The 72,089-nt window shown below is 31.0% G+C and overlaps 1 protein-coding gene and 2 long non-coding RNA genes across 3 annotated transcripts; 1 reads left to right on the top strand and 2 right to left on the bottom strand.

The window, feature by feature from the left end:
- Nucleotides 1-41,987: 41,987 nt before the first annotated feature.
- On the bottom strand, nucleotides 41,988-60,072 carry LOC148234602 (uncharacterized). The gene is made up of 2 exons (XR_015809846.1): nucleotides 55,480-60,072; nucleotides 41,988-42,043 (listed from the first exon to the last, which is right to left on the bottom strand). It is a non-coding gene; the product is annotated as an uncharacterized LOC148234602 (long non-coding RNA).
- LOC148234601 (uncharacterized) lies at nucleotides 59,099-63,113 on the top strand. The gene is made up of 6 exons (XM_088187263.1): nucleotides 59,099-59,186; nucleotides 59,253-59,424; nucleotides 59,507-59,693; nucleotides 59,778-60,002; nucleotides 60,078-60,239; nucleotides 60,307-63,113. The coding sequence occupies exons 3-5, from the start codon at nucleotides 59,550-59,552 to the stop codon at nucleotides 60,102-60,104; spliced, it is 396 nt and encodes a 131-aa protein (XP_088043389.1). The 5' UTR covers nucleotides 59,099-59,186; nucleotides 59,253-59,424; nucleotides 59,507-59,549; the 3' UTR covers nucleotides 60,105-60,239; nucleotides 60,307-63,113.
- A 3,296-nt stretch (nucleotides 63,114-66,409) lies between these two features.
- LOC148234600 (uncharacterized) lies at nucleotides 66,410-67,588 on the bottom strand. Its single transcript, XR_015809845.1, has 2 exons — nucleotides 67,412-67,588; nucleotides 66,410-67,316 (listed from the first exon to the last, which is right to left on the bottom strand). It is a non-coding gene; the product is annotated as an uncharacterized LOC148234600 (long non-coding RNA).
- Between the last annotated feature and the right edge of the window lie 4,501 nt (nucleotides 67,589-72,089).

Genomic DNA, 72,089 nt, shown 5'->3' with positions numbered 1-72,089 from the left:
GGTCAGTGTGAGCTTATTTATACATATTTGAATTTCAATTTTTGTGACAGTATAGAATTCTTAAGCATCCTGTGTATGTTTGTTAGCAAAATCCATTTTGTCAATTTTTTGCAAAATGACGACAAGTATTAAAATTCAATCACTTATAACTCAGTAGTGTTGAATTTTCACAAAAAGTTCTCTATACATGAAATGTTGAGAAGCCTAAAGTTCATCTAAGTAAAATATAAAAAATATATATTTTTGCTTGAAAACAAGCGATGTATCAGTTCGATCGTACCCCCATACTAGCCATTTTGAGACTTTCGGAAGAGTTAACGCTCATAACTGTTTGGTTTCGAAGATAAAAATTTAAATTTTGAGTATCGCATAGAACTAACGTGCAGCCCCTATACGTTATGTTTAAAAAAAATATATAAAAATTTTTTTCAAAATGGCGGCTAATGTAAAAATTCAAAGTGTCATAACTTTGCTAAATAAAATCCTACTAAAAAATGTTTTATGCAAAAAGTGTTTGGAATTTTAATTTGCATATAAAAGCAATTTTTAATTATTTTTTTTTAATTAAAAACCGAGTCTTACCATATATTGACCGAGACCTCGAACAAGCTTTTATGCGACTCTGCATATAGTTAACGCTCGTATGAGGCTTCTATTAAAGAAATCGACTTGAATTTTTTATACAAAATAGAGCTTTCGACTATACTTACGATACTATAAAAAAAATTAAAAATTAAAAAATAAAAGTATTTTTTTTTCAAAACACGTTTAGTGTGATGAGTCGATCGACCCACCATACATACGCTCATAAGATTTTCAATATAGTTTAGGTCAGTGTGAGCTTATTTATACATATTTGAATTTCAATTTTTGTGACAGTATAGAATTCTTAAGCATCCTGTGTATGTTTGTTAGCAAAATCCATTTTGTCAATTTTTTGCAAAATGACGACAAGTATTAAAATTCAATCACTTATAACTCAGTAGTGTTGAATTTTGGCAAAAAGGTCACTATACATGAAATGTTGAGAAGCCTAAAGTTCATCTAAGTAAAATATAAAAAATATATATTTTTGCTTGAAAACAAGCGATGTATCAGTTCGATCGTACCCCCATACTAGCCATTTTGAGACTTTCGGAAGAGTTAACGCTCTTAACTGTTTGGTTTCTAAGATAAAAATTTAAATTTTGAGTATCGCATAGAACTAACGTGCAGCCCCTATACGTTATGTTTAAAAAAAATATATAAAATTTTTTTTCAAAATGGCGGCTAATGTAAAAATTCAAAGTGTCATAACTTTGCTAAATGAAATCCTACTAAAAAATGCTTTATGCAAAAAGTGTTTGGAATTTTAATTTGCATATAAAAGCAATTTTTAATTATTTTTTTTTTAATAAAAACCGAGTCTTACCATATATTGACCGAGACCTCGAACGAGCTTTTATGCGACTCTGCATATAGTTAACGCTCGTATGAGGCTTCTATTTAAGAAATCGACTTGAATTTTTTATACAAAATAGAGCTTTCGACTATACTTACGATACTATTAAAAAAAATTAAAAATTAAAAAATAAAAGTATTTTTTTTTCAAAACACGTTTAGTGTGATGAGTCGATCGACCCACCATACATACGCTCATAAGATTTTCAATATAGTTTAGGTCAGTGTGAGCTTATTTATACATATTTGAATTTCAATTTTTGTGACAGTATAGAATTCTTAAGCATCCTGTGTATGTTTGTTAGCAAAATCCATTTTGTCAATTTTTTGCAAAATGACGACAAGTATTAAAATTCAATCACTTATAACTCAGTAGTGTTGAATTTTGGCAAAAAGTTCTCTATACATGAAATGTTGAGAAGCCTAAAGTTCATCTAAGTAAAATATAAAAAATATATATTTTTGCTTGAAAACAAGCGATGTATCAGTTCGATCGTACCCCCATACTAGCCATTTTGAGACTTTCGGAAGAGTTAACGCTCATAACTGTTTGGTTTCGAAGATAAAAATTTAAATTTTGAGTATCGCATAGAACTAACGTGCAGCCCCTATACGTTATGTTTAAAAAAAATATATAAAAATTTTTTTCAAAATGGCGGCTAATGTAAAAATTCAAAGTGTCATAACTTTGCTAAATAAAATCCTACTAAAAAATGTTTTATGCAAAAAGTGTTTGGAATTTTAATTTGCATATAAAAGCAATTTTTAATTATTTTTTTTTAATTAAAAACCGAGTCTTACCATATATTGACCGAGACCTCGAACAAGCTTTTATGCGACTCTGCATATAGTTAACGCTCGTATGAGGCTTCTATTAAAGAAATCGACTTGAATTTTTTATACAAAATAGAGCTTTCGACTATACTTACGATACTATAAAAAAAATTAAAAATTAAAAAATAAAAGTATTTTTTTTTCAAAACACGTTTAGTGTGATGAGTCGATCGACCCACCATACATACGCTCATAAGATTTTCAATATAGTTTAGGTCAGTGTGAGCTTATTTATACATATTTGAATTTCAATTTTTGTGACAGTATAGAATTCTTAAGCATCCTGTGTATGTTTGTTAGCAAAATCCATTTTGTCAATTTTTTGCAAAATGACGACAAGTATTAAAATTCAATCACTTATAACTCAGTAGTGTTGAATTTTGGCAAAAAGGTCACTATACATGAAATGTTGAGAAGCCTAAAGTTCATCTAAGTAAAATATAAAAAATATATATTTTTGCTTGAAAACAAGCGATGTATCAGTTCGATCGTACCCCCATACTAGCCATTTTGAGACTTTCGGAAGAGTTAACGCTCTTAACTGTTTGGTTTCTAAGATAAAAATTTAAATTTTGAGTATCGCATAGAACTAACGTGCAGCCCCTATACGTTATGTTTAAAAAAAATATATAAAATTTTTTTTCAAAATGGCGGCTAATGTAAAAATTCAAAGTGTCATAACTTTGCTAAATGAAATCCTACTAAAAAATGCTTTATGCAAAAAGTGTTTGGAATTTTAATTTGCATATAAAAGCAATTTTTAATTATTTTTTTTAATAAAAACCGAGTCTTACCATATATTGACCGAGACCTCGAACGAGCTTTTATGCGACTCTGCATATAGTTAACGCTCGTATGAGGCTTCTATTTAAGAAATCGACTTGAATTTTTTATACAAAATAGAGCTTTCGACTATACTTACGATACTATTAAAAAAAATTAAAAAATAAAAGTATTTTTTTTTCAAAACACGTTTAGTGTGATGAGTCGATCGACCCACCATACATACGCTCATAAGATTTTCAATATAGTTTAGGTCAGTGTGAGCTTATTTATACATATTTGAATTTCAATTTTTGTGACAGTATAGAATTCTTAAGCATCCTGTGTATGTTTGTTAGCAAAATCCATTTTGTCAATTTTTTGCAAAATGACGACAAGTATTAAAAATCAATCACTTATAACTCAGTAGTGTTGAATTTTTGCAAAAAGGTCTCAATACATGAAATGTTGAGAAGCCTAAAGTTCATCTAAGTAAAATATAAAAAATATATATTTTTGCTTGAAAACAAGCGATGTATCAGTTAGATCGTACCCCCATACTAGCCATTTTGAGACTTTCGGAAGAGTTAACGCTCTTAACTGTTTGGTTTCGAAGATAAAAATTTAAATTTTGAGTATCGCATAGAACTAACGTGCAGCCCCTATACGTTATGTTTAAAAAAAATATATAAAATTTTTTTTCAAAATGGCGGCTAATGTAAAAATTCAAAGTGTCATAACTTTGCTAAATAAAATCCTACTAAAAAATGTTTAATGCAAAAAGTGTTTGGAATTTTAATTTGCATATAAAAGCAATTTTTTATTATTTTTTTTTTAATAAAAACCGAGTCTTACCATATATTGACCGAGACCTCGAACGAGCTTTTATGCGACTCTGCATATAGTTAACGCTCGTATGAGGCTTCTATTCAAGAAATCGACTTGAATTTTTTATACAAAATAGAGCTTTCGACTATACTTACGATACTATAAAAAAAAATTAAAAATTAAAAAATAAAAGTATTTTTTTTTCAAAACACGTTTAGTGTGATGAGTCGATCGACCCACCATACATACGCTCATAAGATTTTCAATATAGTTTAGGTCAGTGTGAGCTTATTTATACATATTTGAATTTCAATTTTTGTGACAGTATAGAATTCTTAAGCATCTTGTGTATGTTTGTTAGCAAAATCCATTTTGTCAATTTTTTGCAAAATGACGACAAGTATTAAAATTCAATCACTTATAACTCAGTAGTGTTGAATTTTGGCAAAAAGGTCTCTATACATGAAATGTTGAGAAGCCTAAAGTTCATCTAAGTAAAATATAAAAAATATATATTTTTGCTTGAAAACAAGCGATGTATCAGTTCGATCGTACCCCCATACTAGCCATTTTGAGACTTTCGGAAGAGTTAACGCTCTTAACTGTTTGGTTTCGAAGATAAAAATTTAAATTTTGAGTATCGCATAGAACTAACGTGCAGCCCCTATACGTTATGTTTAAAAAAAATATATAAAATTCTTTTTCAAAATGGCGGCTAATGTAAAAATTCAAAGTGTCATAACTTTGCTAAATCAAATCCTACTAAAAAATGTTTAATGCAAAAAGTGTTTGGAATTTAATTTGCATATAAAAGCAATTTTTAATTATTTTTTTTTTAATAAAAACCGAGAATTACCATATATTGACCGAGACCTCGAACGAGCTTTTATGCGACTCTGCATATAGTTAACGCTCGTATGAGGCTTCTATTAAAGAAATCGACTTGAATTTTTTATACATAATAGAGCTTTCGACTATACTTACGATACTATAAAAAAAAATTAAAAATTAAAAAATAAAAGTATTTTTTTTTCAAAACACGTTTAGTGTGATGAGTCGATCGACCCACCATACATACGCTCATAAGATTTTCAATATAGTTTAGGTCAGTGTGAGCTTATTTATACATATTTGAATTTCAATTTTTGTGACAGTATAGAATTCTTAAGCATCCTGTGTATGTTTGTTAGCAAAATCCATTTTGTTAATTTTTTGCAAAATGACGACAAGTATTAAAATTCAATCACTTATAACTCAGTAGTGTTGAATTTTAGCAAAAAGGTCTCTACACATAATATGTTGAGAAGCCTAAAGTTCATCTAAGTAAAATATAAAAAATATATATTTTTGCTTGAAAACAAGCGATGTATCAGTTCGATCGTACCCCCATACTAGCCATTTTGAGACTTTCGGAAGAGTTAACGCTCTTAACTGTTTGGTTTCGAAGATAAAAATTTAAATTTTGAGTATCGCATAGAACTAACGTGCAGCCCCTATACGTTATGTTTAAAAAAAATATATAAAATTTTTTTTCAAAATGGCGGCTAATGTAAAAATTCAAAGTGTCATAACTTTGCTAAATGAAATCCTACTAAAAAATGTTTAATGCAAAAAGTGTTTGGAATTTTAATTTGCATATAAAAGCAATTTTTAATTATTTTTTTTTTAATAAAAACCGAGTCTTACCATATATTGACCGAGACCTCGAACGAGCTTTTATGCGACTCTGCATATAGTTAACGCTCGTATGAGGCTTCTATTCAAGAAATCGACTAAAATTTTTTATACAAAATAGAGCTTTCGACTATACTTACGATACTATAAAAAAAAAATTAAAAATTAAAAAATAAAAGTATTTTTTTTTCAAAACACGTTTAGTGTGATGAGTCGATCGACCCACCATACATACGCTCATAAGATTTTCAATATTGTTTAGGTCAGTGTGAGCTTATTTATACATATTTGAATTTCAATTTTTGTGACAGTATAGAATTCTTAAGCATCCTGTGTATGTTTGTTAGCAAAATCCATTTTGTCAATTTTTTGCAAAATGACGACAAGTATTAAAATTCAATCACTTATAACTCAGTAGTGTTGAATTTTGGCAAAAAGGTCTCTATACATGAAATGTTGAGAAGCCTAAAGTTCATCTAAGTAAAATATAAAAAATATATATTTTTGCTTGAAAACAAGCGATGTATCAGTTCGATCGTACCCCCATACAAGCCATTTTGAGACTTTCGGAAGAGTTAACGCTCTTAACTGTTTGGTTTCGAAGATAAAAATTTAAATTTTGAGTATCGCATAGAACTAACGTGCAGCCCCTATACGTTATGTTTAAAAAAAATATATAAAAATTTTTTTCAAAATGGCGGCTAATGTAAAAATTCAAAGTGTCATAACTCTGCTAAATAAAATCCTACTAAAAAATGTTTATTGCAAAAAGTGTTTGGAATTTTAATTTGCATATAAAAGCAATTTTTAATTATTTTTTTTTTAATAAAAACCGAGTCTTACCATATATTGACCGAGACCTCGAACGAGCTTTTATGCGACTCTGCATATAGTTAACGCTCGTATGAGGCTTCTATTCAAGAAATCGACTTGAATTTTTTATACAAAATAGAGCTTTCGACTATACTTACGATACTATAAAAAAAAATTAAAAATTAAAAAATAAAAGTATTTTTTTTTCAAAACACGTTTAGTGTGATGAGTCGATCGACCCACCATACATACGCTCATAAGATTTTCAATATAGTTTAGGTCAGTGTGAGCTTATTTATACATATTTGAATTTAAATTTTTGTGACAGTATAGAATTCTTAAGCATCCTGTGTATGTTTGTTAGCAAAATCCATTTTGTCAATTTTTTGCAAAATGACGACAAGTATTAAAATTCAATCACTTATAACTCAGTAGTGTTGAATTTTGGCAAAAAGGTCTTGATACATGAAATGTTGAGAAGCCTAAAGTTCATCTAAGTAAAATATAAAAAATATATATTTTTGCTTGAAAACAAGCGATGTATCAGTTCGATCGTACCCCCATACTAGCCATTTTGAGACTTTCGGAAGAGTTAACGCTCTTAACTGTTTGGTTTCTAAGATAAAAATTCAAATTTTGAGTATCGCATAGAACTAACGTGCAGCCCTTATACGTTATGTTTAAAAAAAATATATAAAATTTTTTTTCAAAATGGCGGCTAATGTAAAAATTCAAAGTGTCATAACTTTGCTAAATGAAATCGTACTAAAAAATGTTTAATGCAAAAAGTGTTTGGAATTTTAATTTGCATATAAAAGCAATTTTTAATTTTTTTTTTTTTAATAAAAACCGAGTCTTATCATATATTGACCGAGACCTCGAACGAGCTTTTATGCGACTCTGCATATAGTTAACGCTCGTATGAGGCTTCTATTCAAGAAATCGACTTGAATTTTTTATACAAAATAGAGCTTTCGACTATACTTACGATACTATAAAAAAAAATTAAAAATTAAAAAATAAAAGTATTTTTTTTTCAAAACACGTTTAGTGTGATGAGTCGATCGACCCACCATACATACGCTCATAAGATTTTCAATATAGTTTAGGTCAGTGTGAGCTTATTTATACATATTTAAATTTCAATTTTTGTGACAGTATAGAATTCTTAAGCATCCTGTGTATGTTTGTTAGCAAAATCCATTTTGTCAATTTTTTGCAAAATGACGACAAGTATTAAAATTCAATCACTTATAACTCAGTAGTGTTGAATTTTGGCAAAAAGGTCTCGATACATGAAATGTTGAGAAGCCTAAAGTTCATCTAAGTAAAATATAAAAAATATATATTTTTGCTTGAAAACAAGCGATGTATCAGTTCGATCGTACCCCCATACTAGCCATTTTGAGACTTTCGGAAGAGTTAACGCTCTTAACTGTTTGGTTTCTAAGATAAAAATTTAAATTTTGAGTATCGCATAGAAATAACGTGCAGCCCCTATACGTTATGTTTAAAAAAAATATATAAAATTTTTTTTCAAAATGGCGGCTAATGTAAAAATTCAAAGTGTCATAACTTTGCTAAATGAAATCCTACTAAAAAATGTTTAATGCAAAAAGTGTTTGGAATTTTAATTTGCATATAAAAGCAATTTTTAATTATTTTTTTTTTAATAAAAACCGAGTCTTACCATATATTGACCGAGACCTCGAACGAGCTTTTATGCGACTCTGCATATAGTTAACGCTCGTATGAGGCTTCTATTCAAGAAATCGACTTGAATTTTTTATACAAAATAGAGCTTTCGACTATACTTACGATACTATAAAAAAAAATTAAAAATTAAAAAATAAAAGTATTTTTTTTTCAAAACACGTTTAGTGTGATGAGTCGATCGACCCACCATACATACGCTCATAAGATTTTCAATATAGTTTAGGTCAGTGTGAGCTTATTTATACATATTTGAATTTCAATTTTTGTGACAGTATAGAATTCTTAAGCATCCTGTGTATGTTTGTTAGCAAAATCCATTTTGTCAATTTTTTGCAAAATGACGACAAGTATTAAAATTCAATCACTTATAACTCAGTAGTGTTGAATTTTGGCAAAAAGGTCTCTATACATGAAATGTTGAGAAGCCTAAAGTTCATCTAAGTAAAATATAAAAAATATATATTTTTGCTTGAAAACAAGCGATGTATCAGTTCGATCGTACCCCCATACTAGCCATTTTGAGACTTTCGGAAGAGTTAACGCTCTTAACTGTTTGGTTTCGATGATAAAAATTTAAATTTTATGTATCGCATAGAACTAACGTGCAGCCCCTATACGTTATGTTTAAAAAAAATATATAAATTTTTTTTTCAAAATGGCGGCTAATGTAAAAATTCAAAGTGTCATAACTTTGCTAAATGAAATCCTACTAAAAAATGTTTAATGCAAAAAGTGTTTGGAATTTTAATTTGCATATAAAAGCAATTTTTAATTATTTTTTTTTTAATAAAAACCGAGTCTTACCATATATTGACCGAGACCTCGAACGAGCTTTTATGCGACTCTGCATATAGTTAACGCTCGTATGAGGCTTCTATTTAAGAAATCGACTTGAATTTTTTATACAAAATAGAGCTTTCGACTATACTTACGATACTATAAAAAAAAATTAAAAATTAAAAAATAAAAGTATTTTTTTTTCAAAACACGTTTAGTGTGATGAGTCGATCGACCCACCATACATACGCTCATAAGATTTTCAATATAGTTTAGGTCAGTGTGAGCTTATTTATACATATTTAAATTTCAATTTTTGTGACAGTATAGAATTCTTAAGCATCCTGTGTATGTTTGTTAGCAAAATCCATTTTGTCAATTTTTTGCAAAATGACGACAAGTATTAAAATTCAATCACTTATAACTCAGTAGTGTTGAATTTTGGCAAAAAGGTCTCGATACATGAAATGTTGAGAAGCCTAAAGTTCATCTAAGTAAAATATAAAAAATATATATTTTTGCTTGAAAACAAGCGATGTATCAGTTCGATCGTACCCCCATACTAGCCATTTTGAGACTTTCGGAAGAGTTAACGCTCTTAACTGTTTGGTTTCTAAGATAAAAATTCAAATTTTGAGTATCGCATAGAACTAACGTGCAGCCCTTATACGTTATGTTTAAAAAAAATATATAAAATTTTTTTTCAAAATGGCGGCTAATGTAAAAATTCAAAGTGTCATAACTTTGCTAAATGAAATCGTACTAAAAAATGTTTAATGCAAAAAGTGTTTGGAATTTTAATTTGCATATAAAAGCAAATTTTAATTTTTTTTTTTTTTAATAAAAACCGAGTCTTATCATATATTGACCGAGACCTCGAACGAGCTTTTATGCGACTCTGCATATAGTTAACGCTCGTATGAGGCTTCTATTAAAGAAATCGACTTGAATTTTTTATACAAAATAGAGCTTTTGACTATACTTACGATACTATAAAAAAAAATTAAAAATTAAAAAATAAAAGTATTTTTTTTTCAAAACACGTTTAGTGTGATGAGTCGATCGACCCACCATACATACGCTCATAAGATTTTCAATATAGTTTAGGTCAGTGTGAGCTTATTTATACATATTTAAATTTCAATTTTTGTGACAGTATAGAATTCTTAAGCATCCTGTGTATGTTTGTTAGCAAAATCCATTTTGTCAATTTTTTGCAAAATGACGACAAGTATTGAAATTCAATCACTTATAACTCAGTAGTGTTGAATTTCGTCAAAAAGGTCTCTATACATGAAATGTTTAGAAGCCTAAAGTTCATCAGAATAAAATATAAAAAATATATATTTTTGCTTGAAAACAAGCGATGTATCAGTTCGATCGTACCCCTATACTAGCCATTTTGAGACTTTCGGAAGAGTTAACGCTCTTAACTGTTTGGTTTAATAGATAAAAATTAAAATTTTAAGTATCGCATAGAACTAACGTGCAGCCCCTATACGTTATGTTTAAAAAAAATATATAAAATTTTTTTTCAAAATGGCGGCTAATGTAAAAATTCAAAGTGTCATAACTTTGCTAAATGAAATCCTACTAAAAAATGTTTAATGCAAAAAGTGTTAGGAATTTTAATTTGCATATAAAAGCAATTTTTAATTATTTTTTTTTTAATAAAAACCGAGTCTTACCATATATTGACCGAGACCTCGAACGAGCTTTTATGCGACTCTGCATATAGTTAACGCTCGTATGAGGCTTCTATTCAAGAAATCGACTTGAATTTTTTATACAAAATAGAGCTTTCGACTATACTTACGATACTATAAAAAAAAAAAAAAAATTAAAAAATAAAAGTATTTTTTTTTCAAAACACGTTTAGTGTGATGAGTCGATCGACCCACCATACATACGCTCATAAGATTTTCAATATAGTTTAGGTCAGTGTGAGCTTATTTATACATATTTGAATTTCAATTTTTGTGACAGTATAGAATTCTTAAGCATCCTGTGTATGTTTGTTAGCAAAATCCATTTTGTCAATTTTTTGCAAAATGACGACAAGTATTAAAATTCAATCACTTATAACTCAGTAGTGTTGAATTTTGGCAAAAAGTTCTCTATACATGAAATGTTGAGAAGCCTAAAGTTCATCTAAGTAAAATATAAAAAATATATATTTTTGCTTGAAAACAAGCGATGTATCAGTTCGATCGTACCCCCATACTAGCCATTTTGAGACTTTCGGAAGAGTTAACGCTCATAACTGTTTGGTTTCGAAGATAAAAATTTAAATTTTGAGTATCGCATAGAACTAACGTGCAGCCCCTATACGTTATGTTTAAAAAAAATATATAAAAATTTTTTTCAAAATGGCGGCTAATGTAAAAATTCAAAGTGTCATAACTTTGCTAAATAAAATCCTACTAAAAAATGTTTTATGCAAAAAGTGTTTGGAATTTTAATTTGCATATAAAAGCAATTTTTAATTATTTTTTTTTAATTAAAAACCGAGTCTTACCATATATTGACCGAGACCTCGAACAAGCTTTTATGCGACTCTGCATATAGTTAACGCTCGTATGAGGCTTCTATTAAAGAAATCGACTTGAATTTTTTATACAAAATAGAGCTTTCGACTATACTTACGATACTATAAAAAAAATTAAAAATTAAAAAATAAAAGTATTTTTTTTTCAAAACACGTTTAGTGTGATGAGTCGATCGACCCACCATACATACGCTCATAAGATTTTCAATATAGTTTAGGTCAGTGTGAGCTTATTTATACATATTTGAATTTCAATTTTTGTGACAGTATAGAATTCTTAAGCATCCTGTGTATGTTTGTTAGCAAAATCCATTTTGTCAATTTTTTGCAAAATGACGACAAGTATTAAAATTCAATCACTTATAACTCAGTAGTGTTGAATTTTGGCAAAAAGGTCACTATACATGAAATGTTAAGAAGCCTAAAGTTCATCTAAGTAAAATATAAAAAATATATATTTTTGCTTGAAAACAAGCGATGTATCAGTTCGATCGTACCCCCATACTAGCCATTTTGAGACTTTCGGAAGAGTTAACGCTCTTAACTGTTTGGTTTCTAAGATAAAAATTTAAATTTTGAGTATCGCATAGAACTAACGTGCAGCCCCTATACGTTATGTTTAAAAAAAATATATAAAATTTTTTTTCAAAATGGCGGCTAATGTAAAAATTCAAAGTGTCATAACTTTGCTAAATGAAATCCTACTAAAAAATGCTTTATGCAAAAAGTGTTTGGAATTTTAATTTGCATATAAAAGCAATTTTTAATTATTTTTTTTAATAAAAACCGAGTCTTACCATATATTGACCGAGACCTCGAACGAGCTTTTATGCGACTCTGCATATAGTTAACGCTCGTATGAGGCTTCTATTTAAGAAATCGACTTGAATTTTTTATACAAAATAGAGCTTTCGACTATACTTACGATACTATTAAAAAAAATTAAAAAATAAAAGTATTTTTTTTTCAAAACACGTTTAGTGTGATGAGTCGATCGACCCACCATACATACGCTCATAAGATTTTCAATATAGTTTAGGTCAGTGTGAGCTTATTTATACATATTTGAATTTCAATTTTTGTGACAGTATAGAATTCTTAAGCATCCTGTGTATGTTTGTTAGCAAAATCCATTTTGTCAATTTTTTGCAAAATGACGACAAGTATTAAAAATCAATCACTTATAACTCAGTAGTGTTGAATTTTTGCAAAAAGGTCTCAATACATGAAATGTTGAGAAGCCTAAAGTTCATCTAAGTAAAATATAAAAAATATATATTTTTGCTTGAAAACAAGCGATGTATCAGTTAGATCGTACCCCCATACTAGCCATTTTGAGACTTTCGGAAGAGTTAACGCTCTTAACTGTTTGGTTTCGAAGATAAAAATTTAAATTTTGAGTATCGCATAGAACTAACGTGCAGCCCCTATACGTTATGTTTAAAAAAAATATATAAAATTTTTTTTTAAAATGGCGGCTAATGTAAAAATTCAAAGTGTCATAACTTTGCTAAATAAAATCCTACTAAAAAATGTTTAATGCAAAAAGTGTTTGGAATTTTAATTTGCATATAAAAGCAATTTTTTATTATTTTTTTTTTAATAAAAACCGAGTCTTACCATATATTGACCGAGACCTCGAACGAGCTTTTATGCGACTCTGCATATAGTTAACGCTCGTATGAGGCTTCTATTCAAGAAATCGACTTGAATTTTTTATACAAAATAGAGCTTTCGACTATACTTACGATACTATAAAAAAAAATTAAAAATTAAAAAATAAAAGTATTTTTTTTTCAAAACACGTTTAGTGTGATGAGTCGATCGACCCACCATACATACGCTCATAAGATTTTCAATATAGTTTAGGTCAGTGTGAGCTTATTTATACATATTTGAATTTCAATTTTTGTGACAGTATAGAATTCTTAAGCATCTTGTGTATGTTTGTTAGCAAAATCCATTTTGTCAATTTTTTGCAAAATGACGACAAGTATTAAAATTCAATCACTTATAACTCAGTAGTGTTGAATTTTGGCAAAAAGGTCTCTATACATGAAATGTTGAGAAGCCTAAAGTTCATCTAAGTAAAATATAAAAAATATATATTTTTGCTTGAAAACAAGCGATGTATCAGTTCGATCGTACCCCCATACTAGCCATTTTGGGACTTTCGGAAGAGTTAACGCTCTTAACTGTTTGGTTTCGAAGATAAAAATTTAAATTTTGAGTATCGCATAGAACTAACGTGCAGCCCCTATACGTTATGTTTAAAAAAAATATATAAAATTCTTTTTCAAAATGGCGGCTAATGTAAAAATTCAAAGTGTCATAACTTTGCTAAATCAAATCCTACTAAAAAATGTTTAATGCAAAAAGTGTTTGGAATTTAATTTGCATATAAAAGCAATTTTTAATTATTTTTTTTTTAATAAAAACCGAGAATTACCATATATTGACCGAGACCTCGAACGAGCTTTTATGCGACTCTGCATATAGTTAACGCTCGTATGAGGCTTCTATTAAAGAAATCGACTTGAATTTTTTATACATAATAGAGCTTTCGACTATACTTACGATACTATAAAAAAAAATTAAAAATTAAAAAATAAAAGTATTTTTTTTTCAAAACACGTTTAGTGTGATGAGTCGATCGACCCACCATACATACGCTCATAAGATTTTCAATATAGTTTAGGTCAGTGTGAGCTTATTTATACATATTTGAATTTCAATTTTTGTGACAGTATAGAATTCTTAAGCATCCTGTGTATGTTTGTTAGCAAAATCCATTTTGTTAATTTTTTGCAAAATGACGACAAGTATTAAAATTCAATCACTTATAACTCAGTAGTGTTGAATTTTAGCAAAAAGGTCTCTACACATAATATGTTGAGAAGCCTAAAGTTCATCTAAGTAAAATATAAAAAATATATATTTTTGCTTGAAAACAAGCGATGTATCAGTTCGATCGTACCCCCATACTAGCCATTTTGAGACTTTCGGAAGAGTTAACGCTCTTAACTGTTTGGTTTCGAAGATAAAAATTTAAATTTTGAGTATCGCATAGAACTAACGTGCAGCCCCTATACGTTATGTTTAAAAAAAATATATAAAATTTTTTTTCAAAATGGCGGCTAATGTAAAAATTCAAAGTGTCATAACTTTGCTAAATGAAATCCTACTAAAAAATGTTTAATGCAAAAAGTGTTTGGAATTTTAATTTGCATATAAAAGCAATTTTTAATTATTTTTTTTTTAATAAAAACCGAGTCTTACCATATATTGACCGAGACCTCGAACGAGCTTTTATGCGACTCTGCATATAGTTAACGCTCGTATGAGGCTTCTATTCAAGAAATCGACTAAAATTTTTTATACAAAATAGAGCTTTCGACTATACTTACGATACTATAAAAAAAAAATTAAAAATTAAAAAATAAAAGTATTTTTTTTTCAAAACACGTTTAGTGTGATGAGTCGATCGACCCACCATACATACGCTCATAAGATTTTCAATATTGTTTAGGTCAGTGTGAGCTTATTTATACATATTTGAATTTCAATTTTTGTGACAGTATAGAATTCTTAAGCATCCTGTGTATGTTTGTTAGCAAAATCCATTTTGTCAATTTTTTGCAAAATGACGACAAGTATTAAAATTCAATCACTTATAACTCAGTAGTGTTGAATTTTGGCAAAAAGGTCTCTATACATGAAATGTTGAGAAGCCTAAAGTTCATCTAAGTAAAATATAAAAAATATATATTTTTGCTTGAAAACAAGCGATGTATCAGTTCGATCGTACCCCCATACAAGCCATTTTGAGACTTTCGGAAGAGTTAACGCTCTTAACTGTTTGGTTTCGAAGATAAAAATTTAAATTTTGAGTATCGCATAGAACTAACGTGCAGCCCCTATACGTTATGTTTAAAAAAAATATATAAAAATTTTTTTCAAAATGGCGGCTAATGTAAAAATTCAAAGTGTCATAACTCTGCTAAATAAAATCCTACTAAAAAATGTTTATTGCAAAAAGTGTTTGGAATTTTAATTTGCATATAAAAGCAATTTTTAATTATTTTTTTTTTAATAAAAACCGAGTCTTACCATATATTGACCGAGACCTCGAACGAGCTTTTATGCGACTCTGCATATAGTTAACGCTCGTATGAGGCTTCTATTCAAGAAATCGACTTGAATTTTTTATACAAAATAGAGCTTTCGACTATACTTACGATACTATAAAAAAAAATTAAAAATTAAAAAATAAAAGTATTTTTTTTTCAAAACACGTTTAGTGTGATGAGTCGATCGACCCACCATACATACGCTCATAAGATTTTCAATATAGTTTAGGTCAGTGTGAGCTTATTTATACATATTTGAATTTAAATTTTTGTGACAGTATAGAATTCTTAAGCATCCTGTGTATGTTTGTTAGCAAAATCCATTTTGTCAATTTTTTGCAAAATGACGACAAGTATTAAAATTCAATCACTTATAACTCAGTAGTGTTGAATTTTGGCAAAAAGGTCTTGATACATGAAATGTTGAGAAGCCTAAAGTTCATCTAAGTAAAATATAAAAAATATATATTTTTGCTTGAAAACAAGCGATGTATCAGTTCGATCGTACCCCCATACTAGCCATTTTGAGACTTTCGGAAGAGTTAACGCTCTTAACTGTTTGGTTTCTAAGATAAAAATTCAAATTTTGAGTATCGCATAGAACTAACGTGCAGCCCTTATACGTTATGTTTAAAAAAAATATATAAAATTTTTTTTCAAAATGGCGGCTAATGTAAAAATTCAAAGTGTCATAACTTTGCTAAATGAAATCGTACTAAAAAATGTTTAATGCAAAAAGTGTTTGGAATTTTAATTTGCATATAAAAGCAATTTTTAATTTTTTTTTTTTTAATAAAAACCGAGTCTTATCATATATTGACCGAGACCTCGAACGAGCTTTTATGCGACTCTGCATATAGTTAACGCTCGTATGAGGCTTCTATTCAAGAAATCGACTTGAATTTTTTATACAAAATAGAGCTTTCGACTATACTTACGATACTATAAAAAAAAATTAAAAATTAAAAAATAAAAGTATTTTTTTTTCAAAACACGTTTAGTGTGATGAGTCGATCGACCCACCATACATACGCTCATAAGATTTTCAATATAGTTTAGGTCAGTGTGAGCTTATTTATACATATTTAAATTTCAATTTTTGTGACAGTATAGAATTCTTAAGCATCCTGTGTATGTTTGTTAGCAAAATCCATTTTGTCAATTTTTTGCAAAATGACGACAAGTATTAAAATTCAATCACTTATAACTCAGTAGTGTTGAATTTTGGCAAAAAGGTCTCGATACATGAAATGTTGAGAAGCCTAAAGTTCATCTAAGTAAAATATAAAAAATATATATTTTTGCTTGAAAACAAGCGATGTATCAGTTCGATCGTACCCCCATACTAGCCATTTTGAGACTTTCGGAAGAGTTAACGCTCTTAACTGTTTGGTTTCTAAGATAAAAATTTAAATTTTGAGTATCGCATAGAAATAACGTGCAGCCCCTATACGTTATGTTTAAAAAAAATATATAAAATTTTTTTTCAAAATGGCGGCTAATGTAAAAATTCAAAGTGTCATAACTTTGCTAAATGAAATCCTACTAAAAAATGTTTAATGCAAAAAGTGTTTGGAATTTTAATTTGCATATAAAAGCAATTTTTAATTATTTTTTTTTTAATAAAAACCGAGTCTTACCATATATTGACCGAGACCTCGAACGAGCTTTTATGCGACTCTGCATATAGTTAACGCTCGTATGAGGCTTCTATTCAAGAAATCGACTTGAATTTTTTATACAAAATAGAGCTTTCGACTATACTTACGATACTATAAAAAAAAATTAAAAATTAAAAAATAAAAGTATTTTTTTTTCAAAACACGTTTAGTGTGATGAGTCGATCGACCCACCATACATACGCTCATAAGATTTTCAATATAGTTTAGGTCAGTGTGAGCTTATTTATACATATTTGAATTTCAATTTTTGTGACAGTATAGAATTCTTAAGCATCCTGTGTATGTTTGTTAGCAAAATCCATTTTGTCAATTTTTTGCAAAATGACGACAAGTATTAAAATTCAATCACTTATAACTCAGTAGTGTTGAATTTTGGCAAAAAGGTCTCTATACATGAAATGTTGAGAAGCCTAAAGTTCATCTAAGTAAAATATAAAAAATATATATTTTTGCTTGAAAACAAGCGATGTATCAGTTCGATCGTACCCCCATACTAGCCATTTTGAGACTTTCGGAAGAGTTAACGCTCTTAACTGTTTGGTTTCGATGATAAAAATTTAAATTTTATGTATCGCATAGAACTAACGTGCAGCCCCTATACGTTATGTTTAAAAAAAATATATAAAATTTTTTTTCAAAATGGCGGCTAATGTAAAAATTCAAAGTGTCATAACTTTGCTAAATGAAATCCTACTAAAAAATGTTTAATGCAAAAAGTGTTTGGAATTTTAATTTGCATATAAAAGCAATTTTTAATTATTTTTTTTTTAATAAAAACCGAGTCTTACCATATATTGACCGAGACCTCGAACGAGCTTTTATGCGACTCTGCATATAGTTAACGCTCGTATGAGGCTTCTATTTAAGAAATCGACTTGAATTTTTTATACAAAATAGAGCTTTCGACTATACTTACGATACTATAAAAAAAAATTAAAAATTAAAAAATAAAAGTATTTTTTTTTCAAAACACGTTTAGTGTGATGAGTCGATCGACCCACCATACATACGCTCATAAGATTTTCAATATAGTTTAGGTCAGTGTGAGCTTATTTATACATATTTAAATTTCAATTTTTGTGACAGTATAGATTTCTTAAGCATCCTGTGTATGTTTGTTAGCAAAATCCATTTTGTCAATTTTTTGCAAAATGACGACAAGTATTAAAATTCAATCACTTATAACTCAGTAGTGTTGAATTTTGGCAAAAAGGTCTCGATACATGAAATGTTGAGAAGCCTAAAGTTCATCTAAGTAAAATATAAAAAATATATATTTTTGCTTGAAAACAAGCGATGTATCAGTTCGATCGTACCCCCATACTAGCCATTTTGAGACTTTCGGAAGAGTTAACGCTCTTAACTGTTTGGTTTCTAAGATAAAAATTCAAATTTTGAGTATCGCATAGAACTAACGTGCAGCCCTTATACGTTATGTTTAAAAAAAATATATAAAATTTTTTTTCAAAATGGCGGCTAATGTAAAAATTCAAAGTGTCATAACTTTGCTAAATAAAATCGTACTAAAAAATGTTTAATGCAAAAAGTGTTTGGAATTTTAATTTGCATATAAAAGCAAATTTTAATTTTTTTTTTTTTTAATAAAAACCGAGTCTTATCATATATTGACCGAGACCTCGAACGAGCTTTTATGCGACTCTGCATATAGTTAACGCTCGTATGAGGCTTCTATTAAAGAAATCGACTTGAATTTTTTATACAAAATAGAGCTTTTGACTATACTTACGATACTATAAAAAAAAATTAAAAATTAAAAAATAAAAGTATTTTTTTTTCAAAACACGTTTAGTGTGATGAGTCGATCGACCCACCATACATACGCTCATAAGATTTTCAATATAGTTTAGGTCAGTGTGAGCTTATTTATACATATTTAAATTTCAATTTTTGTGACAGTATAGAATTCTTAAGCATCCTGTGTATGTTTGTTAGCAAAATCCATTTTGTCAATTTTTTGCAAAATGACGACAAGTATTGAAATTCAATCACTTATAACTCAGTAGTGTTGAATTTCGTCAAAAAGGTCTCTATACATGAAATGTTTAGAAGCCTAAAGTTCATCAGAATAAAATATAAAAAATATATATTTTTGCTTGAAAACAAGCGATGTATCAGTTCGATCGTACCCCTATACTAGCCATTTTGAGACTTTCGGAAGAGTTAACGCTCTTAACTGTTTGGTTTAATAGATAAAAATTAAAATTTTAAGTATCGCATAGAACTAACGTGCAGCCCCTATACGTTATGTTTAAAAAAAATATATAAAATTTTTTTTCAAAATGGCGGCTAATGTAAAAATTCAAAGTGTCATAACTTTGCTAAATGAAATCCTACTAAAAAATGTTTAATGCAAAAAGTGTTAGGAATTTTAATTTGCATATAAAAGCAATTTTTAATTATTTTTTTTTTAATAAAAACCGAGTCTTACCATATATTGACCGAGACCTCGAACGAGCTTTTATGCGACTCTGCATATAGTTAACGCTCGTATGAGGCTTCTATTCAAGAAATCGACTTGAATTTTTTATACAAAATAGAGCTTTCGACTATACTTACGATACTATAAAAAAAAAAAAAAAATTAAAAAATAAAAGTATTTTTTTTTCAAAACACGTTTAGTGTGATGAGTCGATCGACCCACCATACATACGCTCATAAGATTTTCAATATAGTTTAGGTCAGTGTGAGCTTATTTATACATATTTGAATTTCAATTTTTGTGACAGTATAGAATTCTTAAGCATCCTGTGTATGTTTGTTAGCAAAATCCATTTTGTCAATTTTTTGCAAAATGACGACAAGTATTAAAATTCAATCACTTATAACTCAGTAGTGTTGAATTTTGGCAAAAAGGTCTCTATACATGAAATGTTGAGAAGCCTAAAGTTCATCTAAGTAAAATATAAAAAATATATATTTTTGCTTGAAAACAAGCGATGTATCAGTTCGATCGTACCCCCATACTAGCCATTTTAAGACTTTCGGAAGAGTCAACGCTCTTAACTGTTTGGTTTCGAAGATAAAAATTTAAATATTGAGTATCGCATAGAACTAACGTGCAGCCCCTATACGTTATGTTTAAAAAAAATATATAAAATTTTTTGTCAAAATGGCGGCTAATGTAAAAATTCAAAGTGTCATAACTTTGCTAAATGAAATCGTACTAAAAAATGTTTAATGCAAAAAGTGTTTGGAATTTTAATTTGCATATAAAAGCAATTTTTAATTATTTTTTTTTTAATAAAAACCGAGTCTTACCATATATTGACCGAGACCTCGAACGAGCTTTTATGCGACTCTGCATATAGTTAACGCTCGTATGAGGCTTCTATTCAAGAAATCGACTTGAATTTTAATACAAAATAGAGCTTTCGACTATACTTACGATACTATAAAAAAAAAATAAAAATTAAAAAATAAAAGTATTTTTTTTTCAAAACACGTTTAGTGTGATGAGTCGATCGACCCACCATACATACGCTCATAAGATTTTCAATATAGTTTAGGTCAGTGTGAGCTTATTTATACATATTTGAATTTCAATTTTTGTGACAGTATAGAATTCTTAAGCATCCTGTGTATGTTTGTTAGCAAAATCCATTTTGTCAATTTTTTGCAAAATGACGACAAGTATTAAAATTCAATCACCTATAACTCAGTAGTGTTGAATTTTGGCAAAAAGGTCTCTATACATGAAATGTTGAGAAGCCTAAAGTTCATCTAAGTAAAATATAAAAAATATATATTTTTGCTTGAAAACAAGCGATGTATCAGTTCGATCGTACCCCCATACTAGCAATTTTGAGACTTTCGGAAGAGTTAACGCTCTTAACTGTTTGGTTTCGAAGATAAAAATTAAAATTTTGAGTATCGCATAGAACTAACGTGCAGCCCCTATACGTTATGTTTAAAAAAAATATATAAAAATTTTTTTTAAAATGGCGGCTAATGTAAAAATTCAAAGTGTCATAACTTTGCTAAATGAAATCCTACTAAAAAATGTTTAATGCAAAAAGTGTTTGGAATTTAATTTGCATATAAAAGCAATTTTTAATTATTTTTTTTTTAATAAAAACCGAGTCTTACCATATATTGACCTAGACCTCGAACGAGCTTTTATGCGACTCTGCATATAGTTAACGCTCGTATGAGGCTTCTATTAAAGAAATCGACTTGAATTTTTTATACATAATAGAGCTTTCGACTATACTTACGATACTATAAAAAAAAATTAAAAATTAAAAAATAAAAGTATTTTTTTTTCAAAACACGTTTAGTGTGATGAGTCGATCGACCCACCATACATACGCTCATAAGATTTTCAATATAGTTTAGGTCAGTGTGAGCTTATTTATACATATTTGAATTTCAATTTTTGTGACAGTATAGAATTCTTAAGCATCCTGTGTATGTTTGTTAGCAAAATCCATTTTGTCAATTTTTTGCAAAATGACGACAAGTATTAAAATTCAATCACTTATAACTCAGTAGTGTTGAATTTTGGCAAAAAGGTCTCTATACATGAAATGTTGAGAAGCCTAAAGTTCATCTAAGTAAAATATAAAAAATATATATTTTTGCTTGAAAACAAGCGATGTATCAGTTCGATCGTACCCCCATACTAGCCATTTTAAAACTTTCGGAAGAGTTAACGCTCTTAACTGTTTGGTTTCAGAGATAAAAATTTAAATATTGAGTATCGCATAGAACTAACGTGCAGCCCCTATACGTTATGTTTAAAAAAAATATATAAAATTTTTTGTCAAAATGGCGGCTAATGTAAAAATTCAAAGTGTCATAACTTTGCTAAATGAAATCCTACTAAAAAATGTTTATTGCAAAAAGTGTTTGGAATTTTAATTTGCATATAAAAGCAATTTTTAATTATTTTTTTTTTAATAAAAACCGAGTCTTACCATATATTGACCGAGACCTCGAACGAGCTTTTATGCGACTCTGCATATAGTTAACGCTCGTATAAGGCTTCTATTTAAGAAATCGACTTGAATTTTTAATACAAAATAGAGCTTTCGACTATACTTACGATACTATAAAAAAAAATTAAAAATTAAAAAATAAAAGTATTTTTTTTTCAAAACACGCTTAGTGTGATGAGTCGATCGACCCACCATACATACGCTCATAAGATTTTCAATATAGTTTAGGTCAGTGTGAGCTTATTTATACATATTTAAATTTCAATTTTTGTGACAGTATAGAATTCTTAAGCATCCTGTGTATGTTTGTTAGCAAAATCCATTTTGTCAATTTTTTGCAAAATGACGACAAGTATTAAAATTCAATCACTTATAACTCAGTAGTGTTGAATTTTGGCAAAAAGGTCTCGATACATGAAATGTTGAGAAGCCTAAAGTTCATCTAAGTAAAATATAAAAAATATATATTTTTGCTTGAAAACAAGCGATGTATCAGTTCGATCGTACCCCCATACTAGCCATTTTGAGACTTTCGGAAGAGTTAACGCTCTTAACTGTTTGGTTTTTAAGATAAAAATTCAAATTTTGAGTATCGCATAGAACTAACGTGCAGCCCTTATACGTTATGTTTAAAAAAAATATATAAAATTTTTTTTTTTAAAATGGCGGCTAATGTAAAAATTCAAAGTGTCATAACTTTGCTAAATGAAATCGTACTAAAAAATGTTTAATGCAAAAAGTGTTTGGAATTTTAATTTGCATATAAAAGCAATTTTTAATTATTTTTTTTTTAATAAAAACCGAGTCTTACCATATATTGACCGAGACCTCGAACGAGCTTTTATGCGACTCTGCATATAGTTAACGCTCGTATGAGGCTTCTATTCAAGAAATCGACTTGAATTTTTTATACAAAATAGAGCTTTCGACTATACTTACGATACTATAAAAAAAAATTAAAAATTAAAAAATAAAAGTATTTTTTTTTCAAAACACGTTTAGTGTGATGAGTCGATCGACCCACCATACATACGCTCATAAGATTTTCAATATAGTTTAGGTCAGTGTGAGCTTATTTATACATATTTAAATTTCAATTTTTGTGACAGTATAGAATTCTTAAGCATCCTGTGTATGTTTGTTAGCAAAATCCATTTTGTCAATTTTTTGCAAAATGACGACAAGTATTAAAATTCAATCACTTATAACTCAGTAGTGTTGAATTTTGGCAAAAAGGTCTCGATACATGAAATGTTGAGAAGCCTAAAGTTCATCTAAGTAAAATATAAAAAATATATATTTTTGCTTGAAAACAAGCGATGTATCAGTTCGATCGTACCCCCATACTAGCCATTTTGAGACTTTCGGAAGAGTTAACGCTCTTAACTGTTTGGTTTCTAAGATAAAAATTCAAATTTTGAGTATCGCATAGATCTAACGTGCAGCCCTTATACGTTATGTTTAAAAAAAATATATAAAATTTTTTTTCAAAATGGCGGCTAATGTAAAAATTCAAAGTGTCATAACTTTGCTAAATGAAATCGTACTAAAAAATGTTTAATGCAAAAAGTGTTTGGAATTTTAATTTGCATATAAAAGCAATTTTTAATTTTTTTTTTTTTAATAAAAACCGAGTCTTATCATATATTGACCGAGACCTCGAACGAGCTTTTATGCGACTCTGCATATAGTTAACGCTCGTATAAGGCTTCTATTTAAGAAATCGACTTGAATTTTTTATACAAAATAGAGCTTTCGACTATACTTACGATACTATAAAAAAAAATTAAACATTAAAAAATAAAAGTATTTTTTTTTCAAAACACGTTTAGTGTGATGAGTCGATCGACCCACCATACATACGCTCATAAGATTTCCAATATAGTTTAGGTCAGTGTGAGCTTATTTATACATATTTAAATTTCAATTTTTGTGACAGTATAGAAATCTTAAGCATCCTGTGTATGTTTGTTAGCAAAATCCATTTTGTCAATTTTTTGCAAAATGACGACAAGTATTAAAATTCAATCACTTATAACTCAGTAGTGTTGAATTTTGGCAAAAAGGTCTCGATACATGAAATGTTGAGAAGCCTAAAGTTCATCTAAGTAAAATATAAAAAATATATATTTTTGCTTGAAAACAAGCGATGTATCAGTTCGATCGTACCCACATACTAGCCATTTTGAGACTTTCGGAAGAGTTAACGCTCTTAACTGTTTGGTTTCTAAGATAAAAATTTAAATTTTGAGTTTCGCATAGAACTAACGTGCAGCCCCTATACGTTATGTTTAAAAAAAATATATAAAATTTTTTTTCAAAATGGCGGCTAATGTAAAAATTCAAAGTGTCTTAACTTTGCTAAATGAAATCCTACTAAAAAATGTTTAATGCAAAAAGTGTTTGGAATTTTAATTTGCATATAAAAGCAATTTTTTATTATTTTTTTTTTAATAAAAACCGAGTCTTACCATATATTGACCGAGACCTCGAACGAGCTTTTATGCGACTCTGCATATAGTTAACGCTCGTATAAGGCTTCTATTCAAGAAATCGACTTGAATTTTTTATACAAAATAGAGCTTTCGACTATACTTACGATACTATAAAAAAAAATTAAAAATTAAAAAATAAAAGTATTTTTTTTTCAAAACACGTTTAGTGTGATGAGTCGATCGACCCACCATACATACGCTCATAAGATTTTCAATATAGTTTAGGTCAGTGTGAGCTTATTTATACATATTTGAATTTCAATTTTTGTGACAGTATAGAATTCTTAAGCATCCTGTGTATGTTTGTTAGCAAAATCCATTTTGTCAATTTTTTGCAAAATGACGACAAGTATTAAAATTCAATCACTTATAACTCAGTAGTGTTGAATTTTGGCAAAAAGGTCTCTATACATGAAATGTTGAGAAGCCTAAAGTTCATCTAAGTAAAATATAAAAAATATATATTTTTGCTTGAAAACAAGCGATGTATCAGTTCGATCGTACCCCCATACTAGCCATTTTAAGACTTTCGGAAGAGTTAACGCTCTTAACTGTTTGGTTTCCAAGATAAAAATTTAAATATTGAGTATCGCATAGAACTAACGTGCAGCCCCTATACGTTATGTTTAAAAAAAATATATAAAATTTTTTGTCAAAATGGCGGCTAATGTAAAAATTCAAAGTGTCATAACTTTGCTAAATGAAATCGTACTAAAAAATGTTTAATGCAAAAAGTGTTTGGAATTTTAATTTGCATATAAAAGCAATTTTTAATTATTTTTTTTTTAATAAAAACCGAGTCTTACCATATATTGACCGAGACCTCGAACGAGCTTTTATGCGACTCTGCATATAGTTAACGCTCGTATGAGGCTTCTATTCAAGAAATCGACTTGAATTTTTTATACAAAATAGAGCTTTCGACTATACTTACGATACTATAAAAAAAAATTTAAAATTAAAAAATAAAAGTATTTTTTTTTCAAAACACGTTTAGTGTGATGAGTCGATCGACCCACCATACATACGCTCATAAGATTTTCAATATAGTTTAGGTCAGTGTGAGCTTATTTATACATATTTGAATTTCAATTTTTGTGACAGTATAGAATTCTTAAGCATCCTGTGTATGTTTGTTAGCAAAATCCATTTTGTCAATTTTTTGCAAAATGACGACAAGTATTAAAATTCAATCACTTATAACTCAGTAGTGTTGAATTTTGGCAAAAAGGTCTCGATACATGAAATGTTGAGAAGCCTAAAGTTCATCTAAGTAAAATATAAAAAATATATATTTTTGCTTGAAAACAAGCGATGTATCAGTTCGATCGTACCCCCATACTAGCCATTTTGAGACTTTCGGAAGAGTTAACGCTCTTAACTGTTTGGTTTCTAAGATAAAAATTTAAATTTTGAGTATCGCATAGAACTAACGTGCAGCCCCTATACGTTATGTTTAAAAAAAATATATAAAATTTTTTTTCAAAATGGCGGCTAATGTAAAAATTCAAAGTGTCATAACTTTGCTAAATGAAATCCTACTAAAAAATGTTTAATGCAAAAAGTGTTTGGAATTTTAATTTGCATATAAAAGCAATTTTTAATTATTTTTTTTTTAATAAAAACCGAGTCTTACCATATATTGACCGAGACCTCGAACGAGTTTTTATGCGACTCTGCATATAGTTAACGCTCGTATGAGGCTTCTATTTAAGAAATCGACTTGAATTTTTTATACAAAATAGAGCTTTCGACTATACTTACGATACTATAAAAAAAAATTAAAAATTAAAAAATAAAAGTATTTTTTTTTCAAAACACGTTTAGTGTGATGAGTCGATCGACCCACCATACATACGCTCATAAGATTTTCAATATAGTTTAGGTCAGTTTGAGCTTATTTATACATATTTAAATTTCAATTTTTGTGACAGTATAGAATTCTTAAGCATCCTGTGTATGTTTGTTAGCAAAATCCATTTTGTCAATTTTTTGCAAAATGACGACAAGTATTAAAATTCAATCACCTATAACTCAGTAGTGTTGAATTTTGGCAAAAAGGTCTCTATACATGAAATGTTGAGAAGCCTAAAGTTCATCTAAGTAAAATATAAAAAATATATATTTTTGCTTGAAAACAAGCGATGTATCAGTTCGATCGTACCCCCATACTAGCCATTTTGAGACTTTCGGAAGAGTTAACGCTCTTAACTGTTTGGTTTCGAAGATAAAAATTTAAATTTTGAGTATCGCATAGAACTAACGTGCAGCCCCTATACGTTATGTTTAAAAAAAATATATAAAATATTTTTTAAAAATGGCGGCTAATGTAAAAATTCAAAGTGTCATAACTTTGCTAAATGAAATCCTACTAAAAAATGTTTAATGCAAAAAGTGTTTGGAATTTAATTTGCATATAAAAGCAATTTTTAATTATTTTTTTTTTAATAAAAACCGAGTCTTACCATATATTGACCTAGACCTCGAACGAGCTTTTATGCGACTCTGCATATAGTTAACGCTCGTATGAGGCTTCTATTAAAGAAATCGACTTGAATTTTTTATACATAATAGAGCTTTCGACTATACTTACGATACTATAAAAAAAAATTTAAAATTAAAAAATAAAAGTATTTTTTTTTCAAAACACGTTTAGTGTGATGAGTCGATCGACCCACCATACATACGCTCATAAGATTTTCAATATAGTTTAGGTCAGTGTGAGCTTATTTATACATATTTGAATTTCAATTTTTGTGACAGTATAGAATTCTTAAGCATCCTGTGTATGTTTGTTAGCAAAATCCATTTTGTCAATTTTTTGCAAAATGACGACAAGTATTAAAATTCAATCACTTATAACTCAGTAGTGTTGAATTTTGGCAAAAAGGTCTCTACACATGAAATGTTGAGAAGCCTAAAGTTCATCTAAGTAAAATATAAAAAATATATATTTTTGCTTGAAAACAAGCGATGTATCAGTTCGATCGTACCCCCATACTAGCCATTTTAAGACTTTCGGAAGAGTCAACGCTCTTAACTGTTTGGTTTCAAAGATAAAAATTTAAATATTGAGTATCGCATAGAACTAACGTGCAGCCCCTATACGTTATGTTTAAAAAAAATATATAAAATTTTTTGTCAAAATGGCGGCTAATGTAAAAATTCAAAGTGTCATAACTTTGCTAAATGAAATCGTACTAAAAAATGTTTAATGCAAAAAGTGTTTGGAATTTTAATTTGCATATAAAAGCAATTTTTAATTATTTTTTTTTTAATAAAAACCGAGTCTTACCATATATTGACCGAGACCTCGAACGAGCTTTTATGCGACTCTGCATATAGTTAACGCTCGTATGAGGCTTCTATTCAAGAAATCGACTTGAATTTTTTATACAAAATAGAGCTTTCGACTATACTTACGATACTATAAAAAAAAAAAAAAAATTAAAAAATAAAAGTATTTTTTTTTCAAAACACGTTTAGTGTGATGAGTCGATCGACCCACCATACATACGCTCATAAGATTTTCAATATAGTTTAGGTCAGTGTGAGCTTATTTATACATATTTGAATTTCAATTTTTGTGACAGTATAGAATTCTTAAGCATCCTGTGTATGTTTGTTAGCAAAATCCATTTTGTCAATTTTTTGCAAAATGACGACAAGTATTAAAATTCAATCACTTATAACTCAGTAGTGTTAAATTTTGGCAAAAAGGTCTCTATACATGAAATGTTGAGAAGCCTAAAGTTCATCTAAGTAAAATATAAAAAATATATATTTTTGCTTGAAAACAAGCGATGTATCAGTTCGATCGTACCCCCATACTAGCCATTTTGAGACTTTCGGAAGAGTTAACGCTCTTAACTGTTTGGTTTCGAAGATAAAAATTAAAATTTTGAGTATCGCATAGAACTAACGTGCAGCCCCTATACGTTATGTTTAAAAAAAATATATAAAATTTTTTTTCAAAATGGCGGCTAATGTAAAAATTCAAAGTGTCATAACTTTGCTAAATGAAATCCTACTAAAAAATGTTTAATGCAAAAAGTGTTTGGAATTTCAATTTGCATATAAAAGCAATTTTTAATTATTTTTTTTTTAATAAAAACCGAGTCTTACCATATATTGACCGAGACCTCGAACGAGCTTTTATACGACTCTGCATATAGTTAACGCTCGTATGAGGCTTCTATTAAAGAAATCGACTTAAATTTTTTATACAAAATAGAGCTTTCGACTATACTTACGATACTATAAAAAAAAATTAAAAATTAAAAAATAAAAGTATTTTTTTTTTCAAAACACGTTTAGTGTGATGAGTCGATCGACCCACCATACATACGCTCATAAGATTTTCAATATAGTTTAGGTCAGTGTGAGCTTATTTATACATATTTGAATTTCAATTTTTGTGACAGTATAGAATTCTTAAGCATCCTGTGTATGTTTGTTAGCAAAATCCATTTTGTCAATTTTTTGCAAAATGACGACAAGTATTAAAATTCAATCACTTATAACTCAGTAGTGTTGAATTTTGGCAAAAAGGTCTCTATACATGAAATGTTGAGAAGCCTAAAGTTCATCTAAGTAAAATATAAAAAATATATATTTTTGCTTGAAAACAAGCGATGTATCAGTTCGATCGTACCCCCATACTAGCCATTTTGAGACTTTCGGAAGAGTTAACGCTCTTAACTGTTTGGTTTTGAAGATAAAAATTTAAATTTTATGTATCGCATAGAACTAACGTGCAGCCCCTATACGTTATGTTTAAAAAAAATATATAAAAATTTTTTTCAAAATGGCGGCTAATGTAAAAATTCAAAGTGTCATAACTTTGCTAAATGAAATCCTACTAAAAAATGTTTAATGCAAAAAGTGTTTGGAATTTTAATTTGCATATAAAAGCAATTTTTAATTATTTTTTTTTAATAAAAACCTAGTCTTACCATATATTGACCGAGACCTCGAACGAGCTTTTATGCGACTCTGCATATAGTTAACGCTCGTATGAGGCTTCTATTCAAGAAATCGACTTGAATTTTTTATACAAAATAGAGCTTTCGACTATACTTACGATACTATAAAAAAAAATTAAAAATTAAAAAATAAAAGTATTTTTTTTTCAAAACACGTTTAGTGTGATGAGTCGATCGACCCACCATACATACGCTCATAAGATTTTCAATATAGTTTAGGTCAGTGTGAGCTTATTTATACATATTTGAATTTCAATTTTTGTGACAGTATAGAATTCTTAAGCATCCTGTGTATGTTTGTTAGCAAAATCCATTTTGTCAATTTTTTGCAAAATGACGACAAGTATTAAAATTCAATCACTTATAACTCAGTAGTGTTGAATTTTAGCAAAAAGGTCTCTACACATGAAATGTTGAGAAGCCTAAAGTTCATCTAAGTAAAATATAAAAAATATATATTTTTGCTTGAAAACAAGCGATGTATCAGTTCGATCGTACCCCCATACTAGCCATTTTGAGACTTTCGGAAGAGTTAACGCTCTTAACTGTTTGGTTTCGAAGATAAAAATTTAAATTTTGAGTATCGCATAGAACTAACGTGCAGCCCCTATACGTTATGTTTAAAAAAAATATATAAAATTTTTTTCAAAATGGCGGCTAATGTAAAAATTCAAAGTGTCATAACTTTGCTAAATGAAATCCAACTAAAAAATGTTAAATGCAAAAAGTGTTTGGAATTTTAATTTGCATATAAAAGCAATTTTTAATTATTTTTTTTTAATAAAAACCGAGTCTTACCATATATTGACCGAGACCTCGAACGAGCTTTTATGCGACTCTGCATATAGTTAACGCTCGTATGAGGCTTCTATTCAAGAAATCGACTTGAATTTTTTATACAAAATAGAGCTTTCGACTATACTTACGATACTATAAAAAAAAATTAAAAATTAAAAAATAAAAGTATTTTTTTTTCAAAACACGTTTAGTGTGATGAGTCGATCGACCCACCATACATACGCTCATAAGATTATCAATATAGTTTAGGTCAGTGTGAGCTTATTTATACATATTTGAATTTCAATTTTTGTGACAGTATAGAATTCTTAAGCATCCTGTGTATGTTTGTTAGCAAAATCCATTTTGTCAATTTTTTGCAAAATGACGACAAGTATTAAAATTCAATCACTTATAACTCAGTAGTGTTGAATTTTGGCAAAAAGGTCTCTATACATGAAATGTTGAGAAGCCTAAAGTTCATCTAAGTAAAATATAAAAAATATATATTTTTGCTTGAAAACAAGCGATGTATCAGTTCGATCGTACCCCCATACTAGCCATTTTGAGACTTTCGGAAGAGTTAACGCTCTTAACTGTTTGGTTTCGAAGATAAAAATTTAAATATTAAGTATCGCATAGAACTAACGTGCAGCCCCTATACGTTATGTTTAAAAAAAATATATAAAATTTTTTGTCAAAATGGCGGCTAATGTAAAAATTCAAAGTGTCATAACTTTGCTAAATGAAATTGTACTAAAAAATGTTTAATGCAAAAAGTGTTTGGAATTTTAATTTGCATATAAAAGCAATTTTTAATTATTTTTTTTTTATTAAAAACCGAGTCTTACCATATATTGACCGAGACCTCGAACGAGCTTTTATGCGACTCTGCATATAGTTAACGCTCGTATGAGGCTTCTATTCAAGAAATCGACTTAAATTTTTTATACAAAATAGAGCTTTCGACTATACTTACTATACTATAAAAAAAAATTAAAAATTAAAAAATAAAAGTATTTTTTTTTCAAAACACGTTTAGTGTGATGAGTCGATCGACCCACCATACATACGCTCATAAGATTTTCAATATAGTTTAGGTCAGTGTGAGCTTATTTATACATATTTAAATTTCAATTTTTGTGACAGTATAGAATTCTTAAGCATCCTGTGTATGTTTGTTAGCAAAATCCATTTTGTCAATTTTTTGCAAAATGACGACAAGTATTAAAATTCAATCACTTATAACTCAGTAGTGTTGAATTTTGGCAAAAAGGTCTCTATACATGAAATGTTGAGAAGCCTAAAGTTCATCTAAGTAAAATATAAAAAATATATATTTTTGCTTGAAAACAAGCGATGTATCAGTTCGATCGTACCCCCATACTAGCCATTTTGAGACTTTCGGAAGAGTTAACGCTCTTAACTGTTTGGTTTCGATGATAAAAATTTAAATTTTATGTATCGCATAGAACTAACGTGCAGCCCCTATACGTTATGTTTAAAAAAAATATATAAAATTTTTTTTCAAAATGGCATCTAATGTAAAAATTTAAAGTGTCATAACTTTGCTAAATCAAATCCTACAAAAAAATGTTTAATGCAAAAAGTGTTTGGAATTTTAATTTGCATATAAAAGCAATTTTTAATTATTTTTTTTTTAATAAAAACCGAGTCTTACCATATATTGACCGAGACCTCGAACGAGCTTTTATGCGACTCTGCATATAGTTAACGCTCGTATGAGGCTTCTATTCAATAAATCGACTTGAATTTTTTATACAAAATAGAGCTTTCGACTATACTTACGATACTATAAAAAAAAATTAAAAATTAAAAAATAAAAGTATTTTTTTTTCAAAACACGTTTAGTGTGATGAGTCGATCGACCCACCATACATACGCTCATAAGATTTTCAATATAGTTTAGGTCAGTGTGAGCTTATTTATACATATTTAAATTTCAATTTTTGTGACAGTATAGAATTCTTAAGCATCCTGTGTATGTTTGTTAGCAAAATCCATTTTGTCAATTTTTTGCAAAATGACGACAAGTATTAAAATTCAATCACTTATAACTCAGTAGTGTTGAATTTTGGCAAAAAGGTCTCTATACATGAAATGTTGAGAAGCCTAAAGTTCATCTAAGTAAAATATAAAAAATATATATTTTTGCTTGAAAACAAGCGATGTATCAGTTCGATCGTACCCCCATACTAGCCATTTTGAGACTTTCGGAAGAGTTAACGCTCTTAACTGTTTGGTTTCGAAGATAAAAATTTAAATTTTGAGTATCGCATAGAACTAGCGTGCAGCCCCTATACGTTATGTTTAAAAAAAATATATAAAAATTTTTTTCAAAATGGCGGCTAATGTAAAAATTCAAAGTGTCATAACTTTGCTAAATGCAATCCTACTAAAAAATGTTTAATGCAAAAAGTGTTTGGAATTTTAATTTGCATATAAAAGCAATTTTTAATTATTTTTTTTTTGATAAAAACCGAGTCTTACCATATATTGACCGAGACCTCGAACGAGCTTTTATGCGACTCTGCATATAGTTAACGCTCGTATGAGGCTTCTATTCAAGAAATCGACTTGAATTTTTTATACAAAATAGAGCTTTTGACTATACTTACGATACTATAAAAAAAAATTAAAAATTAAAAAATAAAAGTATTTTTTTTTCAAAACACGTTTAGTGTGATGAGTCGATCGACCCACCATACATACGCTCATAAGATTTTCAATATAGTTTAGGTCAGTGTGAGCTTATTTATACATATTTAAATTTCAATTTTTGTGACAGTATAGAATTCTTAAGCATCCTGTGTATGTTTGTTAGCAAAATCCATTTTGTCAATTTTTTGCAAAATGACGACAAGTATTAAAATTCAATCACTTATAACTCAGTAGTGTTGAATTTTGGCAAAAAGGTCTCTATACATGAAATGTTGAGAAGCCTAAAGTTCATCTAAGTAAAATATAAAAAATATATATTTTTGCTTGAAAACAAGCGATGTATCAGTTCGATCGTACCCCCATACTAGCCATTTTGAGACTTTCGGAAGAGTTAACGCTCTTAACTGTTTGGTTTCGATGATAAAAATTTAAATTTTATGTATCGCATAGAACTAACGTGCAGCCCCTATACGTTATGTTTAAAAAAAATATATAAAATTATTTTTGAAAATGGCATCTAATGTAAAAATTCAAAGTGTCATAACTTTGCTAAATGAAATCCTACTAAAAAATGTTTAATGCAAAAAGTGTTTGGAATTTTAATTTGCATATAAAAGCAATTTTTAATTATTTTTTTTTTAATAAAAACCGAGTCTTACCATATATTGACCGAGACCTCGAACGAGCTTTTATGCGACTCTGCATATAGTTAACGCTCGTATGAGGCTTCTATTCAAGAAATCGACTTGAATTTATTATACAAAATAGAGCTTTCGACTATACTTACGATACTATAAAAAAAATTAAAAATTAAAAAATAAAAGTATTTTTTTTTCAAAACACGTTTAGTGTGATGAGTCGATCGACCCACCATACATACGCTCATAAGATTTTCAATATAGTTTAGGTCAGTGTGAGCTTATTTATACATATTTGAATTTCAATTTTTGTGACAGTATAGAATTCTTAAGCATCCTGTGTATGTTTGTTAGCAAAATCCATTTTGTCAATTTTTTGCAAAATGACGACAAGTATTAAAATTCAATCACTTATAACTCAGTAGTGTTGAATTTTGGCAAAAAGGTCTCTATACATGAAATGTTGAGAAGCCTAAAGTTCATCTAAGTAAAATATAAAAAATATATATTTTTGCTTGAAAACAAGCGATGTATCAGTTCGATCGTACCCCCATACTAGCCATTTTGAGACTTTCGGAAGAGTTAACGCTCTTAACTGTTTGGTTTCGAAGATAAAAATTTAAATTTTGAGTATCGCATAGAACTAACGTGCAGCCCCTATACGTTATGTTTAAAAAAAATATATAAAATTTTTTTTCAAAATGGCGGCTAATGTAAAAATTCAAAGTGTCATAACTTTGCTAAATAAAATCCTAGTAAAAAATGTTTAATGCAAAAAGTGTTTGGAATTTTAATTTGCATATAAAAGCAATTTTTAATTATTTTTTTTTTAATAAAAACCGAGTCTTACCATATATTGACCGAGACCTCGAACGAGCTTTTATGCGACTCTGCATATAGTTAACGCTCGTATGAGGCTTCTATTCAAGAAATCGACTTGAATTTTTTATACAAAATAGAGCTTTGACTATACTTACGATACTATAAAAAAAAATTAAAAATTAAAAAATAAAAGTATTTTTTTTTCAAAACACGTTTAGTGTGATGAGTCGATCGACCCACCATACATACGCTCATAAGATTTTCAATATAGTTTAGGTCAGTGTGAGCTTATTTATACATATTTGAATTTCAATTTTTGTGACAGTATAGAATTCTTAAGCATCCTGTGTATGTTTGTTAGCAAAATCCATTTTGTCAATTTTTTGCAAAATGACGACAAGTATTAAAATTCAATCACTTATAACTCAGTAGTGTTGAATTTTGGCAAAAAGGTCTCTATACATGAAATGTTGAGAAGCCTAAAGTTCATCTAAGTAAAATATAAAAAATATATATTTTTGCTTGAAAACAAGCGATGTATCAGTTCGATCGTACCCCCATACTAGCCATTTTGAGACTTTCGGAAGAGTTAACGCTCTTAACTGTTTGGTTTCGATGATAAAAATTTAAATTTTATGTATCGCATAGAACTAACGTGCAGCCCCTATACGTTATGTTTAAAAAAAATATATAAAATTTTTTTTCAAAATGGCATCTAATGTAAAAATTTAAAGTGTCATAACTTTGCTAAATCAAATCCTACTAAAAAATGTTTAATGCAAAAAGTGTTTGGAATTTTAATTTGCATATAAAAGCAATTTTTAATTTTTTTTTTTTTAATAAAAACCGAGTCTTACCATATATTGACCGAGACCTCGAACGAGCTTTTATGCGACTCTGCATATAGTTAACGCTCGTATGAGGCTTCTATTCAAGAAATCGACTTGAATTTTTTATACAAAATAGAGCTTTCGACTATACTTACGATACTATAAAAAAAAATTAAAAATTAAAAAATAAAAGTATTTTTTTTTCAAAACACGTTTAGTGTGATGAGTCGATCGACCCACCATACATACGCTCATAAGATTTTCAATATAGTTTAGGTCAGTGTGAGCTTATTTATACATATTTGAATTTCAATTTTTGTGACAGTATAGAATTCTTAAGCATCCTGTGTATGTTTGTTAGCAAAATCCATTTTGTCAATTTTTTGCAAAATGACGACAAGTATTAAAATTCAATCACTTATAACTCAGTAGTGTTGAATTTTGGCAAAAAGGTCTCTATACATGAAATGTTGAGAAGCCTAAAGTTCATCTAAGTAAAATATAAAAAATATATATTTTTGCTTGAAAACAAGCGATGTATCAGTTCGATCGTACCCCCATACTAGCCATTTTGAGACTTTCGGAAGAGTTAACGCTCTTAACTGTTTGGTTTCGAAGATAAAAATTTAAATATTAAGTATCGCATAGAACTAACGTGCAGCCCCTATACGTTATGTTTAAAAAAAATATATAAAATTTTTTGTCAAAATGGCGGCTAATGTAAAAATTCAAAGTGTCATAACTTTGCTAAATGAAATTGTACTAAAAAATGTTTAATGCAAAAAGTGTTTGGAATTTTAATTTGCATATAAAAGCAATTTTTAATTATTTTTTTTTTATTAAAAACCGAGTCTTACCATATATTGACCGAGACCTCGAACGAGCTTTTATGCGACTCTGCATATAGTTAACGCTCGTATGAGGCTTCTATTCAAGACATCGACTTGAATTTTTTATACAAAATAGAGCTTTCGACTATACTTACGATACTATAAAAAAAAATTTAAAATTAAAAAATAAAAGTATTTTTTTTTCAAAACACGTTTAGTGTGATGAGTCGATCGACCCACCATACATACGCTCATAAGATTTTTAATATAGTTTAGGTCAGTGTGAGCTTATTTATACATATTTAAATTTCAATTTTTGTGACAGTATAGAATTCTTAAGCATCCTGTGTATGTTTGTTAGCAAAATCCATTTTGTCAATTTTTTGCAAAATGACGACAAGTATTAAAATTCAATCACTTATAACTCAGTAGTGTTGAATTTTGGCAAAAAGGTCTCTATACATGAAATGTTGAGAAGCCTAAAGTTCATCTAAGTAAAATATAAAAAATATATATTTTTGCTTGAAAACAAGCGATGTATCAGTTCGATCGTACCCCCATACTAGCCATTTTGAGACTTTCGGAAGAGTTAACGCTCTTAACTGTTTGGTTTCGAAGATAAAAATTTAAATTTTGAGTATCGCATAGAACTAGCGTGCAGCCCCTATACGTTATGTTTAAAAAAAATATATAAAATTTTTTTTCAAAATGGCGGCTAATGTAAAAATTCAAAGTGTCATAACTTTGCTAAATGAAATCCTACTAAAAAATGTTTAATGCAAAAAGTGTTTGGAATTTTAATTTGCATATAAAAGCAATTTTTAATTATTTTTTTTTTGATAAAAACCGAGTCTTACCATATATTGACCGAGACCTCGAACGAGCTTTTATGCGACTCTGCATATAGTTAACGCTCGTATGAGGCTTCTATTCAAGAAATCGACTTGAATTTTTTATAAAAAATAGAGCTTTCGACTATACTTACGATACTATAAAAAAAAATTAAAAATTAAAAAATAAAAGTATTTTTTTTTCAAAACACGTTTAGTGTGATGAGTCGATCGACCCACCATACATACGCTCATAAGATTTTCAATATAGTTTAGGTCAGTGTGAGCTTATTTATACATATTTGAATTTCAATTTTTGTGACAGTATAGAATTCTTAAGCATCCTGTGTATGTTTGTTAGCAAAATCCATTTTGTCAATTTTTTGCAAAATGACGACAAGTATTAAAATTCAATCACTTATAACTCAGTAGTGTTGAATTTTGGCAAAAAGGTCTCTATACATGAAATGTTGAGAAGCCTAATGTTCATCTAAGTAAAATATAAAAAATATATATTTTTGCTTGAAAACAAGCGATGTATCAGTTCGATCGTACCCCCATACTAGCCATTTTGAGACTTTCGGAAGAGTTAACGCTCTTAACTGTTTGGTTTCGATGATAAAAATTTAAATTTTATGTATCGCATAGAACTAACGTGCAGCCCCTATACGTTATGTTTAAAAAAAATATATAAAATTTTTTTTCAAAATGGCATCTAATGTAAAAATTCAAAGTGTCATAACTTTGCTAAATCAAATCCTACTAAAAAATGTTTAATGCAAAAAGTGTTTGGAATTTTAATTTGCATATAAAAGCAATTTTTAATTATTTTTTTTTTAATAAAAACCGAGTCTTACCATATATTGACCGAGACCTCGAACGAGCTTTTATGCGACTCTGCATATAGTTAACGCTCGTATGAGGCTTCTATTCAAGAAATCGACTTGAATTTATTATACAAAATAGAGCTTTCGACTATACTTACGATACTATAAAAAAAAATTAAAAATTAAAAAATAAAAGTATTTTTTTTTCAAAACACGTTTAGTGTGATGAGTCGATCGACCCACCATACATACGCTCATAAGATTTTCAATATAGTTTAGGTCAGTGTGAGCTTATTTATACATATTTGAATTTCAATTTTTGTGACAGTATAGAATTCTTAAGCATCCTGTGTATGTTTGTTAGCAAAATCCATTTTGTCAATTTTTTGCAAAATGACGACAAGTATTAAAATTCAATCACTTATAACTCAGTAGTGTTGAATTTTGGCAAAAAGGTCTCTATACATGAAATGTTGAGAAGCCTAAAGTTCATCTAAGTAAAATATAAAAAATATATATTTTTGCTTGAAAACAAGCGATGTATCAGTTCGATCGTACCCCCATACTAGCCATTTTGAGACTTTCGGAAGAGTTAACGCTCTTAACTGTTTGGTTTCGAAGATAAAAATTTAAATATTAAGTATCGCATAGAACTAACGTGCAGCCCCTATACGTTATGTTTAAAAAAAATATATAAAATTTTTTGTCAAAATGGCGGCTAATGTAAAAATTCAAAGTGTCATAACTTTGCTAAATAAAATCCTACTAAAAAATGTTTAATGCAAAAAGTGTTTGGAATTTTAATTTGCATATAAAAGCAATTTTTTATTATTTTTTTTTTAATAAAAACCGAGTCTTACCATATATTGACCGAGACCTCGAACGAGCTTTTATGCGACTCTGCATATAGTTAACGCTCGTATGAGGCTTCTATTCAAGAAATCGACTTGAATTTTTTATACAAAATAGAGCTTTTGACTATACTTACGATACTATAAAAAAAAATTAAAAATTAAAAAAGAAAAGTATTTTTTTTTCAAAACACGTTTAGTGTGATGAGTCGATCGACCCACCATACATACGCTCATAAGATTTTCAATATAGTTTAGGTCAGTGTGAGCTTATTTATACATATTTGAATTTCAATTTTTGTGACAGTATAGAATTCTTAAGCATCCTGTGTATGTTTGTTAGCAAAATCCATTTTGTCAATTTTTTGCAAAATGGCGACAAGTATTGAAATTCAATCACTTATAACTCAGTAGTGTTAAATTTCGTCAAAAAGGTCTCTATACATGAAATGTTTAGAAGCCTAAAGTTCATCAGAATAAAATATAAAAAATATATATTTTTGCTTGAAAACAAGCGATGTATCAGTTCGATCGTACCCCCATACTAGCCATTTTGAGACTTTCGGAAGAGTTAACGCTCTTAACTGTTTGGTTTCTAAGATAAAAATTTAAATTTTGAGTATCGCATAGAACTAACGTGCAGCCCCTATACGTTATGTTTAAAAAAAATATATAAAATTTTTTTTCAAAATGGCGGCTAATGTAAAAATTCAAAGTGTCATAACTTTGCTAAATGAAATCCTACTTAAAAATGTCTAATGCAAAAAGTGTTTGGAATTTAAATTTGCAAATAAAAGCAATTTTTAATTATTTTTTTTTAATAAAAACCGAGTCTTACCATATATTGACCGAGACCTCGAACGAGCTTTTATGCGACTCTGCATATAGTTAACGCTCGTATGAGGCTTCTATTTAAGAAATCGACTTAAATTTTTTATACAAAATAGAGCTTTCGACTATACTTACGATACTATAAAAAAAAATTAAAAATTAAAAAATAAAAGTATTTTTTTTTCAAAACACGTTTAGTGTGATGAGTCGATCGACCCACCATACATACGCTCATAAGATTTTCAATATAGTTTAGGTCAGTGTGAGCTTATTTATACATATTTGAATTTCAATTTTTGTGACAGTATAGAATTCTTAAGCATCCTGTGTATGTTTGTTAGCAAAATCCATTTTGTCAATTTTTTGCAAAATGGCGACAAGTATTGAAATTCAATCACTTATAACTCAGTAGTGTTGAATTACGTCAAAAAGGTCACTATACATGAAATGTTTAGAAGCCTAAAGTTCATCAGAATAAAATATAAAAAATATATATTTTTGCTTGAAAACAAGCGATGTATCAGTTAGATCGTACCCCCTTACTAGCCATTTTGAGACTTTCGGAAGAGTTAACGCTCTTAACTGTTTGGTTTCGAAGATTAAAATTTAAATTTTGAGTATCGCATAGAACTATCGTGCAGCCTCTATAACTTATTTTTTCAAAATGGCGGCTAACGTAAAAATTCAACGTGTCATAACTTTGCTAAATGACATCCTACTGAAAAATGTTGTATGGAAAAAGTGTTTGAAATTTTAATTTGCATATAAAAGCAATTTTTCATTATTTTTTTTAATAAAAACCGAGTCTTTCGACAGATTGACCGAGAACTCGAACGAGCTTTTATGCGACTCTGCATATAGTTAACACTCGTATGAGGCTTCTATTTTAGAAATCGACTTGAATTTTTTAAACAAAATAGAGCTTTCGACTATACTTACGATACTATAAAAAAAAATTAAAAATTAAAAAATAAAAGTATTTTTTTTTCAAAACACGTTTAGTGTGATGAGTCGATCGACCCACCATACATACGCTCATAAGATTTTAAATATAGTTAAGGTCAGTGTGAGCTTATTTATACATATTTGAATTTCAATTTTTGTGACAGTATAGAATTCTTAAGCATCCTGTGTATGTTTGTTAGCAAAATCCATTTTGTCAATTTTTTGCAAAATTGCGACAAGTATTGAAATTCAATCACTTATAACTCAGTAGTGTTGAATTTAGTCAAAAAAGTCTTTATACATTAAATGTTTAGAAGCCTAAAGTTCATCAGAATAAAATATAAAATATATATATTTTTGCTTGAAAACAAGCGATGTTTTAGTTCGATCGTACCCCCATACTAGCAATTTTGAACTTTTAGAAGAGTTAACACTATTAACTGCTTGGTTTCGAAGATCAAAATTTAAATTTAGAGTATCGCATAGAACTAACGTGCAGCCCCTATAACTTATGTTTAAAAAAAATATATAAAATTTTTTTTAAATGGCGGCTAACGTAAAAATTTAACGTGTCATAACTTTGCTAAATGACATGCTACTGAAAAATGTCGTATGCAAAAAGTGTTTGGAATTTTAATTTGCATATAAAAGCAATTATCATTATTTTTTTTAATAAAAACCGAGTCTTACGACATATTGACCGAGACCTCGAACGAGCTTTTATGCGACTCTGCATGTAGTTAACGCTCGTATTAGGCTTCTATTTAAGATATCGACCTAAATTTTTGATACAAAATAGAGCTTTCGACTATACTTACGATACTATAAAAAAAAATTTCAAATTAAAAAATAAAAGTATTTTTTTTTCAAAACACGTTTAGTGTGATGAGTCGATCGACCCACCATACATACGCTCATTAGATTTTCAATATAGTTAAGGTCAGTGTAAGCTTATTTATACATATTTGAATTTTAATTTTTGTGACAGTATAAAATTCTTAAGCATCCTGTGTATGTTTGTTAGCAAAATCCATTTTTGTCAATTTTTCGCAAAATTGCGACAAGTATTGAAATTCAATCACTTATAACTCAGTAGTGTTGAATTTTGTCAAAAAGGTCTTTATACATGAAATGTTTAGAAGCCTAAAGTTCATCAGAATAAAATATAAAAAATATATATTTTTGCTTGAAAACAAGCGATGTATCAGTTCGATCGTACCCCCATACTAGCCATTTTGAGACTTTCGGAAGAGTTAACGCTCTTAACTGCTTGGTTTCGAAGTTTAAAATTAAAATATTGAGAATCGCATAGAACTAACGTGCAGCTTCTATACGTTAGGTTAAAAAAAAATATATATAACTTTTTTTTAAAATGGCGGCTAATGTAAAAATTCAACTTGTCATTACTTTGCTAAATAAACTCCTACTAAAAAATGTCGTATGCAAAAATTGTTCGGAATTTCAATTTGCATATAAAAGCAATTTTTAATTATTTTTTTTTTAATAAAAACCGAGTCTTACGATATATTGACCGAGACCTCAAACGAGCTTTTATGCGACTCTGCATATAGTTAACGCTCGTATTAGGTTTCTATTTAGGTAATCGATTCAAATTTTTAATACAAAATAGAGCTTTCGACTATACTTACGATACATTAAAAAAAAATTAAAAATTAAAAAATAAAAGTATTTTTTTTTCAAAACACGTTTAGTGTTATGAGTCGATCGACCCACCATACATACGCTCATAAGATTTTCAATATAGTTAAGGTAAGTGTGAGCTTATTTATACATATTTAAATTTCAATTTTTGCGACAGTATAGAATTCTTAAGCATCCTGTGTATGTTTATTAGCAAAATCCATTTTGTCAATTTTTTGCAAAATTGCGACAAGTATTGAAATTCAATCACTTATAACTCAGTAGTGTTGAATTACGTCAAAAAGGTCTCTATACATGAAATGTTTAGAAGCTTAAAGTTCATCAGAATAAAATATAAAAAATATATATTTTTGCTTGAAAACAAGCGATGTATCAGTTCGATCGTACCCCCATACTAGCCATTTTGAGACTTTTGGAAGAGTTAACGCTCTTAACTGCTTGGTTTCGAAGATTAAAATTTAAATTTTGAGTATCGCATAGAACTAACGTGACGCCCCTATAAGTTATGTTTAAAAAAAATATATAATTTTTTTTTTTTCAAAATGGCGGCTAATGTAAAAATTCAACGTGTCATAATTTTGCTAAATGACATCTTACTAAAAAATGTCGTATGAAAAAGTGTTTGGTATTTTAATTTGCATATAAAAGCTATTTTTAATTATTTTTTTTTAATAAAAACCGAGTCTTACGACATATTGACCGAGACCTCGAACGAGCTTTTATGCGACTGTGCATATATCTCGTTATCGCTTGTCATTATCGGACGTCTACTTACATTAGCTCCAGTAATGGACATAATTAATATTATTGTTGAAAAAATGGACGCAAAATTCGCTGCACAAGCAAAGTTGATTGCGGAACAGCAATCTCTAATTGCGCAACTAAAAAGTCTGCTAAAAATTTAAGCTGCGACCCAGCAGCAACAGCTCACAAAGAGAAGAAAAAATAAAAAAATAATCGCAAAATCCATGGACTCTAGGCCAAGCAATGAGATGGTGATAGGCTCAATTTCGTCGTCACCAATTCAACCCGCAGTCTCACCGACTCGTCGACGACACGCGTCAGCTCCTTCGGTTGCAGAGAAAACCCCAACGCCTGTGCCCGATGTCTCGCCATTTGCCTGGACCGAAGTCAGGAAGAAGAATAAACAAGCGCGCAATCAGCTTCCTCGCGGGTCTGGACAGCAGGATGGGTTAATAAAAGCAGCTTTAAAAATGAGACATCTACACGTGCTCTACTTGCACCGGGATACAACCGCGGATGCAATTATGGTATATCTAAAAGAAAAACTAAAATCATGTGATGTGTCGGTCTCGAAAATCATTACAAAGGGCACAAGTTATGCATCATTCAAAATTGCAGTTCCTGATGCCAAACTAAATGAGGTTATGTGTCCAGAGTTATGGCCATCTGGATGCTCATTTAAAGAATGGAGATTTCGGAAAGGCGTTAAACCTTCCTAGGAAGAGTTCGATGGATCCCCTTTCGATTTTTTATCAAAACGTAAGGGGATTAAATTCCAAGACCGTCGCCTTTCTTTCCGCTATCTACGCACAGGAGCATGACATCATCGCTATAACGGAAACGTGGCTGACTGATTCCGTGCTGAACGCTGAGCTCTTCGACGATCGTTACACCGTGTTTAGAAGAGATCGATGCAGCAGAGGCGGAGGTGTGCTCTTAGCTGTCCGCAGAGATTCAATTCATGCGCGAAGGCTTGCGCATCTCGAAGCTGACGGAGAACATCTCTGGATCCTCGTCGAGACGAAACGAGCTTCAATCGTTATATGCGTGCTATATTATCCGCCAAATCAATTAAAAGACGTTACTGCTGCATTTTTTCGTAAGATTCAGTCGGAATCTGAATATTTTTTGAAGAAAAAATGTATCATCTTGGGTGATTTTAATTTACCTACGAACATTAGTGCCAATATTGATATAAGTTTAATAAGTAATATTTTTAATTTAAATCAAATAAATTGTGTCAATAATAATTTTGGTGACAAATTAGATCTAATTTATACAAATGTAAATAATTGCATAGTAATTAAGAGCGAATTCGTATTGGTATCGGAAGATAATTATCACCCGGCGCTAATGATAAAATTAAATATAAATAAAAATGGCATAACTACGAATGAGTTGGAATGCGTGAGCGATCGGAATGATCTCGGATGGTCGTTTGGAAATTGTGTAGATTTTGGTTTATTAAATAATTTACTTTTAGATATGGACTGGAGCCAAGTTGGCGGGTGCGTTGATGTTGAATCTTCCTTGGCGGCCTTCTATGAGGTTCTTTATTGTGCATTCGACCAGCTCTTTATTCGAAAGCGCCCTCGAGTGCTTAACGTGTCATATCCTAGATGGTTTTCTCATGAGATCATCTCATTGCTAAAAAGAAAGCACGCCTTTCATAAGTTATGGAAGAGATCGGGACATCCATCTGCTCTCGAGGAATTTCGTTCATTAAGAGCACGCGTTAAGTGTTTGATAATTTCCTGTCATCGCAATCATTACAAAAATTGCCAAAAACAAATAATTAATGATCCCAAAGCGTTCTGGAAATTTATTAGCACTAAACGCGCTACTCAGTCTACGTTGAAAGTTATGAACCTCGACGATAAAACATTGGACGGTTCACGAAATATTGCTGACGGTTTTGCGCAATATTTTCGTTCTGTTTTCGAGGAATATTTTTCGCCTTCTGCTCAGTCGCTTCCTTCTTCATGTTCTTGGTCTTCAGTACTGACCATCAGAGAAACTGAGCACTCAGATCTTAAATACGGATTTAATAAATTAAAGACAGGGCGTTCTTCTGGACGTGATTTAATTCCCGATTTTATTTTTAAGGGTTGCGAAGTAAGTCTCGCTGCTCCTCTAAAATGTATTTATGATCTGATTCTCAAAACATCATCATTTCCTGATTTATGGAAATGCACAAAAGTCACCCCTATTCATAAAAAGGGTGACAAATTATATATAAAGAATTATAGACCAGTAGCAGTGTTGTCAGCTCCTGCTAAATTATTTGAAATAATTATTCATAAATATCTTTACAATCACTTTCAGCAAGTTTTATTAGACCAACAGCACGGGTTTCGTCCTGCCCGTTCCACTGTTACTAATCTTCTGTCGTTCACCAAAACGGTGACAACTTCTCTCGATGCCGGAATTCAAGTAGACGTCGTGTATACAGATTTTGAGAAAGCCTTTGACAAAGTTTGTCATGCGTTATTATTAAAAAAATTGTCGAACCTCGGTTGCTCAGATAATTTAACTCGGTTATTTTCAAGTTATTTGAGCAATCGTAGACAGTTTGTAACGTATGGTGGCCGATTGTCAAAGGAATATTTCACCCCTTCGGGGGTTCCTCAAGGATCCAATCTGGGACCTCTGCTTTTTGTGTTATTTATTAATGACATAAATACTGCAATTAAACATTCAAGTTTTCTTCTGTACGCAGATGATTTAAAATTATATAAATGCATTCGATCTGTTGCGGACTCCTTCTCTCTACGAAGTGATTTAGACTCTCTGTGGAGATGGGCTTCCGTTAACCGTCTGCCCTTTAGTGTCGGAAAGTGCCATACTGTGTCATTTTCTCGATCCCGTTCGCCATCAGCTTATTTCTACCATCTCGGTGGTAACATTTTGACTAGAGAAACTTCCATTAAAGATCTCGGAATCACTTTCGGGAGCAAATGGAGGTTCTCTCTACACATACACGACGTCAGTGATAAATCTTCCAAGATGCTCGGCTTTGTTATGAGGAATACCTTTCACTTTGACGATCCGTCAGTTATTCGCATCCTCTATGACACCTTAGTTCGTAGCATTCTTGAATCGGGATCTATAATTTGGAATCCCCTATTAGCCAAATATTCCCTTTTAGTGGAAAAAATTCAAAAAAGGTATTTAAGATACCTTTACAAAAGGACATTTGGTTATTATCCGTACTTATATCCCAGCGCCTTTCTTTTAGGAGCGTTGGGATATGATTCGCTGAGCTCTCGCAGAAAGCTGTATATCGCTAAGCATTTTTTTAAATTACTAAAAGGTGCTGTCGACAATCCAGCTATTCTCGAGGAATTCCAGTTTTGGGTTCCTGAACATTTTCGAGAATCACGATCGAGACCTCTTTTGATGACCGTTAGGGCTAGGACATCCGCACTTGCCGACTCGCCTATGGCTGTGGCCATCCGGCTCCTTAATACGCTGGCATTACATATTGACCTATTTAATGTCAGCTACGAGAAGCTGATCCGGTTTATTTCATTTAATTTTAATATTTTATAATTTTTTTGTTATGTTTAAGTATTTTTATATTTATGTATATATACTTTTTTTTTATGTTTTATAAATTTAAAATTTGTTTTCGACCATCGTGGCGCGTTGGGGTAACCTGTTAGGCCACGATGGTCTTAATTTAATCTAAAATAAATAAATATAGTTAACGCTCGTATAAGGCTTCTATTTAAGGAATCGACTTAAATATTTGATACAAAATAAAGCTTTCGACTATACTTACGGTACTATAAAAAAAAATTTAAAATTTAAAAATAAAAATATTTTTTTTTCAAAACACGTTTAGTGTGATGAGTCGTTCGACCCACAATACATACGCTCATAAGATTTTTATTATATTTAAGGTAAGTGTGAGCTTATTTATACATATTTGAATTTCAATTTTTGTGACAGTATAGAATTCTTAAGCATCCTGTATATGTTTGTTAGCAAAATCCATTTTGTCAATTTTTTGCAAAATTGCGACAAGTATTGAAATTCAATCACTTATAACTCAGTAGTGTTGAATTTCGTCAAAAAGTTCTCTATACATTAAATACTTAGAAGCCTAAAGTTCATCAGAATAAAATATAAAAAATATATATTTTTGCTTGAAAACAAGCGATGTATCAGTTCGATCGTACCCTCATACTAGCCATTTTGAGACTTTCGAAAGAGTTAACGCTCTTAACTGTATGGTTTCGAAGATAAAAATTTAAATTTTGAGTATCGCATAGAACTAACGTGCAGCCCCTATAAGTTATGTTTAAAAAAAATATATAAAATTTTTTTTCAAATTGGCGGCTAATGTAAAAATTCAAAGTGTCATAACCTTGCTAAATGAAATCCTTCTAAAAAATGTCTAATGCAAAAAGTGTTTGGAATTTTAATTAGCATATAAAAGCAATTTTTAATTATTTTTTTTTTAATAAAAACCGAGTCTTACCATATATTGACCGAGACCTCGAACGAGCTTTTATGCGACTCTGCATATAGTTAACGCTCGTATTAGGCTTCTATTTAAGTAATCGACTTTAATTTTTCATACAAAATAGAGCTTTCGACTATACTTACGATACTATAAAAAAAAATTAAAAATTAAAAAATAAAAGTATTTCTTTTTCAAAACACGTTTAGTGTGATGAGTCGATCGACCCACCATACATACGCTCATAAGATTTTCAATATAGTTTAGGTCAGTGTGAGCTTATTTATACATATTTGAATTTCAATTTTTGTGACAGTATAGAATTCTTAAGCATCCTGTGTATGTTTGTTAGCAAAATCCATTTTGTCAATTTTTTGCAAAATGGCGACAAGTATTAAAATTCAATCACTTATAACTCAGTAGTGTTGAACTTTGTCGAAATGTTCTCTATATATGAAATGTTGAAAAGCCTAAAGTTCATCTAAGTAAAATATAAAAAATATATATTTTTGCTTGAAAACAACCGATGTATCAGTTCGATCGTACCCCCATACTAGCCATTTTGAGACTTTCGAAAGAGTTAACGCTCTTAACTGTATGGTTTCGAAGATAAAAATTTAAATTTTGAGTATCGCATAGAACTAACGTGCAGCCCCTATAAGTTATGTTTAAAAAAAATATATAAAATTTTTTTTCAAATTGGCGGCTAATGTAAAAATTCAAAGTGTCATAACCTTGCTAAATGAAATCCTTCTAAAAAATGTCTAATGCAAAAAGTGTTTGGAATTTTAATTAGCATATAAAAGCAATTTTTAATTATTTTTTTTTTAATAAAAACCGAGTCTTACCATATATTGACCGAGACCTCGAACGAGCTTTTATGCGACTCTGCATATAGTTAACGCTCGTATTAGGCTTCTATTTAAGTAATCGACTTTAATTTTTCATACAAAATAGAGCTTTCGACTATACTTACGATACTATAAAAAAAAATTAAAAATTAAAAAATAAAAGTATTTCTTTTTCAAAACACGTTTAGTGTGATGAGTCGATCGACCCACCATACATACGCTCATAAGATTTTCAATATAGTTTAGGTCAGTGTGAGCTTATTTATACATATTTGAATTTCAATTTTTGTGACAGTATAGAATTCTTAAGCATCCTGTGTATGTTTGTTAGCAAAATCCATTTTGTCAATTTTTTGCAAAATGGCGACAAGTATTAAAATTCAATCACTTATAACTCAGTAGTGTTGAACTTTGTCGAAATGTTCTCTATATATGAAATGTTGAAAAGCCTAAAGTTCATCTAAGTAAAATATAAAAAATATATATTTTTGCTTGAAAACAACCGATGTATCAGTTCGATCGTACCCCCATACTAGCCATTTTGAGACTTTCGAAAGAGTTAACGCTCTTAACTGTATGGTTTCGAAGATAAAAATTTAAATTTTGAGTATCGCATAGAACTAACGTGCAGCCCCTATACGTTATGTTTAAAAAAAATATATAAATTTTTTTTTCAAAATGGCGGCTAATGTAAAAATTCAAAGTGTCATAACTTTGCTAAATGATATCCTACTAAAAAATGTCCAATGCAAAAAGTGTTTGGAATTTTAATTTGCATATAAAAGCAATTTTTAATTATTTTTTTTTTAATAAAAACCGAGTCTTACCATATATTGACCGAGACCTCGAACGAGCTTTTATGCTACTCTGCATATAGTTAACGCTCGTATGAGGCTTCTATTTAAGAAATCGACTTAAATTTTTTATACAAAATAGAGCTTTCGACTATACTTACGATACTATAAAAAAAAATTAAAAATTAAAAAATAAAAGTATTTTTTTTTCAAAACACGTTTAGTGTGATGAGTCGATCGACCCACCATACATACGCTCATAAGATTTTCAATATAGTTTAGGTCAGTGTGAGCTTATTTATACATATTTGAATTTCAATTTTTGTGACAGTATAGAATTCTTAAGCATCCTGTGTATGTTTGTTAGCAAAATCCATTTTGTCAATTTTTTGCAAAATGGCGACAAGTATTGAAATTCAATCACTTATAACTCAGTAGTGTTGAATTTCGTCAAAAAGGTCTCTATACATTAAATGTTTAGAAGCCTAAAGTTCATCAGAATAAAATATAAAAAATATATTTTTTTGCTTGAAAACAAGCGATGTATCAGTTCGATCGTACCCCCATACTAGCCATTTTGAGACTTTCGGAAGAGTTAACGCTCTTAACTGCTTGGTTTCGAAGATTAAAATTTAAATTTTGAGTATCGCATAGAACTAACGTGCAGCCTCTATAACTTTTTTTTTCAAAATGGCGGCTAACGTAAAAATTCAACGTGTCATAACTTTGCTAAATGACATCCTACTGAAAAATGTTGTATGCAAAAAGTGTTTGGATTTTTAATTTGCATATAAAAGCAATTTTTAATTTTTTTTTTTTAATAAAAACCGAGTCTTACGACATATTGACCGAGACCTCGAACGAGCTTTTATGCGACTCTGCATATAGTTAACGCTCGTATGAGGCTTCTATTTGAGAAATCGACTTGAATTTTTAAACAAAATAGAGCTTTCGACTATACTTACGATACTATAAAAAAAAATTAAAAATTAAAAAATAAAAGTATTTTTTTTTCAAAACACGTTTAGTGTGATGAGTCGATCGACCCACCATACATACGCTCATAAGATTTTCAATATAGTTAAGGTCAGTGTGAGCTTATTTATAAATATTTAAATTTTAATTTTTGTAACAGTATAGAATTCTTAAGCACCTGTGTATGTTTGTTAGCAAAATCCATTTTGTCAATTTTTTGCAAAATTGCGACAAGTATTGAAATTCAATCACTTATAACTCAGAAGTGTTAAATTTCGTCAAAAAGGTCTTTATACATGAAATGTTTAGAAGCCTAAAAATCATCAGAATAAAATATAAAAAATATATATTTTTGCTTGAAAACAAACGATGTATCAGTTCGATCGTACCCCCATACTAGCCATTTTGAGACTTTCGGAAGAGTTAACGCTCTTAACTGCTTGGTTTTGAAGATTTAAATTAAAATTTTGAGTACCGCATAGAACTAACGTGCAGCCCCTATACGTAATGTTTAAAAAAAATATATAAAAATTTTTTTCAAAATGGCGGCTAACGTAAAAATTCAACGTGTCATAACTTTGCTAAATGACATCCTACTGAAAAATGTCGTATCAAAAAGTGTTTGGTATTTTAATTTTCATATAAAAGCAATTTTTAATTATTTTTTTTTAATAAAAACCGAGTCTTACGACATATTGACCGAGACCTCGAACGAGCTTTTATGCGACTCTGCATATAGATAACGCTCGTATAAAACTATTATTTAAGGAATCGACTTAAATTTTTGATACAAAATAGAGCTTTCGACTATACTTACGATACTATAAAAAAAAAAAAAATTAAAAAAAAAAAGTATTTTTTTTTCAAAACACGTTTAGTGTGATGAATCGATCGACCCACCATACATACGCTCATAAGATTTTTAATATAGTTAAGGTCAGTGTGAGCTTATTTATACATATTTGAATTTCAATTTTTGTGACAGTATAGAATTCTTAAGCATCCTGTGTATGTTTGTTAGCAAAATCCATTTTGTCAATTTTTTGCAAAATTGCGACAAGTATTGAAATTCAATCACTTATAACTCAGTAGTGTTGAATTTCGTCAAAAAGGTCTCTATACATGAATTGTTTAGAAGCCTAAAGTTCATCATAATAAAATATAAAAAATATATATTTTTGCTTGAAAACAAGCGATGTATCAGTTCGATCGTACCCCCATACTAGCCATTTTGAGACTTTCGGAAGAGTTAACGCTCTCAACTGCTTGGTTTCGAAGATTAAAATTTAAATTTTGAGTATCGCAAAGAACTAACGTGCAGCCCTTATAACTTATTTTTTCAAAATGGCGGCTAACGTAAAAATTCAACGTGTCATAACTTTGCTAAATGACATCCTACTGAAAAATGTCGTATGCAAAAAGTGTTTGGAATTTTAATTTGCATATAAAAGCAATTTTTAATAAAATTTTTTTTAATAAAAACCGAGTCTTACGACATATTGACCGAGACCTCGAACGAGCTTTTATGCGACTCAGCATATAGTTAACGCTCGTATGATGCTTCTATTTAAGAAATCTAAATAAATTTTTTAAACAAAATAGAGCTTTCGACGATACTTACGATACTATAAAAAAAAATTAAAAATTAAAAAATAAAAGTATTTTTTTTTGAAAACACGTTTAGTGTGATGAGTCGATCGACTGACCATACATACGCTCATAAGATTTTCAATATAGTTAAGGTCAGTGTGAGCTTATTTATACATATTTTAATTTCAATTTTTGTGACAGTATAGAATTCTTAAGCACCCTGTGTATGTTTGTTAGCAAAATCCATTTTGTCAATTTTTTGCAAAATTGCGACAAGTATTGAAATTCAATCACTTATAACTCAGAAGCGTTGAATTTCGTCAAAAAGGTCTCTATACATGAATTGTTTAGAAGCCTAAAGTTCCTCATAATAAAATATAAAAAATATATATTTTTGCTTGAAAACAAGCGATGTATCAGTTCGATCGTACCCCCATACTAGCCATTTTGAGACTTTCGGAAGAGTTAACGCTCTTAACTGCTTGGTTTCGAAGATTAAAATTTAAATTTTGAGTATCGCATAGAACTAACGTGCAGCCTCTATAACTTATTTTTTCAAAATGGCGGCTAACGTAAAAATTCAACGTGTCATTACTTTGCTAAATGACATCCTACTTAAAAATGTCGTATGCAAAAAGTGTTTGGAATTTTAATTTACATATAAAAGCAATTTTTAATTTTTTTTTTTTAATAAAAACCGAGTCTTACGACATATTGACCGAGACCTCGAACGAGCTTTTATGCGACTCTGCATATAGTTAACGCTCGTATGAGGCTTCTTTTTAAGGAATCGACTTAAATATTTTAAACAAAATAGAGCTTTCGACTATACTTACGATACTATAAAAAAAATTAAAAATTTAAAAAATAAAAATTTTTTTTTTTCAAAACACGTTTAGTGTGATGAGTCGTTCGACCCACCATACATACGCTCATAAGATTTTTAATATATTTAAGGTCAGTGTGGGCTTATTTATACATATTTGAATTTCAGTGTGTTTATACATGAAATGTTTAGAAGCCTAAAGTTCATCAGAATAAAATATAAAAAATATATATTTTTGCTTGAAAACAAGCGATGTATCAGTTCGATCGTACCCCCATACTAGCCATTTTGAGACTTTCGAAAGAGTTAACGCTCTTAACTGCTTGGTTTGGAAGAATAAAATTTAAATTTTGAGTATCGCATAGAACTAACGTGACGCCCCTATAAGTTATGTTTAAAAAAAATATATAAAATTTTTTTTTAAAATAGCGGCTAACGTAAAAATTCAACGTGTCATAACTTTGCTAAATGCCATCCTACTGAAAAATGTCGTATGCAAAAAGTGTTTGGAATTTTAATTTGCATATAAAAGCAATTTTTAATTTTTTTTTTTTAATAAAAACCGAGTCTTACGACATATTGACCGAGACCTCGAACGAGCTTTTATGCGACTCTGCATATAGTTAACGCTAGTATGAGCTTCTATTTAAGGAATCGACTTAAATATTTAATACAAAATAGAGCTTTCGACTATACTTACGATACTATAAAAAAAAATTAAAAATTAAAAAATAAAAATATTTTTTTTTCAAAACACGTTTAGTGTGATGAGTCGTTCGACCCACCATACATACGCTCATAAGATTTTTAATATATTTAAGGTCAGTGTGAGCTTATTTATACATATTTCAATTTCAATTTTTGTGACAGTATAGAAGTCTTAAGCATCCTGTGTATGTTTGTTAGCAAAATCCATTTTGTCAATTTTTTGCAAAATTGCGACAAGTATTGAAATTCAATCACTTATAACTCAGTAGTGTTAAATTTCGTCAAAAAGGTCTCTATACATGAAATGTTTAGAAGCCTAAAGCTCATCAGAATAAAATATAAAAAATATATATTTTTGCTTGAAAACAAGCGATGTATCAGTTCGATCGTACCCCCATACTAGCCATTTTGAGACTTTCGGAAGAGTTAACGCTCTTAACTGCTTGGTTTCGAAGATTGAAATTTAAATTTTGAGTATCGCATAGAACTAACGTGACGCCCCTATAAGTTATGATTAAAAAAAATATATAAAATTTTTTTTTTCAAAATGGCGGCTAATGTAAAAATTCAACGTGTCATAATTTTGCTAAATGACATCCTACTAAAAAATGTCGTATGAAAAAGTGTTTGGTATTTTAATTTGCATATAAAAGCAATTTTTAATTATTTTTTTTTAATAAAAACCGAGTCTTACGACATATTGACCGAGACCTCGAACGAGCTTTTATGCGACTCTGCATATAGTTAACGCTCGTATAAGGCTTCTATTTAAGGAATCGACTTCAATATTTGAAACAAAATAGAGCTTTCGACTATACTTACGATACTATAAAAAAAAAATTTAAATTTAAAAAATAAAATTTTTTTTTTTCAAAACACGTTTAGTGTGATGAGTCGTTCGACCCACCATACATACGCTCATAAGATTTTTAATATATTTAAGGTCAGTGTGAGCTTATTTATACATATTTGAATTTCAATTTTTGTGACAGTATAGAATTCTTAAGCATCCTGTGTATGTTTGTTAGCAAAATCCATTTTGTCAATTTTTTGCAAAATTGCGACAAGTATTGAAATTCAATCACTTATAACTCAGAAGTGTTGAATTTCGTCAAAAAGGTCTCTATACATGAAATGTTTAGAAGCCTAAAGTTCATCAGAATAAAATATAAAAAATATATATTTTTGCTTGAAAACAAGCGATGTATGAGTTCGATCGTACCCCCATACTAGCCATTTTGAGACTTTCGGAAGAGTTAACGCTCTTAACTGCTTGGTTTCTAAGATTAAAGATTAAATTTTGAGTATCGCATAGAACTAACGTGCAGCCTCTATAACTTATTTTTTCAAAATGGCGGCTAACGTAAAAATTCAACGTGTCATAACTTTGCTAAATGACATCCTACTAAAAAATGTCGTATGCAAAAAGTGTTTGGAATTTTAATTTGCATATAAAAGCAATTTTTAATTATTTTTTTTTAAATAAAAACCGAGTCTTACGACATATTGACCGAGACCTCGAACGAGCTTTTATGCGACTCTACTCTGCATATAGTTAACGCTCGTATGAGGCTTCTATTTAAGAAATCCACTTGAATTTTTTGAACAAAATAGAGCTTTCGACTATACTTACGATACTATAAATAAAAATTAAAAATTAAAAAATAAAAGTATTTTTTTTTCAAAACACGTTTAGTGTGATGAGTCGATCGACTGACCATACATACGCTCATAAGATTTTCAATATAGTTAAGGTCAGTGTAAGCTTATTTATACATATTTGAATTTCAATTTTTGTGACAGTATAGAATTCTTAAGCATCCTGTGTATATTTGTTAGTAAAATCCATTTTGTCAATTTTTTGCAAAATTGCGACAAGTATTGAAATTCAATCACTTATAACTCAGTATTGTTGAATTTCGTCAAAAAGGTCTCTATACATGAAATGTTTAGAAGCCTAAAGTTCATCAGAATAAAATATAAAAAATATATATTTTTGCTTGAAAACAAGCGATGTATCAGTTCGATCGTACCCCCATACTAGCCATTTTGAGACTTTCGGAAGAGTTAACGCTCTTAACTGCGTGGTTTCGAAGATTAAAATTTAAATTTTGAACATCGCATAGAACTAACGTGACGCCCCTATAAGTTATGTTTAAAATAAATATATAAAAATTTTTTTTTTAAAATGGCGGCTAACCTGAAAATTCAACGTGTCATAACTTTGCTAAATGACATCCTACTAAAAAATGTCGTATCCAAAAAGTGTTTGGAATTTTAATTTGCATATAAAAGCAATTTTTAATTATTTTTTTTTTTTTTTAAAAACCGAGTCTTACGACATATTGACCGAGACCTCGAACGAGCTTTTATGCGACTCTGCATATAGTTAACGCTCGTATGAGGCTTCTTTTTGATAAATCGACTTGAATTTTTAAAACAAAATAGAGCTTTCGACTATACTTACGATACTATAAAAAAAAATTAAAAATTAAAAAATAAAAGTATTTTTTTTTCAAAACACGTTTAGTGTGATGAGTCGATCGACCCACCATACATACGCTCATAAGATTTTCAATATAGTTAAGGTCAGTGTAAGCTTATTTTTAAATATTTAAATTTTAATTTTTGTAACAGTATAGAATTCTTAAGCACCTGTGTATGTTTGTTAGCAAAATCCATTTTGTCAATTTTTTGCAAAATTGCGACAAGTATTGAAATTCAATCACTTATAACTCAGAAGTGGTAAATTTTGTCAAAAAGGTCTTTATACATGAAATGTTTAGAAGCCTAAAAATCATCAGAATAAAATAAAAAAAATATATATTTTTGCTTGAAAACAAGCGATGTATCAGTTCGATCGTACCCCCATACTAGCCATTTTGAGACTTTCGGAAGAGTTAACGCTCTTAACTGCTTGGTTTTGAAGATTTAAATTAAAATTTTGAGTACCGCATAGAACTAACGTGCAGCCCCTATACGTTATGTTTAAAAAATATATATAATTTTTTTTTGTAAAATAGCGGCTAACGTAAAAATTCAACGTGTCATAACTTTGCTAAATGACATCCTACTAAAAAATGTCGTATTAAAAAGTGTTTGGTATTTTAATTTGCATATAAAAGCAATTTTTAATTATTTTTTTTTAATAAAAACCGAGTCTTACGACATATTGACCGAGACCTCGAACGAGCTTTTATGCGACTCTGCATATAGTTAACGCTCGTATGAGGCTTCTATTTAAGGAATCGACTTAAATTTTTAATACAAAATAGAGCTTTCGACTATACTTACGATACTATAAAAAAAAAAAAAATTAAAAAATAAAAGTATTTTTTTTTCAAAACACGTTTAGTGTGATGAGTCGATCGACCCACCTTATATACGCTCATAAGTATTTTAATATAGTTAAGGTCAGTGTGAGCTTATTTATACATATTTGATTTTCAATTTTTGTGACAGTATAGAATTCTTAAGCATCCTGTGTATGTTTGTTAGCAAAATCTATTTTGTCATTTTTTTGCAAAATGGCGACAAGTATTAAAATTTAATCACTTATAACTCAGTAGTGTTGAATTTCGTCAAAAAGGTCTCTTTACATGAAATGTTTAGAAGCCTAAAGGTAATTTAAATAAAATATAAAAAATATAGATTTTTGCTTGAAAACAAGCGATGTATCAGTTCGATCGTACCCTTATACTAGCCATTTTGCGACTTTCGGAAGAGTTAACGCTCTTAACTGCTTGGTTTCGAAGATTAAAAATTAAATTTTGAGTATCGCATAGAACTAACGTGACGCCCCTATAGGTTATGTTTAAAAAAAATATATAATTTTTTTTTTTAAAATGGCAGCTAATGTAAAAATTTAATGTGTCATAACTTTGCAAAATATAATCCTACTGAAAAATGTCGTATACAAAAAGTGTTTAGAGTTTTAATTTTAATATAAAAGCAATTTTTAATTTTTTTTTTTTAATAAAAACCGAGTCTTACGATATATTGACCGAGACCCTGAACGAGCTTTTATGCGACTCTTCATATAGTTAACGCTCGTATTAGGTTCCTATTAAAGAAATTGATTTGAATTTTAAATACAAAATAGAGCTTTCGACTATACTTACGATACCTTTAAAAAAATTAAAAATTAAAAAATTAAAGTTTTTTTTTTTCAAAACACGTTTAGTGTTATGAGTCGATCGATCCACCATACATACGCTCATATGATTTGCAATATAGTTATATAGAGCTTATTTATACATATAATATTTTTATTGTTGTGACAGTATAGAATTCTTAAGCACCTTGTGTATGTTTGTTAGTAAAATCCAATGTGTCAATTTTTTGCAAAATGGCGACAAGTATAAAAATTTAATCACATATAACTCAGTAGTGTTGAATTTTAACAAAAAGTTCTCTTTACATGAAACGTTTAAAAGCCTAAAATACATCGAAATAAAATATAAAAAAAATAGTTTTTTGCTTCAAAACAAGCGATGTATCATTTCGATCGGACCCCGATACTAGCCAAAAAATTTAAAGTCTCATAACTTTGCAAAATGAAATTCTACTGAAAATTGTCGTAATCGAAAAGTGTTTAGAAACTTAATTTGCATTTAAAAACAATTTTAAATTATTTTTTTTTTAATTAAAATTGAGTCTTACGGTATATTGACCGGGACCCCGAACGAGCTTTTATGCGACTCTGCATATAGTTAACGCTCGTATTTGGTTCCTATTTAAGATATTGACTTGAATTTATGATACAATATAGAGCTTTCGAATATACTTACGATACCTTAAAAAAAAAATTAAAAAATTAAAAAACAAAAGTTGTTTTTTTTCTAAACACGTTTAGTGTTGTGAGTCGATCGACCCATTATACATTCGCTCATAAGACTTGCAAGTTAAGGTCAGTGTGAGCTTATTTATACATATTTGTAGTGCAATTTTTGTGACAGTAAAGAATTCTTAAGCATCCTGTGTATGGTCGTTAGCAAAATCCAATGTGTTAATTTTTTGCAAAATAGCGACAAATATAAAAATTCAATTAACCATAACTCAGTAGGTTAAAATTTTAACAAAAAGGTAGTCACACATGAAACGTTTAGAAGCCTAAACTACATCCAAATTAAATATATAAAACAAGCGATGTATCAGTTCGATCGGACCCTAATACTAGCTATTTTGAGACTTTCAGAAGAGTTAACGCTCTTAACTGCTTGGTTTTAAAGATTAAAAATTAAATTTTTAATATCGCAAATAACTACCGTGCACCCCCTATACGTTTTGTATGAAAAAAATATTTAAAAATTTTTTTCAAAATGGCGGCCAATGTAAAAATTTAAAGTGGCACGTTCGGTGCACCGAACGCCGTTGCAGATCGACACGAACGCTCATATCATCGCGACTATTGCGCTTGTGCGGTAGATGCCGGTCCGGAAGGTCCCGAAATGGACGTATCGCGGCAGGCTTTCTTCGCGTTTGATGTGTTTATAATGTATCAAATTTACAATATGCACGTTATTAAACTCATTCGGGATGAAACGACTGAGGGCGCAGGCTCCGAAGTCCATATGCCGTAACCCCTTCGCTTCTCAACAATGGGTATGTATTTTGTGACGATGAGTAAGCACTTTCGTGTAACTGTTTTTAATCAACTTGTATTTTGTCCCTTAAAGGTCTAATTTTCACAATGCCGTCCAGTCAGTGATAAACACCTACCACACTAAGTAGGTTTACACGCGAGAAAAATAAGCAGGCTCTGAAGTTTCAAACTGGGAAAGATCGCACGATGCCAGTGAGTAATTACATTTCATCATTTTTGTTTGTACAGATATTGATTTGATTTGTATGTAAAGGTTCTACATGCGTCGTTTTTGAACGAATTTTGAGGTTGGTGGTTCGTACCAGACGGCGGTTACCGCGCATGCGCAGCAGATCCCACTCTAGAAAATTCCGCGGCGGCAGCTTCTGCCGCATTTGCAGCGAGTGGAGCGCACGACGTGCACGTTATCGCAGACTCTAAAGCCGGTATGCCGCTATCCCTCCGCCCCTCGACAATGGGTAAGCATTTTTGTATAATGATTTCTAATTAACTTGTATTTGTACCCTAAATGTATCATTTTCAAGATGGCGTCCGAGCATTTCCTGCTTTACAAGGGCTGCTGCGCGTGCGCGATAGATTCCAAGATGGACGTGCGGCGGCAAGCTTCCGCCGCATTTGCAACGAGTGGAGCGTACGACGTACAAGTTATCGGATTCATTAGGGAAGAAACTACCTAGGGCGCAGACTCCGAAGCCGGTATGCCGCTATCCCTCCGCCCTTAATAATGGGTAAGCACTTTCGTATAATGATTTCTAATTGACTTATTTTGTCCCCTAAGGTTATCATTATCAAGATGGCGTCCGTGCATATCCTGCTTTACAATGGTTACTGCGCGTTACGTGGTAGATTCCAAGATGGACATGCGGCGGAAGCTTCAGCCGCATTCGCAACAAGCGGAGCGTACAACGTGTACGTTATCGGATTCAATAAGGAAGAAACGACCTAGGGCGCAGACTCCCAAGCCGGTATGCCGCTATCCCTCCGCCCTTGACAATGAGTAACCATTTTTGTATAATAGTTTCTAATTGATTTGTATTTTGTCCTCGAAGGTTATCATTTTCATGATTGTTTTCGTGCTTCACAATGGCTACTGCGCGTGTGCTGTAGATCCGGATCTAGAATATTCCATGATGGACGTGCCACGGCAAGCTTCCACCGCGTTTGTAATGAATAAAGCTTGCAGTATGCACGTTATTAAAATCATTCTGGAAGAAATGACTTGGGTGCAGACTATGAAGTCGGTATGCCGCAATCTCTTCGCTCCTCAACGATGGGTAAATACTTTTGTGACGATGGGTATGCACATTTGTGTAATGGTTTCTAATCGACTTGTATTTTTTCTCCTAAAGGTCTCATTTCGTAATAAAGGTCGGTAATAAACATCAACCTCACTAACTAGTGTTAACATGTGAGAAAAATATTTTAATCTCCCGCTGCTCTGACGACGTACTGCTTTATAAAATAATCATCAACGTTTTTGGGAGTTTCGTGCTTCACAACAGCTATGCAACGTGAGTGTATTGTTAATCTTTGACAAATTTGATCTCATAATATTAAGACCTTTTTTCCTAATTTTAGATTGCACACTGAAGACGATATGCAAAATAATGAATACTAAGTAATTTCTACTTCGATATCCTGGAAAATGCTTCAAAAGACACAAGGTAACACAAAGAAGAATTTTCAGGAATACTACACCCATTAGAACTAGTCTTATGTTTTTAGAAATAATATTAAGAAAATCACATCAAATTATAACCATTAAAGCTGGCTGTTTTTTTGGTTGTGTTCTCTTACATCCAGATTTTATTATGACCCTGAATGCATCTTAGGTTGAAACATTAAATACGGTAGATCAAAATTGACTTGCTAATTTTCGTTTTTTTTTTAAAGTAATAATTGCCAATTCTTAAAAGGAGGCCTGTCATAAATTATCTAAATTTAAGTTAATTTTATCTAATAAGCCCTTTATTAAGTCGTGACATTACACAACACGCGTTCACACGTCACGTAATATTTATTACGTCCTAGAAAATTTCCGTGTCTTGACAATCCTTGAAATCAACGCTACTTAGAAACTGGCTTCGTTATTTTAAATAAAAAAGTTGGTACAAATCTGGGAATTCGGTTTTCGACTTTCAGTTCTTGATTAGCAGTTAGATCGATCAGTTTATCCTGCAAATTATTCCATGATGAAAATGTATTTTGCATTCTCATCTGATGGGAAATAGTGATCAAATTGCTCTTAACTTACAACCGACTACATAGCGCAAAAACGTTATGTTAAACTCCTCGCCTCCTTCATGAATAGTATCGGCCGAATTGTGAAACATGTCATACGAATCTTTCACGCTTTTAGTTGCTGCAACCAGCATTGCTGATTGCTAATAGTGAGAGATTTTTACCCACTAACCCCCCCCCCCCTTCTCACCACCTCTCTGGGAACAGCTTTTACGCAATGCTTCAGAGAGGCAGTGTCTTGAGCTTTAAGCTCTTAGATGTCTTAATGCCGTCTGCTAATTTTCGTAACTCCGTCATGCCGTGTTGCGCACGTCCAGCACAACGACTGCATTTTTTATTGATTTGACGCTCTCTTGCCATGCATTGCTTTTGATTCTGATGATTTTTGACTGCTGCGGTGACAGTACTTTCTCCTCGTCCTCGAGACTACTGTAGCCTCTGTAGGAGCATTCTTTCTAACAGCTTACCCAGTTCATCCAGTATGCATACACTGAAGGGTCGGGTGTAGCTTTATTTCCCTTTGGAAACAGTAAGAATCTTTGCAGCTTCCACGGCGCAGCAAAGATTCCTTCAGACAGGCATGTGTTGAGCGCTGCTAGGAGCAGCTCTGGATATTTTTCATAAATGTGTCTGATTACCTCTTTGGGAACGCGGTCTGGTCCTGGAACATTCACGCTCTTGATGCGCTTGGCGCTTTCCTGTAGTTCTTTGGAGAACGGGAGTCTTCTTCGGCTGCTATCTGGCCACTGCACCAGTCGGTTGCAGGATGGTGCGGAAATAGCCATCGACCATCGCTTTCATATTGTCTTGAGCTATTCAGGTAGTGGTCCTGTGTGATTATTTTAAGTGCTTTCCGCACTATTCTGTAGGGCACCCCATGATTTGTTGATTAGCTTGATGCAGCGTTAGCTTTAATACGCTTCGCATTTAGCTTCGTTACTGCGGCAACTTTATGTTTATCTTCGAGATGCTTCTACTTCCTGCCCCACTTCATACGACTGTCATGACTAACTCCCGTCTAGCTTCATCCGAGGCAGAGCGGTTAAGATTGCGTACGCTCCATGTTCGAACTGCGCTTCTAGGTGGTCGCTCTGCGAGTAGAGGTCTTTGACTTTCCAGTTTTGTACTCTACCCGATGCTGCCTTTACATTGACAACAACACTTGAGTGTCGTCCTGTCATTGCAGCAGCACAATCAGTACACATACACCTATGCAAAACTTCCAATCCATATTTTCCAACAATATAGTTGTTTAATACTTTGAATACTTCAGAGCTGATCGTTCTTGTTGGTAGTAACGCAGAAAGTTAGTATTCTTTAATTTGCCTTCACATTCATTCTTTAATTTTTGTGGACACATTTGTCGATTCATTTAGCTGCAAAGAAAAGTACTTTACCAATTTCATTTCGGTAAAGGTAACGCTTAGCGTTTGATATTAAGTTGGCAACAGTACATACACGTGGTTTGACGAATTGCCACTTTAACTTCCACTTTGCCCGCATCTACAAATTTTCTACATTTTAAGTGTGGACAAACGAGTCCTTTGGATTCACGAAGTTTTGTTCGTGGAGCATTACCGAGTGCTGATATATTCCCTGTTTGATCCTTTCAATGATGCCCATCCATCTGAGATATTGCAGGTACCGGGGAGAATATGCTGCGTTATGCAGGTCTCTAAAATGGCTGCAGTACGATCCGGTACCTATACGAGAAAACATCTGGTACTTCCGGTGAAAAAATTTAGATTTGTCAATTTCCACGACAATCGCCTCACCATTATTGTTGGTGCCACCGATTCCTTCTATGTCTATTTACCCGTGCTGTGCATTCATCCTGCATAAAATTACACCAATCGATCACATTTTTTTTATGCACATCAACTTCGCGGGCTATTTGCTGCTGAGGATCATCACAGCGCCTGGTGTATACTAGTATTAAAATTTTTTGACTTCTTGGCTCCGCATGTTGGACAACTCCATCTATAACCGTCTACTCCTTGGCTATATTTTTGGAGTGTGTAGAGTTGTTCACAACTATACGTCTTTGTATTTTTAATTAACTGCTGACGAGCACATCATCGAAGAACAGCTTCCCTGTCAGAGGTTTCCTCCAGCAGCAATGTCTTAAGACGCTGTGTTTTTTCACTTTGGATCCCTTCCAAAGTTAAAATTTCGTATGTTATTGTCGTTGAGCTTTGTCGCCTTCCTGCTGTCGTGGGATCAACAAACAGTAATGCAATGGCACGCGCGCATGTAGATGTAAGCCGTGCTGTGCAGTGCTGCCAACAATATCTAACGCTAAACGTTACCTATAGCTTCATTTCTTCTATGTCTATATTAAAGTGACAAAATACATTGGTTCATAAATTAAAAACATATATAATTGTTCTGACACTTCAGATTTTTACTTTTAACGACGAGTAGGTCAATGAGTGGTGTTGTCTTAATGACACGGCCATTGGCATCTACGATAGAGTAACAGCCTTCCACTTATCGCTGTAGATGCTGTAAAATATGCCTTTCCTCCGGTGGAATTGCGACAAGCGGTTCTGCAGTGGCATCTGTGTGGACCATTTTTAATCTGTCGGTTACCAGTTTGGTGGACTTTTGTTGATCGGTGGCAATTGGACACATCGAGAGCCGCTGCGGTATTATTTATTGGGATCATATTAGTTGCATGTTTCGGCTATGAAAAATTAGCCAGTGGACGAGGCACAACCGACAAAATGTACTGCCGTCTATCTAAAGAGCAGTGTTACCAGAGTGCCTAAACCATCCCTATGTTATCGCCGTCCACTAAAAAGTCTTTACGTCAAAAATTATTTTACAGGGTCCAATCAGTGCAGATTAGTATACATATTTACTCACACTATTGCAATAGGACAAGTTCCATGTCTAGAGCTATACTTGACCAGAATAAATATTGAAATCATAAGCGTTTTTGCTGTTTTTGAGTTGCATCGTTCCCATACTTTTTGTCTTCAGTCTCCGTGGTAGATTTTGTTTTAGCAATCTTCAACGTTAACTCTACAATATTTTTGTGTGAACTGTCTGTCATAGTATTTACAAATGAATTCTTCAAGCTTTTGACAAGTTCAAATCGTATTACACATGACAATTTATGTCACCGATTCCCAGACTTGCAGTCGGTGTTTTAGACTTGAAGGTATTCTTCATATCTGATCAACTGAATCAGTTGGTAGAGATTCATCTCGTTGTAACGCATTGGGCTTATGCTTGTCAGGTTACAACGGAAGAATTAATAAAAACGCTAATAACACTAGGTTTACGAGTCAATTTAACAGGTGTCATTAAAAATATGTATATAGTGACCAGATTTTTAAAAATGAAAATAAAAATAGTGTCAATATACTTGCATTCAAATATAAAAAGGAGTAAAAAAAACTGTGATACAAATCAAATCGGAATATTAATCAGAAACCCGTCAATATGACGGGTGGCGTAAACCTAGTGTTTAGATTTTTATTGGATACTGAATTTTCTTCAACAGGTACGAGAGAATTTTTATTTTTTTTAAATCTGTCATCTTTGTGCAGTGTTTTTACATTTACTATATTCTACCACGTTTTTATTAACACATAAACTATGCTGCTGGCCTATTTTTAACAGCCTTATCTATAACATTGTCGTTAAATATATTTAACACTAATTTTCCATCTTGCTTTTTTAAAGCGACTAGGTGAGAGAGATTTTTAAATTTACCCTTTAACCTGCCGTTGGTTGCGCGAGTATTGCTTATGTCGTTGGTTGCGCCTGAGCGAATAGCCGCCTCGGTTCTTTATGTGTTTGAGTCTGCAATATTGAAAAAACATAATTCTTGAGAAGTAGAGGGACCCGCAAGTTATATATATATGTGTTTCATACAAAAAAAAACCGATAGGGTGAGCGCTGTGCCGCCGTGCGACCAACGGCAGGTTAATTAATTTAAGTATATATTTGACAAGTTGATTATTTTCCATTTCTTACGATCTTTTACAAACGTTGCAGTTTTGCTTCAAAACTAAAGAGTTTGTGACCATTTATCTTTCCCTTGTTGTGTTAAATGTATTGAATGTAATGTTCTAACATATCTGAGGAACATTAATCAGAAAGTTACGTTTTATTTTCTAGATCTGGGAATGTTTTTCCTTCTTCTATACACCAACACTTGCGTCTTTGACAGTCGCATTCATACATGCGCGTCTGGTCGCTTACAACATTTAGATATAAAATCTTGCGAAAATTCAACTATTACTGGGGGAAAAAATATCTATATTTTCATCGAGAGACTTTGGGAGCTGCACTTAACCCAATGAAGAGCCCCATTCACTATATTCTGTAGACTTACTACAATTCACTTAATGGAGTTACAGCTAAAATATGCACACTTTTAAACGAAGAAAGCAAACTTTGTATCATAAATACACGAGCAGATTTAGCTGCTTCTTCAGTTGTGTATTCACTGATAATTTATTTGACGATGAAATTTATTGTCAACTCATCGTTTTGGAACGTTTTTTTCTTTTAAAAATCGATTAGTTGATGTAAATAAAATATTAAAAACACCCTTTTGAATTTTACATTGAGATCGGCTGGCTCAGACTGAAATCGGCTGTCAAACCGAGAACTTTTGCTTATTCAATATATTTCTCGAAATCCCAAAAGAAATTCTATTACATTTTTTTAAAGATTTGCTCCTGAGATCAAATTCGTGCTCGGTGATTGTAAAATTAGTCCACAAAGGAATTCAAAGTTGTCAAACTTGGACGCAATTGATTCTGCTGTTATATGTGTAAGAGAATCATTTTCCGATTGCACGATTTCTTTTAATGCAGAGTAAATGTTTTTTAACCCAGTTTTCAGAGCCCTAATGGCGTTAACAAGATTTCCATCTAATATTCCTTAAATTTTTCACTGTCAGTTTACAACACATGGACTTGTCAATTTTGCAGTATGAGGCCCCGCGTTGTCATGATGAAAAATTCTTGGCTTATTATTGATCAAAACAGATTGTTTCTTTTAAAGGTCACCTTTCAATCGTTCAAGTTCTCCAGGTTAAAGCAACTTGTAGAGAAATACCATCATACACAAAGGAAGACCTTCTTTATTGTATAGGGGTGGTCGAGGGGTTGAAACGGGTACTTTCTCAAAAAAAGCCATTGTTTTTTTGTACAGGGCCCACTTCTCATCTCCAGTTACTATATATAGTAAAAATTGGTCAACTTCAAAACAGAATTATGCACAGATGGTACAGCACTGGTCGAGCACTGTTGCCGATAATTCATGCATGACCCAAATACCTTGATTATGGTCCTTTCTTAACCCTTTCATGCTCAATTTTTTTTTTCGCAATTTTTAGTCATTATTTATTATGAAAGAAATATTGAAAAAAAAAAATATTAAAAAAGTGATCGGAACTTATAAAAAAATTACTGGGATCTATACTTCCCACTGATACTTGGTGGTATTTATTGTGCATATAAAAAAAAAATTTAAATTATTTATTTCAAGTAAAAGATCATTCAAATTAAAATAAAAATAAAATTATTTCTTATGGAAAAGATCAAAACATGGTGAGCAACACAATGGTACATCGCAACCTCTACACGTGCATTTGGTCCTTTTCTGCTTCCCTTTGATGCTACAAAATCTACACCTTCTGTAGGTTTCTCCCTTCAGATGCATATGTTTTCCTACGAATTCTAAACGTGTTTCCTCTGGTACTCGAGCTTTATTAGCCAAAAAGCTCGATGGTCTGCCACAGCGCTTCCTTGAACAAAAGTTCCCTATCAACTGTCTTGCTAAAGATAGTCATTGCATATCTGAAACTGCCGGTACACCTAAAATAGGGTCAGAGGTAATTGATGTATACCCATAATTATAAGCACTCCTATGAATGCCCTTATTTCTTCAGCTGATGTGTCCATCCACATTTGCGAGTGTTTTTGCTGCGCATATCTGTTTGTTTCCATAACAATATTTTTAATAATATTGTCGTCGAATGATTTAAAAAAATCATCGGCTGCTTTACTACAAAAAGTCAAATGTATATGCTTAGGTGCAGCCTTCTGTCTAAAATTAACTTCTGTAATATTTTCTAAATTACTACAATCTTCTTGAATCTGGTGGTGCTGGCATTTCTTGATTGTCCTTTCTACACCGTCTTCTATATTTGTCGATATTGACAGTAGCGAACACAAGGTCACATTATCAAGTGCTTCCAATTCCTCTTGTGCACCATCGTCAACTTCAATATCAGACATGTCTTCATCATCCGGAAGTCAAAACAAGAATTCCTTCGCCTTTTCCATGTGATTGGCATTATTCGAGTTTCATTTATTAGCCATCTAGAAGATAAACAATTCGTCACATATTTCGACGACACATAACCTGCATTTAGCTTTGTGGGAAGACCGTTTCCCACTTATAAAATATGACTTACCTTGAAATCAAATTACCAACTCTGTATACATCAAACAGTGAAAGAAATGTCTATAGAACTCAAATCAATCGTCAAAAACCACAAATACAACTTATTTCACGCACAACACTCCAAACAATCCAACACGTGTGTCACTTAGAACTCAACTATCAGTTACAAGTTCAACCGATAAAGTGGGTAATTGTTTTATTGGAATACCCAATAATGACGGTAGATGGCAGTAGTGAATAAAATTAGGAAACGTTATTCCCACTGAACTTTTTAGGGTAATTTCAAAATTGGGAAACTGTATTTCCACTGGGCACGAAAGGGCTAAACGGCGTAGATGCTCCTGGACTTTGGACCATGGACAGCCTATCTTGGTCGATAACTCTTTTATGCTCTGACGAGGATTTGACTCCACCGTTGATCGTCTACTTTTTGAGGTCCTTGTTTCCATTTTTATTTTATTTTAAATACCGATCACACTTGTTAACTTTTAAAACATCACCATAGTATTTTTGATAACTTAACCTTCTTTAACAACGTTTTTTTTTTCAAAAATCCCCCGTTGATCGCAAAATTTCTCTTAACTCGATCATATCCCCCCGCGTTGAACGGGGGTTTCCTGTACATATACAGGAAACCCTGTATATATACTGGGAATTTTTTATATATAATTATATGTATAATTTATAATATATTAATATTATTCTTCTTCCACGGCGCTACAACTGGCGATCGGTTTTGGCCTTTCTACCTAATTTCTTATAGGGCTACTAGATCTATCTTTAGTTTTAGTATTTTTTCCGCCATTGCTTGTTTAGGGAGCGTAACCCTAGGTGTGGTTGACCTCGTGGCCAATAAGACTCCTCGGTGAATCCTATTAGACTGTTTATTATTTTATATTTACAAGTTTGTTATGGACGAATACGGCGTGACGTTTCTCGTGATGTCGGAGTTCGTGCAGTTGATGATGCTCAGGATGGCTCAAGCTGCATGCGACAGGTGGAGGCGCGTAGCTGGTTCCTCACGAAGGCTGCTGCTGACTCCGCTCTCTGGCGACTGGTCTCTTGCTTGACTCTCGTGGATTAAATGCCTTGGGCCCTCTGCCAAGGTCTTGTGGATCAACTGCCGTCTCCTCGTCAGAGTCCGGGCTTATATTCTTTTGTGGGATACACCATTGCTGGCCAATCACGCTTGTGCGTCGATCTCCTAGCCAATCGCTGGAGTCGCTTCGTAGAATTCGAGAAATCGGATGTTGCATATTTGGAAGCGAGTTTTTGCTTGCTCCGACTTTCGAATTCTACAGTTTGAAGTCGTGACAGGTATGGCATTATCAAAGAGACATCACGTCTGAAATCCTCTTCCATGTTGTAATCTGACCCAATTATTTCATCAGGATTTTGAAGCACATGTTCGTGCCATATAGCTCCGGGAATGGGACTATTACGTTCGAAACGTTGTCTCCATGCTTCGGGAGTGTCAAGAGTTGACAAAGCAACAACATTTGCTCTCAAGTTAGAAAGCAGCAGATTTTCTGGTAAGGGAATCAGTCTTTCACGAGTATCATAGTGTTGTCTAGATACAGCTGGAAAGTATGTCTTCTCGCCATGTTTGAGAATTCCAATAGTGTTCATTAATAGTCTGAACGGCTCAGGAACCATAGCCAAAGACTGGGCATTGCGCGCAGTATTTGCTGTCACCTTATAATCATAAGTATCTTCAGTATTTCGGGGTAAGAGGGCCCTCTCTGTTTGTATTTTAATCAATTTTGATTCAAACAGGCCAAGAAAGGCACTATACAAACTATAGCAGCTTGGAATGTTTGCATTTAATTCAGCATAGTTGGCGCTGATTCGCGTTGTAGTCAAAACGGAAAATCCAATTCCTCTTGTTGATATAGACAATGTCAAACTCTTTAAGTATTGTTGATTCTTCCACTCGTGTGAACGCATCAGCATCATCGGTACCAGGAAATAGACTTGCTTTGATTTTCCTGTCATACTCATCCGTTGCTTTTGCACCTTCACGGCATCTAAAGGCATCAATTCTGCCACGCTGGTATCTGCCTCGGCTCGCGTTTCAATCAGAAAGTCGTTGATTCAATCAGAAAGTTTTCAGAACTTATTTTGGTCTGTTGCTATTCATGGTGGTCGCCAGTCGCCACACTTGCATTTTTCTTGGTTGTAACATTACATATTCCAGGTTGCAAAATTGCCTTTTTCGTAACTATTTGGATTTCTCCATGTTGGTTGGTTTGCCCCACGATAGAAACCCTCCTCCTTTATCCGGCCTTGGGACCGGCAAGAGTGCATTTATATATAGAATATTTATATTATAAAATTTGTATTTATAGGTGCATATGATTTATAACTGATATTATGAATATATTTTAATACTCTCCTGGTGTATGATAAATACTAAAACACGGATATACACATAACGAAACGTTACACGAAGAGCAAATATAAGTTGTCATGCGTCTTTTTTTTTTATTTTTTGTGCTATGCGCATAAACGTAGCACTGTCTATAAAGTTTCGACGTTTGCATTGTTGGCATATGACTTGCAATTGCATTTGACGTTGTCCGTGTTACGGAGAGTGGTGATTGTGGTTGAGGATGTATAACAAATTCTTTAACTCTACTATATTTTTGTAACGACTGCTCTAAAACTTGCAACTGAAAGTCTGCTAAGCTTACATTCTTTCCCGTAACGTTCTTGTACATCGTAAGGGAATTTAATAAGTAAAGGTCAAAAATATGAAAAGCAATTTTCTTATAGCATTTAATTGTTTTTCTCAAGCAATTGACGCTAGACAGCATCATGTCTGTTTTGTCTATGCTGCCCATATTTTTATTATAGCCAATAACGCAGTTTGGCTTAACAATTGGTTCACCTGTGACAACATTAGTTTTTCCAGTTGGCAGGAAACTATCATTATGAAGAGTCGTAAGCATGTGGATTTCTCTTTTATCGTGCCACTTTTTAGCCAACAAAGGCCCACGATGTTGTGACTCCCATTGTCCCTTCTTTAGCTTGCCTTCAAACTTTGGCATGTTCTTGCGAACTTTCCTCGCTGTACCACAAGCATTTGTTTTGTTGTCGTGGAGATGTTGAAATAACGATGGGCTGCTATACCAATTGTCCACCCAGAGGTTTTGGCCTTTACCAATATAATCTTTGAGCAGCGTAGTGACCACAGAACCTGATACTCCTAAACATTGTTCATCCGAAATATCCGTCCCTTGGCCGCAATAAATGATAAAATCAATAATATACGATGTTTTCACATCGCATAAGACAAATAACTTCACTCCAATTCGATGTCTCTTCATCGGGAGAAATTGCTTAAATTGTAGGCGACCTTTGAACATTACTATGCTCTCGTCTATGCATAGGTTTTCATACGGGCTCATCGTAGTCTTGAACGTCCTTCTGGTGTGATCTACTAAAAATTTTAATTTGAAAAGTTTGTCTCCAGATGTTTGTGCCTCAGAGTTAGAGAAATGCAGCATACTGAGAAGAACTTGATACCTATTCCTAGACATTGTAAGCCCAAAAATGGGACTTAGTAGAATTGGGTTGGTTGACCAGTGCTCCTCTATAGTAAGATGCCTATTTCTCGTCATCATCATTGACACAGTTACAAAAAGATACATTTCGTCGATGGTTGTATCAACCCAATTTTGTAATCTGCAACTTTGTGTCAGATTTTTTTTTTGTTATATACTTATAATATCTATTTGTTTCATCTCTAATTTTAGTCATAATTTCTTCATTTAAAAAATGCTCAAAAAAAAAATCTAATTCTGACGAAATTTTTGTTAAATGTAGTGTATTATTCCCCGAATAAGATGCATCAAATTCGTGTACTACAGGAATGAAGGGTCCGGATGCCCATGATGCTAAGCTTTGAGGAACTGTTGTTGTACCTTCGATTTCAGAACCATTCAGTTCCTCAATATTATCTTCAACTTCTGTAGGGTCCATATTTTCATCTTCACTTATTTCCATGTCCGAGTCAGAATCATAATCTTGGCTAGCTTCGGATAATTTCGACATACTGCTATGTAGGTAATAAACAAAATCAAATATGTAAACTGGTTATTATGTGCATTTTATTTAATTTGTACTAGGAGTTATTATTATTATTAAATATTTAAAAGTTATTATTATTATTAAATATTTAATAGTTTTTATTATTATTTAATAAGTTATTATTATTATTTAATATTTACTATGTTATTATTATAATTATTAAAAACAATAAAAACCAATCACAAAAACATTCCACAATATTAAAATAGTCGAAATAACGTATTACTATATTCACAAGTATTTATTTACAAATCACTATAATTATTGAAATATTAATGACATAATTTAATTACGATTCATAAATTCAATTATAAAAAACGAATTTCCGCGACGCGTTTGTGCCAACCCTAAGAGTGACGCTGCAGTAGCACGTGCGAACCGCCGCGCCAAATACAAACGACTAAAATCAAGGCATGACTTTATAATTATATATACCACTGTTTCGTCCCAAATTCTATAAATAAAATCTCTAAAATCGCTTACTAGGAATTCAAACTGATTTTTAAAACATATATTGCCAACTTTTACCTTTCCGTTTCTTTAAAAAACGAAGGTTTTAACGAGCGTATGATATCATGCGCGTGGCGTTAGACGGT

This window comes from Plectrocnemia conspersa, unplaced genomic scaffold (genome assembly GCF_051122295.1).
Source record: "Plectrocnemia conspersa isolate PC_06_02 unplaced genomic scaffold, ASM5112229v1 ptg000006l, whole genome shotgun sequence".
Taxonomy (NCBI): domain Eukaryota; kingdom Metazoa; phylum Arthropoda; class Insecta; order Trichoptera; family Polycentropodidae; genus Plectrocnemia; species Plectrocnemia conspersa.
The sequence above is the reverse complement of the archived record's forward strand: the minus strand, read 5'-3'. Positions and strand labels throughout refer to the sequence as shown.

Excerpts from the sequence above, each read along its gene's own strand:
- LOC148234601 (XM_088187263.1), top strand. The coding sequence starts at position 59,550 with ATGGTTACTGCGCGTTACGTGGTAGATTCCAAGATGGACATGCGGCGG. Across the intron at positions 59,694-59,777 it reads GGGCGCAGACTCCCAAGCCG|GTTATCATTTTCATGATTGT; the intron begins GTATGCCGCTAT and ends TTGTCCTCGAAG. Across the intron at positions 60,003-60,077 it reads TCTTCGCTCCTCAACGATGG|GTCTCATTTCGTAATAAAGG; the intron begins GTAAATACTTTT and ends TTTCTCCTAAAG.